General features: G+C 42.4%; 1 protein-coding gene across 1 annotated transcript; it reads left to right on the top strand.

Moving 5' to 3' along the window:
* The first annotated feature begins 28,886 nt into the window (after positions 1-28,886).
* Positions 28,887-55,657, top strand: WNT1 (Wnt family member 1). The gene is made up of 4 exons (XM_070736018.1): positions 28,887-28,987; positions 37,300-37,553; positions 46,544-46,809; positions 55,169-55,657. The coding sequence occupies exons 1-4, from the start codon at positions 28,887-28,889 to the stop codon at positions 55,655-55,657; spliced, it is 1,110 nt and encodes a 369-aa protein (XP_070592119.1).
* The last annotated feature ends 16,432 nt before the right edge of the window (positions 55,658-72,089 follow it).

Below are 72,089 nucleotides of genomic sequence, written 5' to 3'. Positions count from 1 at the left end.
ACATTTGGCTAATCAAAAAAGCGAGGATCAAATTAAGGGCATTACAAGACGTTAAAGAAAGAGGCAGTCTAGGATTACCAAATTTTAAATTATATTATTACGCAGCATCACTAACTTGGATTAAAGAGTGGATTATGTTAGAAAACAAAAGAATACTAACTATAGAAGGCCATGATTTACTATTGGGTTGGCACGCCTATCTCTGGTATGGAAGAGATAAAATACATAAATATTTCAAAAAACATACAGTGGTACCTCATCTTACGAACGCCTCTTCTAATGAACTTTTCAAGATACGCACCTGGTGTTTAAGATTTTTTTGCCTCTTCTTCCGAACTATTTTCACCTTATGAACCCAAGCAGGTGCTGCTGGGATGAAGGGGTTTCTTTTTCCCCCCTTTTTTGAAGAAAGAAAAGGGAGGGGCAGCTTGGAGGAATAAAGATTTTGCATGCTTGCAAAAGCACTGAAACGGTGTCTTTTTAAGAAAGAAAAGGGAGGGGCAGCTTGGAGGAGTAAAGATTTTGCATGCTTGCAAAAGCACTGAAACTGTCTTTTTAAGAAAGAAAAGGGAGGGGCAGCTTGGAGGAGTAAAGATTTTGCATGCTTGCAAAGCACTGAAACGGTGTCTTTTTAAGAAAGAAAAGGGAGGGGCAGCTTGGAGGAGTAAAGATTTTGCATGCTTGCAAAGGCACTGAAACTGTGTCTTTTGAAAAAAGAAAAGGGAGGGGTGCCCCCCTTGCCTTTCTTCCTTCCCACTCACCCTTTAGCCTAGCCTTGCTTCTTCCACCCGCCCCCTTTAGCTGCTCCTCCCTGCCCTCTGTTCGCCTCCCTTTTAAAGTTTGGGATTTTCCTGAAGGATTTGCATGCATTATTTGCTTTTACATTGATTCCTATGGGAAACGTTGTTTCATCTTACGAACTTTTCACCTTACGAACCTCCTCCTGGAACCAATTAAGTTCGTATGATGAGGTACCACTGTATTAAGAAACTCACTCATGCAAATATGGAAAGAAATAAAAAAACAACATATAAAGATACCAGAGTGGGTCGTGCCAATCGAATTAAAATATCATCCAAGTTTAATTAGGCCCCAAAATACAATTAGATACAAAGAACTATTAGACCAACAAACAAATTTAAAATTAAAGGAAGAATTAGAGCAGAGTGGTAGAATATTAGACTGGTGGACATATTTACAAATAAAAGATGCATATCAAAAGGATAAAAGAGAACACGATTTTCAGGTAGGGAGGGGAGACCTGGACAAGATACTCCTAGGGAGCGATGAAAAGTTAATTGGCAAAATATATAAATATTTGATAAGGTATGAAATAAAAGTGGAAAGCGGAAAAGAAACTATGATAAGTTGGGAAAGAAATTTCGGATACAAAATAGATATAGAAAAGTGGGAAAAGCTCTGGATCCATAACTGGCAGATGACAAAGTCTATGGCGTTCAAGGAAAACCAGTATAAAATGTTTTACAGGTGGCATCTATCCCTGGAAAGAATTTCCAATGTTTCCCCAAGTCTCACCATTGTGTTGGAAATGTAAAAAAGAAAAAAGCACATTTAATCATCAATGGTGGACTTGTTCAGAGACTAAGAAGTATTGGAATAAGATAGCAGATTGGTTAAAAGAAATAACATTACAGGAATTTGGAAAAAAAACAGAACTATATTTATTGGGCATCTTTAATACAAAAACTAAAAAAGAAATTAGATATTTGGCCATCCATATATTGACAGCTGCTAAGATAGCCTATGCCCAGCAATGGAAAGCTGAGAGAATACCAGAAGAAGGCTTAATTATTAAAAAAACTACTAGAATGTGCAGAGATGGACAGAATGACCAAAAAATTAGAAGGAAAGGAAGACATAGAATACTACAAGATATGGGGCAACTTCTACAATTGGCTAGAGAAAAGGACAATGATAAAATAAATAAATTACAAATTAGAAAAGTGTATGTAAAGCAAAGCAATACGTTAATAAAAGAACACAAATTCATGAGGGAAAGTTTATTCGATCAAATAATCTGAAAGAGTGGGGAAATTACCTTTCCCAATTGTCTGTATATGTTTTGTTTCATTTACTGTTTTGTTTTTAATTGTTTATTTGTATGTTTGTTTTAGTATCTATGTATAATTTTTAAAATAATAATAATAATAATAATAATAATAATAATAATAATAATAATAATAATAATTTAAAAAAAGATAAAGGAAAGCTGTATGTTCTTTTTGTACAAATTTATCTGGATCAATTAGATAGATGTCCACCTCCCCAGCGTAACCCTGTCCCAGTCTCCAAGGTTTCCTGTGGATCCGCAGATGGAAGAGATGTGCCTTAACATGTTATAGAGAGATACATAATTTTCTTTGAGAGGAATTAATGTTTGATGACCTTGGTAAGAATCAGGCTTTGCAGTGTGTAGCTTCAGGGTTTAGAGGTGGGAGGGGTGCATATTTTGGGTATGCAAAAGATTATTTACCACCCCAGGTTATAGGAGCTGCTATGCAATTTGAGATACAGCTAGGACACCTGGGTGTTGAAGGAAATGCTTAGTGACCACATAAGGAGACCTCCTCCAAGATGGTCTGTCCCCTACTGGTCATTCTTGTGTCTCAACTTTGTGCAATAGTGATGGGTGACCTGAAGACCCAGATTGGGGACAGATTGCCTGGAGAAGACTACCTATGTGGTTCAACACTTTAACTTGATGGCACATGGGGGGAAAAACCCTTCCCCATTTTCTTACCACCACCCCATTTTCAGCTGCACCGCTGTAAACCTGACACAAAAGTATTTTTTTCTTGAAAATGGTTAGTGAGATTTTCCTAATTCTTGTCATTCTTGCATGAACAGCATAACATGGTACAGTGATACCTCGTCTTACAAACCCCTCGTCATAACAAACTTTTCGAGATACAAACCCGGGGTTTAAGATTTTTTTTCCTCTTCTTCCAAACTATTTTCACCTTACAAACCCAAGCCACCGCCACTAGGATGAAGAATAAAGTGATCCCCTCCTCTCTGTGACATCCCCTCGTATACTTGTAGACTGCTATCATGTCCACTCTGGCACTCCTTTTCTCTAGTCTATCCGTGCCCAGTTCCCTCCGTCTCTCTCATAAGTCTTGGTTTCCAATCTTCCTTTCTTGAGTGCAGAATTGAGGGGAGCTTGAGAGTTATGGCCATTATGGCACTATGGGCTGGACCCAAGTTATCTCTGGCTCAACTCATGATGGGGGTTAAATTTGCCTTGTATCCTGAGGCAACTGTGATGCTCCATCCTTACTGCATCTGCAGATTGCAGTCCAGCAGCCCTGTTTTTGGTCACATGGTTCTCCCAAAATAAAAAGAGACTAGGGTAGGTGTCAAATTCAAGGCCTGTGGGCTGGATCCAGCCTGCAGGGTTGCTTAGATCTGGCCTGCGGGACCATCCTGGAAACAGCAAAGGACCGTCCTGCAGCGCCTCTGTCGGCGAAAACTGAGCTTGCAAGGACTGAGTGCGGTGCTCCTGAGTTCCATTTTCGCTGGCAGGCTGCTCAGGACACCACAGGTGCCCCCCAACACGAGTGACATCATGGTGACCATATCCACTCTGGCTCCCTGAACTCAAGCAAACCTGATGCAGCCCTCAATGAAATCGACTTTGACACCCCTGGGTGTCACTTGGGATTATTTTAGGCCTCTATCAAATAAAATCACTAGGATTCACCTACAATTGGAGATGTATATACGTGCAGTGGAGTTGCTTGGGGCATGGTCTTGCTTTGTTACAGTATTTGGGAGGAATTTGAGGCTGTTAGTCCTGATGAAGTGCATGGGGTAATATGAATAGTTTTGTAACCATACCCCTGCTGATAGGTCATGACTTCCCAAGCGGTGATATGTTTGGGGTCAAGAAGTGGTTGATACGTCTTCACACGAGGAAGCAGTTCCACTTGCTTGGAAAGAGTCTGTGGAGAGGGGCAGCATACAAATCTAAATAATAAATAAAATAATAAATAAATAATAAAAGAGCCGATTCTCCACCGTCTCCTCAAGAAGGCATCACTGAATCCAGTGGAACTAGATGGAGCTCTCGTTTGCAGCTCTAGAGGTTCCTGGAGGAAGCAGATTATCAAGACCCTTTTCACTCAGGTACCAGACCTGATTTCATAGTTGAGATGACATTGAGGTGCTGCTTGACGATTAATCGCGGTATTTTCTTTTAGACTGACTAGAAGACTGGCAGTGAGAAATACGGTGATGCAATGCTTCTCTTTCATTCCTCTGGGCATTTTTCCAGTTGCTGTTGATAGGGAAAGAGATCAAGCCTTAGGACACGATTTGCATAATGCCTTAGGGCTCCACTATATTCCCTTTTAATGTCTATATGAAACTGCTGGGTGACTATCGATATAAAGTGAGTGTTCATATATCAGTGATACCCAATTATACATCCCTGTCATGGTTCTTCTTTTCTTCGCCGCTGGTTCACTCCTTGAGGTGCTGCACGGGAGTGAGGGTGGTGTGTTTCACACACATGCACAGTGCTAAAAACCCAGCTTCTGCGCATGTGCAGAAGCAAAAAACAGCGTATGAGCAGAAGCAAAAAAACATGGTGAAAAACCAAAAACAAGAGAGCCAGTTCAGGGGTGTGGCAGGCCTGGGTCACTGCTAGCGACAGAGGCCTCCAAGTTACTACCAGTTCTATAGAACTCATCCGAACCGGCAGGAAACCACCTCTGATCCTTGTCCCAGGTTGACCAAGGAATGTTGTCAAAGTTGTTTTTCAGCAAGTAGAGGCTGTAAGGGATCTGGCTGGGGTAGAATAGATGTTCAACTCAATCCTAGAAAGGTTGGAAATTGGGATATTTCCATCCTCGATTCTGAATGGGGTTGCACTCACCTGAACACCACCTAAACCTCTTGATATGCAATTTAGGGGTCTTCTTTGTTCCACTTTAATTTTGTGGGCCAGTTGTTCCAGAGGTTCTTTTCAAAAGGCAACTCGACTCCTTTGGGTTTTTCCCCCTCGAAGGCATTGCATTCTCATCCAAGAAGCTTCTTCAGTTCTGCTGAATGGTGGGGAATGGAAGTACAGTATTTATATTCCTTAGCCGTTATCTCATCAATAGCTCTCTGAGAGTCTTTGAGGCCAGCCTCAGGGTTACCTGAGTCAGTGCAAATGAGTGTGGAAATTTTTTGGGACTTCTCAAAGGACTGTATTGTAGACAGGAAATAGGTAACATATCTGTAAGATAGATTGTGTATCTATCCCAGTGTTTTTCAACTAGTGTGCCGTGAGACATGGTCAGGTGTGCCGCAAAGCTCAGAGAGAGAAAGAAAACAAGAGAGAGAGAAAGAAAGAAAGAGAGAGAGAGAGGAAAAAAACGAGAGAGAGAGAGAGAGAAAGAAAGAAAGAGAGAGAGAGAGAGAGAGAAAATGAGAGAGAGAGAGAAAGAAAGAAAGAGAGAGAGAAAGAAAGCAAGTGAGTGAGAGAGAGAGAAAGACAGAAAGAAAGAGAGAAAGAAAGCAAGAGAGAGAAAAAGAAAACAGAGAGAGAAAAAAGAAAGAAAGAGAGAGAGAAAGAGAACAAGAGAGAGAGAAAGAAAGCAAGAGAGAGAAAGAAAGAGAAAGAAAGAGAGAGAAAGAGAGGGAGGGAAGGTGGGAGAGAGAAAGACATAGAGGGAGGGAGGGAGGGAGAAAGAGCAAAACAGAGAGGAAGGAAGAGAGAAAGAAAGAGGGATGGAGAGAGAGAGAAAAAAGAAGAAGGGAGAGAAAGAGGGAGGGAGAGAGAAATAGAGCGAAAGGGAGGAAGAGAGAGAAATTTTTTTTGTCCAAACTTTGTTTAGCTGCCCCCCTCCCAAATGTGCCCCAGGGTTTTGTAAATGTAAAAAATGTGCCATGGCTCAAAAAAGGTTGAAAATCACTGATCTATCCTACATACACAAGTCTACAAGTCCTTTCAACAAACCCAAAAAGTTCCACATACGTTTGATTCCACAGACCTCTGATTTGGGAGATCCCCAAGGTGCAGATAGATCCCCAAGTGGCTTTAAGGACTCTCAGAGAGCTAATGACCGACCTTCAGTGTGATAACAACCAGATGACTGCTAAGGAATATAAATATAAAGGGGGAAAAACAAAAGAAAATCCAGTTGCCTTTTGAAAAGCTCTTATTGAACAACTATGACTTCGATGATTGAGAATCTCCATAACCTGTTTCCCCGAAAATAAGTCACCCCCGAAAGTAAGACGTAGGAGAGGTTTCATAGAATTGCCTAGTATAAGGCATCCCGTGAAAGTAAGACGTAGGTGACATTTCATTTCGCAGCATTCCCGAACAGAACATATATAACATATATTTGAAGAAAGTATAATTGTTGTACATGGAAATAATGGTACGGTAGTAGCAAGAAATTCTTGATAGGATTCACAGTTTGTCTGGTTATGCTGGTTTGTGATGACAATTACTGTACAGTATATAATAAATGTTCATTTTTTTTGTTCAGCAATAAATGTGAATTCTTCTTCATTGAAAAAAAATAAGACATCCCCTGAAAATAAGACATAGCACATCTTTGGGAGCAAAAATTAATATAAGACGCTGTCTTATTATCCGGGAAACAGGGTAGTAGAGGTGGGTTCCTATTGGTTCAGAACTGTTCTATAGAACTGTTAATAACTTGGTGGCCTGGGTAGTTGGAACCAGCAGCGACCCATGCCTGACATGCCCCAAACTAATTCTCTCGGCAGTGCCATAGGCATTGCCACCTTGTTTTTTTGCTTCTTTGCACACGTATAAGCTGTTTTGCCTGCACGGTGCATCCCTGAGCGAACTGGCAGTAGCAGAATTGGGAACCCACCCCTGCTCCATAGATATTGTGGAACAATTGCTTCTATTTTTAGTTTGGAAGGTCGTGATTATTAGAACTCATGCCTTACTGACCTCCTATTTGGATTATTGTAAATAATATGCTCCCCCTTGAAGACTTCTGAAGTTGCAACTGAATGCAGCAGGAGGAAAAATTCAGTATGTTCCATGGTGCACTCGTATAAAACTGCTTCTCAATATTATTATTATTATTATTATTATTATTATTATTATTATTATTATTATTTATTAGATTTGTATGCAGCCCCTCTCTGAAGACTCGGGGTGGCTCACAACAGTAATAAAAAACAATATTATAGCGAGACAAATCTAATATTAAAAAGAAGCATATAAAACCCTATCATATTTAAAAACCAAACAACACATACATACCAAACATAAAATATAAAAAGCCTGGGGGAAAGGTGTCTCAACTCCCCCATCCAGGTGCAATTCAAGATTCTGGTTATCATTCATTAAGCCTTACATGGCACAAGTTATTTAAATCAACCCCCTCCCCCCAATTGTTTTTGCTCATTTCACAAGAATTGGAGTGCTCCAGGTTCCTCCCATTAAACAGTGCCATCTTGTGGGACCCAGGAGATGTGTGTTCTTTGTTATGGCATGCCCTATTGGACAACATCTCCTCTCATCCGCCCCCCCCCCCCCATCCCAAAAGGTTCCAACCATGTTGGGTTTTCATAAAGTAGTTACTCCCTCGGACATTTGGGCAGGTATGTTAGGTAAGCTGGATTGGTTTATTTGGGTTTTGATTTTTTTTTTATTGAAAGAATGGTATGTTGGGACCTCTGACGTGTGACATTATTAATTGCTCAGAATTTTAATTTGAGTTAGTTTGTTTCAATTTCATTTTTCACCATCATAGAGTTCAGTAAGATGGGAAGCCATATAAAACATATTATTATTATTATTATTATTATTATTATTATTATTATTATTATTTAGATTTGTATGCCGCCCCTCTCCGTAGACTCGGGGCAGCATACATAAGAAGTGATTTAAGTACTGGCAAAAAAAATATATCAAAAAATACCATTGCAGAGGAAATCTGGATGATTCAAAAAGAACTACATATTTGATTGGGATTGTTGTGAGGAATGAGGATTTTATCTTTAAAATGGTGTATGAGCCTACCCTACCAAAATGCATTTCTCTTTTTAAAGTTCTTAAAAAATCAAAACATGCCTATTTGTTTCTTATTAAGTTCGTCAGCTATCATGAGTTGCAGTTACAGCATGAAGTGCCAAAAGCACTCTGGAACTTAAAGGCCAGTAAGCATTCACATACATAAGTAAAGCCATATTTAGGCTCTATGGTAGAACAAAGTGGAAGCCATTGCAGTAGCAAATAAACTACACAGGATGGCTTATCATCTGGCAGTAAAAGTGATAAGGAGAACCAGGCAACCCAAGAATTATAAACAGTCTCTCTTCGTTAAAATTCACAGAAAAAAGAAGCAAGCTAGAAATCATTATGCATGCTCAAAGACAAGGCTGTTTTTATCCTAAGCCTACGTTTGTTCCATATAAGGCAAGCAGGAAGATGACGTATGTAACCAATTGGATAAAAGTACTTGTTTGCGTGTCATTTTTGTCTTCTCTGAGAGGACACCCTGTAGCTAAAGATAATAAAAGCTTTCAAGTACTCTTCAGAGAGAAAGTTTTCCCTACAGCTTTGTGCTCACTAAGGATGCTGGGATCAAGAGAGGTTGACTGAATCTGTGCTGCTGTGATTTTAATCAGGTTCTCACCTTAAACACTACTCCACCATCTGACCAGGCTGAAGACTTGCTAAAGCTTGTCAGGGGAAAAAGCTGACCACAGCAAAGAGGACCTCTCCTATCATGCTTCATGGGGTTGAAAGTTCAATACACAAGACGTCAAATGGAGATAAGTAATAGGTCATTAATGGTTTCTTGTACCAAGAAGCAACCAACCTTGACTCTCCTTTGTCTAAGACGATCACACAAATATATACAGTGGTACCTCTACCTAAGAATGCCTCTACTTAAGAGCTTTTCTAGATAAGAACCGGGTGTTCAATTTTTTTGCCTCTTCTTAAGAACCATTTTCTACTTAAGAACCGGAGGCTGGAAAAATTTCCCAGGAAATTTGAGAGGGGCACGAAGGCCCGGCCAGTTTCCTGCCATTCCCCCTTTTAATCCTGGCCATCTTGGGCTTTTCTGGGCTTCCAGAGGAGCCTTTCGGTGGCGCTTAAGGAGGCTTTGGCAGTCCAGAGCGAATGAAGCATTTTCCTTTTTCTGGGTGCTTGGAGAGGGAATGAACCCCTGCCAGCGCCCAGAGAAAAGAAACGCTCCCTTCGCTCTGGGCAGCGACTGTTCTCCTCCTCTTCTTCCTCCTCCTCCTCCCACCCAAATTCCGAGCTTTTATTTCCTTCCTAATAGATTTGCACACATTATTTGCTTTTACATTGATTCCTTTGTGTTGTGTGGGTTTATGTGTGTGGGTTTGTGTTGTGTGGGTTTATGTGTGTTGAACTCTGAGTCCTCAGAAGGGCGGCCTAATAAATCCAATAAAATAAATAAATAAATAAATAAATAAACTATTCCAGATAACTACCCCCTCTTAACATATCCAAACTGGGCATCACACTCACCCAGTTGGCAGTGTTGTAGCATGAATTATAGGTAATTGGCTGGACAGGTGTGTATTCTCTACCTGAGATCACCTCGCCTAAGAAAATGTGCCTCTGAGACACATTTTCCCCATGTGTATTGGTGTAATTTCCATCAGTGATAGGACGGAAACTACAGGTGAAAAAGACGAGGTAGAGTACTCAATTAAGTCATGTAATACGATAGGGACACTACAGTGGGTGTGACAATGAGTCTGTGGTGTGGGAGAAAATAACAAAAAGGAACTTTGAAATTGCCATTTATCACAGAGGACATTGTAAGGAAGACAGATCGGCATACTTAGGGGAAAGTCAAGGAGAAGTGAGAAATAGAACAGCAGCATATGGAAGGGGGGGGGGAAGTATGTGGATTGTAGAATTGTTTCCTGGAGCCCAATGCACTGTTAAGTTTCTTCTCTTTGTTGAGCACTCAGTGGAGAACAAGCGTGCACATTCCATGCGATTAACAGATTTCACCCACTGAGTGCTGTTTTGTCGAAAGCACTCCTCTTTCTTTAGTTTATTACAAATAGCGCAAAGAGCAGGATTTGAAAGACTCCTGCCATCCATAAACATTCCCACAGCACGAGAGAAAATCTTCACATGTGGTTGGTGGGTTGGGGCTTTTTTGGTTTAATTAAGAGCTTGGGATAGGATGGTTGGTAAATGGATGTGTTGATTATTGATTCATTGGAATTGTAGTTATTTTAATACCTATTCCTTGGATTTAGGTCTACCTGCTTTTTATTTTCTTCCTGGTGTTTCCCCACAAGAGCAGGATCTGCTTTTCCCCCCTTTTTCTTATAATATTGATTGACAGATGGGCTTGTTACCCAAATCTGAAATGGTGAGCTGAGAGTGAGACTGACCGAAAGTCACCTAGCTGGTTTTCTTACTTAAATCAGGACTAGAGCATATGCACCAAGACAAATTCCTTGTGTGTCCAATCACACTTGGCCAATAAAATTCTATTCTATTCTATTCTATTCTATTGTATTCTATTCTAGAACTCTTATCTCCTGGTTTCAAGCCTTAATCACTAGACTAGACCATACTGACTCTCTGTCGGGTCCATTTGCTATAGTTTCTTTTAAATATGTTGTTGTCTTCATTTCTCATATACTATATGTGTAATTGTGATGCCTTTTCTACAAAAATGGAAAATGATGAGATAGAAGTGGTAAAAGGCAGTCATAGTGAAAGGAGAAACTAGGTAATTGTCTGAATTTGATGTTAGCTCAGTTGGAAAAAAGATGGATTGGAGGCACTTGAATATTATATTATGTTGCTGAGCAGGGGTGGCGTTGCTGGTTTGCACCTTTGTACTATAACACACCACATAATGAGCAAATGAGAGATATTACTTTAGGAAAAATGTAATACTGTCTATATGGTCTACATTAAAAAAAACCATGTGTTTGAAGTGCAACTTTTGGTTCTAGACAAATTGAGGAAAAAGCACTTACATAAATACCGTACACAGTCTTTTTCCCTTCCAGTCTTAAAGCTACAACTTTTGGGGAAATAATAGGGAACCAATAAGTATCAGGATCCTTGGAAGTGAAATAATTAAACTGGAATACAGAGTGTCTTCGTTGAGCAAGCCTAGAGAAGATTTTTTAAGATTCCATTGGATACCCACTGCTAAGTCAATTTTTATTTCAGGTACTTCAAAAGAGTGATGTAGTGTTTTATTTTGAATTCTTCTAAGGAAGGAATGTTTTCAAATAATAATGTGTTTATTATCAGAAGGACTTTCACAAAAGGAAGTAATAGTTGCTCCCGGAACAGCATTTTTCTTCACTTTGAACTAAAACTAGACTGATTTTTTTCCACATACCAATTAATCATTTTGGTTATGGTAAAACAATTTTGACTAAGAAAAGCCAGGTTTTGAATTGTAACATTAGGAGCAGCATCACATTCTCTGGATGCAGATAAGATTGGTCCCTATGTAGAGTTGTCCACTATAAATATTATTCTGGGAACTAGAAACTTGTGAAAACTAAATGTGTTTTACAACATCCCTTTAGATATGCCAAAAGATATTTGCAATCAATAATTTCTCATCAAACGTGAGTCCTCATTATAGCATATTTGTTTTATTTTGGTGTTTTAATATTTTATTTCTGATCTGCTGGATTATAGGAGTTCTGTATACTTATTTACAGTCTTCTTTTATGACCCCACTAATCTTTTTCTAAATGCTGCTCATTTTTAACAGTTGACCATCTGCAATGTCTCATGCAAAATCTTTGATCACCGAATGGGTTGCTTTATATTTTTCTGTTGACTTGGTTGTGATTTTGCTGTTTCCTCACAGGAGATATGGTGAGGTAAACCTTAGTAGAAAAGTATCTTGTAAACACTGTGATTGGAAATATGTATATATAAATAGTAACAGAAGGGCATACTTCATCAAATAGGTAAGACTTATTGAGCAGAAAACCAGTTGGTATAGTGTTTAATGCTCCAGCTAAAAACCAGGAGATTGTGAGTCTTCCAGTCCTAGTTTAGGCACAAAGCCAGCTAGGTGACATGGGCAAGTCACTTTCTCTCAGCCCCAGAAAGGAGGAAATGTAACCCATTTCTGAAAAATCTTGCCAAAATAGCTGCAGAGACTTGACCAGGCAGTTACCAGAAGTCATGTACTGACTTGAAGGCACCTTCTCCCCCACCAACCTCAAACACATCCACCCCCCTTCAATTTCCTGAATGCATGAAGGTTGATTATGAGAATTGCATAAAAGTCCGTACAATAAAAAGCAGAATTGGGTTAAATACCTGCCTATAACATATGGGCAAGATACTCAATTATTGTTCCTTTTCTTTCCAACCCTCCCTCCCTCTCTTTCTTTCATTCTTTCTTTCATTCTTTCTTTCTCTCTCTCTCTCTTTCTTCTTCTTCTTCTTCTTCTTCTTCTTCTTCTTCTTCTTCTTCTTCTTCTTCTTCTTCTTCTTCTTCTTCCCTCTGCCCCCTCTCCCTCCCCCTGTCCTCTCCCCCCCCCGTACTGGTCCCCTCAGTCCCTCTCTCTGTCACTGGCTCTGTCTTTCTCTCTCTCACACACACACTGTACAGTACACACTGTGGATGGTTCTGGAAAAATATGCCTTCTGTTGGAAGCCTTAAAGTGAACTTGTTCCTGGTTCTTTGGAAAATATCCTGAGCTGTCCTAATTCAAAAGTTTCTATTTTCCCAACAACTTATTCTTGCTTTTATATCTGGAGGTTCTTGATCAATATTGCAATGTCCAGTTACAGAAGAAAGGCAAAATTACTTGAGCCTGAAACCTGGAAATTGGAATCAGTAAGAAACACTTCTGTCTCCTGCTTGACAGGGATCAGCTGTACTGCTGATACATGACGATTCCTAAAAAACAAACAAACACCCATTTTAAATCTTACTGCGATGCCAAATGGTACTGTGTGAAATATTTTTTATCATTGTGTCCTTTGGATTGCAAACTTACAACTCTTGGGTATTTTATAGGTTTGTGATGTTTTTTACAGTGGTTGATGTGCTAATAGTTGTCTTTTTATGTTTGCGGTTTCTCTACCTTGAATTCTGTGTCAAAACCTCTTTATTTTTTACTCTTATCTTTATTTTATTAATTTATTCATATCCCACCTTTATTATTTTTACAAAGAACTCAAGTCAATGAACTTATCCGCTTTCCACCTCCTATTTTCCCCACAACAACCTTGTGAGGAGAGTTGGGCTGAGAGAGACTGACTGGCTCAAAGTCACCCAGCTAGCTGGCTTTCATAGCTAAGGCAGAACTTGAACTCAGTCTCCTGCTGTCTATCTTGGTGCCTTAACCTGTCTGTGACCAGCCCGAGGAGGTTGGAAGGAAGGAAGGAAGGAGAAATGGAGGGAGGAAGGAAGGAAAGAGAAATTCTCTTTCCATGCCCTTTTTGCAAACCTCCAATAAATGCTCATTTTTTAATGGTTCATTGGTTTCATTGGCCTTTCCAAGAAATTTAAAGCAACCCCCCCCCCCCCTTTCAGGGGGAAAAAAGGGAGGAGGAGGAAGAAAAGGAATCCAAAGCTACTTACAGGCAAAGCCTCCACTATGTTTTCTCAACTGACAATGTACTCAGTTGAAGAGAGGCACCTGAAAGGAATATTTTGAAAGAGAAGTCAAGAACTGCCCAAAAGCAGAAATAAAAGGCAGAGAAAATCAGAGACACGGAAGCTTCTCTCCATCTGGAGAAGGAAGGAAGGAAGGGGTAGGCAATTAATTTATAATTATAATATAATTATAATATATAATATAATATAATATAAATATAACATAACATAACATAATATAATATATAATTATAATATATAATTATAATATAATTAACTCAGTTCTGCCCAATAATATACAGTATTGGGTAGAACTGAGTTAATTATATTAATCCGGCCCTCTGAAACCATCCCAATTTCTCATGCTGCCCCATGGCAAAATTAATTGCCCACCCCTGCACTAGATGAAATAATAGTTATCTTTCATGAAACCTTCCTATTGTTTCACTATTCCATGGTTAAGCTCTGAATGTAGCATGCTTTTCTCTTCAGGTCTACAGAACTTTAAAATTCTTCAGATTTTAGTAATTTATTGCATTTTAGATAAAGAACAGAGCAACTAAAGACATTCTACTGTGGTTATTAAATGAATCTAGTGACTCACCTGGTCATTTAGGTTGCTAAACGAAGCTGTCTTTAAGCCAAGTATCACCTGACTGGATTTGATTTTAGGACAATTTTTACCATAGTTATTAAATGAATCGTGGTGGTTTAGCAAATCACACAGGTATTATGTGAAATCTGGATTTCCCAATTTACTTGGTTAGAAACTGCCTGGGAAGGTCACAAAATGCGATGGTATGGCCATTGTAAATGACAGCCAGTTGTCAAGTGGCCAAATTAAGATCATGTGCCTGCAGGGAGGTGCAACCGCCTTCAAGTCACTTTTCCCAAGGGAGTAGTAAGTTAAAACCAGGCTTGTGAGGGTTCTCTGTATATTCTTAAGTGTACATTCGTGATATTCTCCACTCATTTCTCCCAGGAACAATCTCCTCAGCCTGATGAGGCAGCCAGCAGGGCTTGAGGGGAGGATTCCTGAAGTAACTTACCTTACATATGTTTGTTTACATGCTGTTTTCTGTACCTTTTCTGTAGCTCCTTTAAACTGGGGCCGTGGTGATTAACCAGATAAAAGAGTTCTTGAGAGAAAGCAGAAGATTTAATACATTTTCTTGTCTTTTCTATCCTGCTGCAAGGTTCAGGGAATGCTTGTTAGAATAATAATCAGAGTTTTGGTGTACCCTGTAACTCTGCTGCACTTCAGTCAGTAATGTTTTCTTGCTATGGGGAATATTTCTCTCTTGCATTATGATTTTCAATCTGCATTTTTTGAACCTTACCTTCTCTCTTCTCTTGGATGACCATCATTTATTGAAACAAATTGGCTAAAAAAAAGATGCCCTGGAATATGTCTAATGTTGATATGAGTGTATCTGTCCATCCCTCATCTCTCTCTCTCTCTCTCTCCCCCCTCTCTGAAATGAATTGAAATTGTTTGCTAGGAAGGAAGGAGGTAGGGAGGGAGGGAGGAAGGAAGGAAGGAGGGAGGAAGGAAGGAAAGAAGGAAGGAGGAAGGAAGGAAGGAAGGAGGGAGGAAGGAGGGAGGGAGGAAGGAAGGAAGGAGGAAGGAAGGAAGGAGGGAGGGAGGGAGGAGGGAGGAGGAAGGAAGGAAGGAAGGAGGAAGGAGGGAGGGAGGAAGGAAGGAGGGAGGGAGGGAGGAAGGAGGAAGGAAGGAAGGAGGGAGGGAGGGAAGGAGGGAGGGGGGAGGGAGGGAGGGAGGGAGGGAGGAAGGAAGGAGGAAGGAAGGAAGGAGGAAGGAAGGAAGGAGGAAGGAAGGAAGGAAGGAAGGAAGGAAGGAAGGAAGGAAGGAAGGAAGGAAGGAAACATTAGGCAAGGCAGTAGAGGAGGTTGTGAATCTAGCTTCAAAGGCTGATGCAGGCCATGCAGGCCACTCGTAAAAAGCATTAAGACAAACAAGTAAAAAACTCTCAATAGTAAATTATTCAGTGTAAACAACAAAACAATACGGCTTTCATACCTATAACGACAATAGGAGCAATCCCCAACTCAATAAACAATAACAGGTGTAACTAAAAAGATATTTAGGGTGCACAATACATTAAGCTAGGAGCCATTACAATAACAGATGAATTGCACATTATCCAAGAATTAGAAACAAGCTGCTTGTTCAGTGTCCCAGAGAAAGAAGTACATTAGAATTAATTGTGCCTGATCAAAGACAAGGCTATTTTTACCTTAAATTGATATTGTTTGTGATTAATAGAATATGCAGGAAGATGACGTATGTAACCTGTTTGATAAAAGTGCTTGTTTGCACATCATTTTTGTCTTTCCTTTAAGAGAACACCCTGTAGTTGCAGAAAATAAAAGCTTCAAAGCAGTCTTCAGCTGTTGGTACTGTTACATTGAGATCAAGAGAGAAAGCTTCTCCTGCATCTCACATTCAAAGTTTATTTATTTAGGAAATAATATGAAACATAACGGAAGTGTTATGCATTATGCAACAAGATACATATACAGTATGGATAGTTACTTTTCCCTTAAAAGCTGCTTTAGAGTTTAATATTTTCAAGAAGTGTCATTCTTCTGGTTTGCCACAGGAAGTATTTCTTTTTCTGTGATAGAGTCCTTTTTTTGTGGTGTCACCAAAGCCAATGAATTCCAGTCATGCTATTGTCCTCATTTTTTTCTACCATTAAGCAAACATGGTCTTTGGCAAATGTGATCACTAGCTAACTTAGCTGACCTTGAAAAACTTAACAGAACTGTGTTGATACAGTGTGTACCTCTACCTAAGAACGCCTCTTCTTAAGAACCATTTTCTTCTTAAGAACCCGAGCCTGGAAAAATTTCCTGCCATTCCCCCTGGGTTTCTCATTCTGTTGCAGTGTATGGGAGGCAGTCTTGTGCCGGGTGTATGGGAGGCGCATGCTCATCCTCGCCACCTCAGAGTCCCTCTTTTTTTAATCCTTAAAGTTTTGAATTTTTTAAAAATTCCCCTCACCTTCTTCCTTCAGCAGCGACTGTCCTCCTCCTTTTCTTTTCTCTCCTCCTCCTATCAAACAGCTGAGATTTATTTCTTTTCTAATGGATTTGCATGCATTATTTGCTTTTACATTGATTCCTATGGGAAAAATTGCTTCTACTTACAAACTTTTCTACTTAAGAACCTGATCACGGAACGAATTACGTTCTTAAGTAGAGGCACCACTGTACTTGGATGAAAAATCAGAAAACCCCAGGATTGTATGCTCTCTCTCTCTCTCTCTCTCTCTCTCTCTCTGTGTGTGTGTGTGTGTGTTTGTGTGTGTATGGCAGAAGGCAGTGGCAAATTATTGACAAGAAAATCACACAGATGTGTCCATGAATTCACAAGGACTCAAGTTCAATTCTATAGTAACTTATTCACGTGTGAATTTTTGCAGAAAGTGGAGATGGAGTAGGGACTGGTTTAGTTGTGCTTATTATGTTTACAAAGTCTTTGTTTTTTTAAAAACCTTTTTATTACATCTTTAATTAGATTTCTTTAATTGGAGCCATTTCTTGGCTCCAAAATGGGATGGATAGGTGGCTATACAATGAATCAATAGAAGGAAGAGAAAGAATCGTATTTGTGGAACATGCCATGGTTCCCAAAGTTTCATTTTCATTTTAAAGCAGGGGTCTCCAACCTTGGCAACCTTAAGTCTGGAGGACTTCAAATCCCAGAATTCCCCATCCAGCAAAGCTTTGGGTAAGCAGAGGAAGAAACATTTGTCTAGATACTCTTTTCACTCATAGCTACTGCTAATTCCTCTCTAAGAACTATATAGAGATGATTGGGAGAGAATCCTTTGGAAGAGCTCAATGGACTCAAGAAATGGAATGACATTTTGGCGAAATGTTGAGTCTGGAGGGCAGAACTGGAAATATTACCTCTCTCAATGCTCTTCATCCCCCAAAGATCCTTTCATTCAAAGGGATGGCTAACTGCTCAGAGGAACAATTCCAACATGCAGCATAAAGTTTTGTTAAACTGGAGGTTCTCCCCAGCCTTGGATGATGAGGATGACCAGGACGATGAGATAGAAGAGAATGACAATAATAATAATAATTATTATTATTTGCAATTCATCTGGAGCACCATTTGAACACCACCATCATTGATAAAATCTCCATCAGTGAATTGCAAAGGCAGCTGTACTTGGAACATCTTATATCCCCTGATGATATCTTTAATAGTAGGAAACATTTGTCTATCCCAGGTTTTTGGGCAGGACTCAATAGGTGGACAAAATGTCAACTACAGTGTAAACATCTGGCTGAATATAAGATCCATAATAATAATTGTTACAGCCAATCCTGTAACAGCCCCTGCTGGCCAAATCTGGCATTGAGCTCAACGTTCCACATGACTGATGGGCAGAAAGTACGATGTCGATATCGTACAAAGATTTCATCTTGTGTGCCTTTCCATGCAAAAAGCCTCAAGAAGTTGAGTGCTTGGAGCTCTTTTTTAATTGGAAGATGCAAGTGGCTTTACCGTTTTGAAATAAGACTCAACACGTACACAATATTCCATGCCCTGTCCTAATGGGTTGGTTTTTTTTTACTAGTATGTATATCAGTGGTTCTCAACCTGGGGGTCGGGACCCCTTTCAGGGTCAAATGACCGTTTCACAGGGGTCACCTAAGACCCTGGGAAAAGACAAATTTCCCATGGTGTTAGGAACTAAAGATTCTATTCTGGCGCCTTGGAACATATTTTTACAATCTGACCAATCAGGCGTTTACAGTGGGGGTGTCCCTCTGACCTTCCTGCCAATCAGCTTAAAGCTCTCTTTGGAGAATTGGCACTAGACTTATGGTTGGGGGTCACCACAACATGAGGAACTGTATTAAGGGGTTGTGGCATTAGAAAGGTTGAGAACCACTAATGTATATAAATGTTGTAGTATACCACCAAAAAGTACTTGACAAAACAAAACAAATAAATACATTCATTTCAGGATGACTAGTAACGTAAATTACAGTCACCAGGAGTCTCCACAATATTTTGCGTCTGTGTGAGGAAAAGATTTGGAGCCAAGCTGCTGTCAAGGACTTTACAATCTAAAACCAACCCTTGAGATCAGGAGGCCCAAGGAATAGAAGACATTAGTAGCCAAAGATTAATGTGAACAGAATTATATACCCGTTTGTTGACACACCCAAGACTTGGTGAGGATATTCAAGAATTTATTACAGGTAGGCTAAATCTTGTTTTACCAGAGACCCCCTCAAAACCGCCTTCTGCCGCACAAATCCCAGCGACCGGTTAGGTCCCACAGAGTGGGCCTTCTCCGGGTCTCGTCAACAAAACAATGTCGTTTGGCGGGCCCCAGGGGAAGAGCCTTCTCTGTGGCGGCCCCGGGCCTCTGGAACCAACTCCCCCCGGAGATTAAAATTGCCCCCACCCTCCTCGCCTTTCGTAAGCTCCTTAAAACCCACCTCTGCCATCAGGCATGGGGGAACTGAGATATTCTTTCCCCCTAGGCCTTTACAATTTATGCATAGTATGTTTGTTTGTATGTATGTTTGGTTTCACAAATAAGGGTTTTTTAATTGTTTTAGTATTACTGTAGTTTTAGTATTGGATTTACATGATGTTTTATATTACAGTATTGTTGTTAGCCGCCCCGAGTCTACGGAGAGGGGCGACATACAAATCCAATAAATAATAATTAATAAATAATAATAAAACGTCTCATCCAAGGAGATTGTATATAACAAGAAGCAAAGAGAGCAGCCACTCAGTCATTCTGGTTTGTAAGGTGAAGCTTTTCTCTCGCAATTCTTCTAAGAATGTGGAATGAGGCGGAACAAATTAAGATCCCATTGCCTCTCACAAAGGAGCTGTCATAAAATATGCCCAGCAACAAGATGGGGAGGAGGGGGCTATTAAAGTTAGAACAAAAGTTGGAACAAAAGACAAAATGGCGTTTGCCTGGAATGGGTCAAGGAGTGACATAGGAAGGATGAGGGCTGGAGCCAGACACACACAGCCTTTCAGCCACTGATAGAAATCAACGGGATGCAGGTTACGTTAATCCCTGTTTATTTCAAACAACTACTTGAAGCATGAGAAGTCTCTCCAAACTGCTTTGCAGGAGTCTGAATGGAGCAAATCTGAATTTCATTATTCTTCACGTTTTAAAGCAAAAGTGGATCTGTAGTTTTCTTGATATTGAATTTCACAGGAAGAGACAAAATGGCCAACAATTAAAATTTATTTTAATTCGGCAGTGTTTCGAGAGCCATAGGATATTCACTCTTGTTAAAGTTTGCTTCTTACTGATCACTACTTACTAATCAATTAATTACTAGAACAACTCCACTTGTTCTAGGACTTTAGGGAAGCATTCAGATACTTCACGATAGATCCCTCATCCAATCTGCTTTTTTCTGCAAACCAGATTAAATGAGCTATATTCTCACTCACTTCCTGTGCTGCTAGAGATGAAGGTAACATTCTGAATAATCTATATTCATTGAAATCTAATGTTAGTATCTCGGACAGATTGTCGGAGCCTTGACACCTATTCTGGAAATGGCTGGCAATACCTCAAATATACGAGGGTCGCCCAGAATGTAATGCACCACATTTTTTCCTCAGCCTACAGTAATGGTACGAATGTGACACTTTAGATGTACATTATTTGAATTGTCAGGAGTGTGCGTGTAAATTTTGCATTTCTTCAGACAGATAGCATAGCTGCAGCAATGCTTCGAAATGGTGTCTGTAAGTGATGTACTGTACATTACGAGGGTCGCCCAGAAAGTAATGCTCCACATTTTTTTCTTCAACAATTATTGAACACAATGAAACTTACACACAAGAAAGAATGATAATTCTTCTACACTCCCTATTTTTCCACGTAGTCTCCATCCCGTTCTATGGCCTTCCTCCAACGAGACACAAGGGTGTATATGCCCTGCCCGTACCACTCCTTGTTCTGCTCACAAAGACATTTCTGCACTCTGCGAATTACCACTTTGTCATCCTCAAAATGTCATCTGCATATGGCATCCTTTAATGGTCCAAACATCAGCTGCGTCTTGTCAGGGGTGACAGCTGTGGCTGGCTGCCCCGAACGCTGCAAATCTTGGAGCTCTGTCGAACCGTCTTCTAATGGCTTCATCCTCTGTGCCCAGCAACTAACCATACTTCTGTCGACTGCAGATTCTCCATAAACTATACACAAACGTTTGTGAATGTTCCCAACAGTTTCTTTCTCCGCAGTGAGAAATTCAACGATGACACGCTGCTTGTAATGTACATCACTTACAGATGCCATTTCGAAACACTGCTGCAGCTATGCTATCTGTCTGAAGAAATGCAAAATTTACACACGCACTCCTGACAATTCAAATAATGTATATCTAAAGTTTTGTATTTTTACCATTACTGTAGGCTGAGAAAAAAAAGGTGGTGCATTTCTTTATGGGCGACCCTCATAGTAACTGAGCAGCCGGCAAATAAAATAGTTCAGCTTAGTAAATTTACCCGGCATTTTATGGATGGGAAATGTGCTTAGGGAACATTTTTGAGTACTTTTCCTATCACCCACAAAAAAGAGGATCATTTCGGATTTTTCACTTATTTTTTTTATTTTTCATGCTTTCAAGTTAGTCCTGACTCCTGGTAACTGTCTGGACAAGTCCCTGAAGTTTTCTTGGCAAGATTTTGGAGGTAATTTGCCATTGCCTACCTCTTAGGGCTGAGAAAGAGACACTGGTCCAAGGTCACAGCTGGCTTTGTGCCTAAAGCAGGACTAAAACTCATGATCTCCTGGTTTCCAGCGTGATGTCTTAACCTCTACAGCTAATTTATTCTCACCACCTTTCTCCATCTTTAAATCTGATTCTCCCTCATAGTTGTGTGCCTCTCTAGCAGGATTGATACTTATTCTTTTCTATCCCATCTGAACCAATGCACCATTCGGTCCATAAATAAAGTAAATCCATCCCTGCTAAAATGAGATGAGTGACTGGACTAGATTCAAACATGTGCTCAAATAAACTGCTTATGCATTTAAATGTGCATACTATATAAAAATGCATTTAAAATATGCATATTATATAAAATGCTAGTTGGTTGTGCATTACTGTGTTTCCCCGAAAATTCCCCTGTCTTATATTTTTTTAACCCTGAAACTAACCCGGGAAATTTTCCTTGTTAGACAAATTTTTTAAAAGAACAAGATAGATATTATTATGGAAAGAAGAGAGAAGAGAACCACCAGGGAAAAACGTTACACTAGAGATGATACAATGATTTTTTTAGGAATGGAGGACAGACTATTATAAAGCCAGTGACAACTTTACTGGCCAAAATATTTGCAGTTGGAGTTTTTGCTGAAAATGATTAAAAATGACATGGTGTGGGTAATGCATGATTTTTGTTTGTATTAATTAAAATGGTTAAATGTGAGGAGTGGGGAAATATGTATGAAATTTTAAAGGTGGGGGGGGAGGGAGAAAATAAGCTTGCTTGTAACTGCTATAAAGTTCAGAAGCGCTTTTTTTGGTACCTTTTTCCCCATTATTATATTGGGTGAGACCCCATTTGGAATACTGTGTTCAGTTCTGGAGACCTCACCTACAAAAAGATATTGACAAAATTGAACGGGTCCAAAGACGGGCTACAAGAATGGTGGAAGGTCTTAAGCATAAAACGTATCAGGAAAGACTTCATGAACTCAATCTGTATAGTCTGGAGGACAGAAGGAAAAGGGGGGACATGATCGAAACATTTAAATATATTAAAGGGTTAAATAAGGTCCAGGAGGGAAGTGTTTTTAATAGGAAAGTGAACACAAGAACAAGGGGACACAATCTGAAGTTAGTTGGGGGAAAGATCAAAAGCAACATGAGAAAATATTATTTTACTGAAAGAATAGTAGATCCTTGGAACAAACTTCCAGCAGACGTGGTAGATAAATCCACAGTAACTGAATTTAAACATGCCTGGGATAAACATATATCTATCCTAAGATAAAATACAAAAAATAGTATAAGGGCAGACTAGATGGACCATGAGGTCTTTTTCTGCCGTCAGACTTCTATGTTTCTATGTTTCTATTTTTTCTTTAATCTTTCTTCTTAAATTTCTACTATACATTTTTCATGTTATTTTGATTCATGTAATTTTTTTCAAACACACACATGAAAATATTATGTGTTTCTAAATCATAGTCCTCCTGAAATGGCCAAACACCTGTATAGGTAGTCGTCAACTTATGACCATACTTGAACCCCAACTTTCTGTTGCTAAGTGAGACATTTGTTAACTGAGTTTTGCTCCATTTTACAATTTTTCTTGCCCTGGTTGTCAATCAATGCAGTTGCTTGGTGAATCCCCATTGATTTGATTTGGGAGAAGGTTGCAAAAGGTGATCGTATGAACCTGGGATACTGCAACGGTCATAAATATGAGTCAGTTCCCAGGCATCTGAATTTTGATCATGTGACCACAGGAATGCTGCAATGTTCACGTGTAAAAAAAAACCTCCAGTCATAAGTTACTTTTTTCAGTGCCATTGTAACTCTGGCCATTAAGCAAGCTGTAGTACATTGAGGACTGCCTGTATATTCTTTGAAAAACATTTATGAATATCTTTTAAACAGGCAACAGATTTTTGATGGAGTGTGCCTGTAGATAACTTCTCACTCTGCCAGTAGTTTACCAATTACTGTAAATTGATTTTCAACATGTGAACAATTTGATTTGGAACTTTCTGTTTTAATTGGATGAAATGGAACAAATACTTAATGTATATTCCAAGATCTCTCTTGCCAGTGATATTAATGTTAAATAAATTCCTTATACAGTGATACTTCGTCATACAAACTTTTTGAGATACAAACCCAGGGTTTAAGATTTTTTTGCCTCTTCTTCCAAACTATTTTCACCTTACAAACCCAAGCCGCCGCCACTGGGATGCCCCACCTCTGGACTTCTGTTGCCAGCGAAGCACCAGTTTTTTATTTTTTTTTATTTTTTATTTTTTATTTTATTAATAGAGTTGAAAGGGACCGTTAGGTTATCGAGTCCAACCCCCTGCCTGAGCAGGAAACCCTACAGCACCCCAGCCAAATGGAAGTCCAATCTCCTCTTGAAGGTGTCCAGAGTTGGGGAGTTCACCACCTCCCCTGGCAGGCAGTTCCATTTGTTGATCGCTCTGACCGTCAGGAAGTTCTTCCTTATTTCCAGGTTGAATCTCTCCTTGGTCAGCTTCCAACAATTGTTCCTCGTCCGGCCCTCTGGTGCCCTGGGGAATAAAGAGACCCCCTCCTCACCGTGGCAACCCCTCAAGTATCTGTAAACTGCTATCATGTCCCCTCTAGACCTTCTTTTTTCTAGGCTGTCCATGCCCAGTTCTCTCAATCTCTCTTCGTAAGTCTTGGTTTCGAGTCCCCTAATCATTTTGGTTGCTCTTTTTTGCACCTTCTCCAGAGTTTCGATGTCTTTTTTGTAGTGAGGTGACCAAAATTGGATGCAGTACTCCAGGTGGGGTCTGACCAGGGCATAGTAGAGTGGTATTAGTACTTCCCTGGTCTTGGAGCGTATTCCTCTGTTGATGCAGCTTAGGATTGAGTTGGCTTTTTTGGCTGCTGCTGCACATTGCTGACTCATGTTTAGTTGATTGTCCACCAAGACTCCAAGATCTCTTTCGCAGTCACTACTGCTGAGTGGGATTTTTGCACCGCTGGGATTCCCCTGAGGCTCCCCTCCATGGGAAACCCCACCTCCGGACTTCCATGTTTTTGCGATGCTGCAGGGGAATCCCAGCGGTGCAAAAACGGGTGCTTCGCTGGCAACGGAAGTCCGGAGGTGGGGTTTCCCAGCGAGGGGAGCCTCAGCGAAATTGCAGCATCACAAAAACATGGAAGTCCGGAGGTGGGGTTTCCCATGGAGGGGAGCCTCAGGGAAATCCCAGCAGCGCAAAAACGGGCGCTTCGGCTGGCAAAAGTTTTGGTCTTGCATGCATGAATCGCTTTTCCATTGATTCCTATGGGAAACATTGTTTTGTCTTACAACTTTTCACCTTAAAAACCTCGTCCCTGAACTAATTAAGTTCGTAAGATGAGGTATCACTGTAATTTGAGTTTGAATTCCAACGACTACATAAATAAATCCATGTTAATTTGGAAGCATAAATATTGAGGTGGTTTGATGTGGCTTACCTGAGATTTTGTTGCTTTTTATTTATAAAATTCTCTGATTTCCTGATGGTCTCCCCTCCAAGCACTGAGCAGATCTTGCTGCTTAACTTTCCAAAATCAGAAGTTGTCAGCTAAGTGCTGCCACCTAGCAGGCCCTCTGATCATTTTATTTATTTATTTATTTATTAATCAGATTTGTATGCCGCCCCTCTCCGCAGACTCGGGGCGGCTCACAGCAATAATAATACAATATAAACAAATCTAATATTTAAGTTAATTTAAAACCCCAATTTAAAAACCAATCACACATACTAGCATACCATGCATAAATTTTATAAGCCTAGGGGGAGAGAAAGTATCAATTCCCCCATGCCTGATGACAGAGGTGGGTTTTAAGGAGCTTACGAAAGGCTAGGAGGGTGGGGGCAACTCTGATATCCAGGGGGAGTTGGTTCCAAAGGGTCGAGGCCACCACAGAGAAGGCTCTTCCCCTGGGTCCCGCCAAATGACATTGTTTAGTTGACGGGACCCGGAGAAGGCCCACTCTGTGGGACCTAACTGGTCGCTGGGATTCGTGCGGCAGAAGGCGGTCCCTGAGATAATCTGGTCCGGTGCCATGAAGGGCTTTATAGGTCATAACCAACACTTTGAATTGTGACCGGAAACTGATCGGCAACCAATGCAGACTGCGGAGTGTTGGTGTGACATGGGCGTATTTAGGAAAGTCCATGATAGCTCTCGCAGCTGCATTCTGCACGATCTGAAGTTTCCGAACACTTTTCAAAGGTAGCCCCATGTAGAGAGCATTACAGTAGTCGAGCCTCGAGGTGATGAGGGCATGAGTGACTGTGAGCAGTGACTCCCGGTCCAAATAGGGCCGCAACTGGTGCACCAGGCGAACCTGGGCAAACGCCCCCCTCGCCACAGCTGAAAGATGTTTCTCTAATGTGAGCTGTGGATCGAGGAGGACGCCCAAGTTGCGGACCCTCTCTGAGGGGGTTAGTGATTCCCCCCCCCCAGGGTAATGGACAGGTTAGTGACAGTCATAACTCTGTGTATTCATATAATAGATAAGGCCTACAGAATCCCTTGGGAAGAACCTGGCAACAATACCATAGGCACGGAATTGGAAAATTCCTGGATGAGGGTGTGTGAGGAAACTACTGGAGAGAACCAAAGAGGAGAGTTGGTGGGATGTGACGGGTGTGATCAAAACTAACAGGAATGAAAGAGTAATCTGTTACCTCCCAGTAGTCCTCAATTTTACAATACATTTAGTGACCATTCAAGGTTACAATGGCATTGAAAAAAGTGACTTATGACCCTTTTTCACACTTAGAACAATTATACATTACGAGAACAATTAGAATACATAGAGTCAGCCTCCTCCAGGTCTCGTCAACTAAGCAATGCAGGTTGGCGGGACCACAGGGGAGGGACTTCTCTGTGGCTGCCCCGGCTCTATGGAATCAACTCCTCCCCCCCCCCCGACATCCGCACCGCTCCCATCTTGCTGGCTTTTTGTAAGGCCACAAAGACCTGGCTATGCCAGCAGGCCTGGAGCCCCTGAATTAACAACTAGCCTGGCCACGTCTATGAATGCGTATGAATGATGTGTGTGCATGTTGTTGTGTTTATTTTATATAAGTTTTAACCAGGGTTTTAGTGTTCTGATAGTATTTTTTTTTACTTCTTTTAACTGTTCTGTAATTTTTATTGTTGTAAGCCGCCCTGAGTCCTTCGGGATTGGGCGGCATTGAAGTCAAATTAATAAATAAATAATAAACAATAAATAAATAATAAATACAATCCCCATGGTCACATGATCAAAATTAAGATGCTTGGAATGGACTCATGACGATTGCAGTGTTCCGGGATCAAGTGATCAACTTTTGCAACCATCTGATGGATGATAATTAATTAATTTCCGAGGAGCAGGATCCACTTCGATTCAGATGGGAGCTATCTAAATGTGCAGAACTGCGAACCAAATTAGCTTTGAAACTACCTAAAATTTTGGATTACAAAAGAGTTCTGGCATTGCAAGAGGGCTTAGCTGCCTAGAGTTATGCATTGGTTAGAAGTGTGTGCTTTTGTGAGAAGAGATTGTGTAGTCTGATTTTGTTTGCATGCAACTCTTCATCTCTGCCATGTCCAGGCATGATCAGTGTCTGAAGAGACCATCAGAGAACTGATGATGTCCATCAGGGTATGAAGCCGATTGCACACTCCAGAAGATCGGCATAGTCCAGACAAAAAAACATCACTGAACTAAATGTAAAATGATCCCGAATCGATTGAATGAGGCTTTGGAGGGCTAGAAGTGGCCACATAGAGGACCCAGGCTGCACTCCGTAGAGAGCTAATGCATGCGAGCATCACCAGCGGCAAGCAACAGGAAAACCCTGAGCCCAAAGCCTCTGCAAGGCGTTAACATTGTCTTCAGCTTCACACCCAACTAATCTACCTGGGTCTTTGGGCCGCGGTGTTCAGTCAGCCTCCAAGGGATTTAGGGGGTCCAAGATGTCCTGGGACATCTTTCAATACCCAGAAAGATGTCCCAGGAGTTTTATGGATTAACAGGGCAGAGGACGACAAAGAGCGCGCCATCGCATCTCACCTACCGGGATTTTATCGACAAAACACAATGTTCTGTTTTAACCATAAAACAAAATGACACAAGAGAGCCCCGGAGCCCTTTGGAACGACGCAAAGCCTTCACCCAGCGCGGGATGTGGGGACGCCTCGCGTCGAAGGTAGTTCCGGAGGAGCTCTCCAACGGGGGCCTCTGCAGCTTCTCGGCCGGCTGCTCTTTCTCGGGCTGGAAGTCGCGCCGTCGGGGCTGAGCGCGCGAGTGTCGGCGGCGGTGGAAGAGCTTTAATTCGCTCCATCTGCCGCTGACCCCCTCTCCCTTTCTCCCTCTCTCTCTCCTTCCCTCTCTCTTTCTCGCTCCTCCACCGCGGAGTGAAAGGAGGCGCTGAGGACTCTCGCAGGCCAAGCCCAAGCGGGGATGACGTCTGGCTAGCTGCAGCCAAAAAGACTCCGGAGAGGAGGCACGAAACCCACCGCAAAGCCTGGCCGGCCAAGTGCGGCGAGCTGTTGGGAGTCCGTCCCCCACCCCGCCCGGAGAGAGAGAGAGAGAGGCGATCCCCGCGGGATGGAACCGCACGGGCAGAGGCAGCGGTTGAAGATCGCGGTCAGGGGCGAGGCCGGGAGCGGCTCAGCGGTCCTCCGGCTCCTCCGCGCCCGGGACGGCTGCCTTCTCAGTGCCTCCGCGCCGCCGGGCTTCTCCTTCGCTCGGGTCAGGAAGGACGGAGCGAGCAGAGTGCCTGGCGACGCGAGTGACTGGTCGCGGTCCCGCTTTTGGAGTGGGGTGGGGTGGGATGATGAGGAACCGGGGTGGGGTGAGTGACGAGCAGGAGGGAGCCTCCTCCTCCTCCTCCCGATTGAGCGGATCTCGGCCTCTCGGGACTCCGGGGGCTTCATCTGGAGCGGCCCGTCAAAAGCCTCCTCGCTTTTCCTTTTTTTTCTTTCTTTTTTTTTATATTCCCCCCCTCCTCCCGCCCGCCAAGCTGTGATGCGTCCCTTTCGCGCAAGGGCGCATTATTCGCGGGCGCGCACCGCGCCGGGTCTTCCTGACTGGATGGCTCGCTCTATGGCGACCCTCCTCGCAGCCTCTATAAGAAGCCGGCCCCGGCGAGGGGATCGCAGACAGGCTACAAGGAGCCCGCAGCTAGCAGGACGCGCGGCGCTTCTCCCCCTCTAGCCTCTCCCTTTCTCTTTTTGGGACTCATCGGCAGGCGGGGTTGCCAGCAAGGGAGGCCCGAGGGGACTTTTTTCTCCTGCGGCTTCTCCCTTTTTTCTCTCCCTGTTCCCTTCCCCCCCATACCACTAAAAACCTTCAATTTGGGCTCACATCTTCTTGACCAGCGACGGGCGCTTCCAGGGCGCACGGTGCGCGCCCTCGCCAGCGGAGCGCTTTGGAGACCGCATCCGCCGTCCCACCTCTCCACCCACCCATCCATCATTCGCCGCTTCCAAACCCCCCCGTCCTGCGGTTCCGCCGAGCAGGCAGGCGAAGCGATGAGCCCCGTGGCATTAATGCTAGGCTTGAAGACCTTGTGGGTTTTGGCTTTTTCCTCTCTTTCCAACACTCTAGCGGTGAATAACAGCGGCCGATGGTGGTAAGTGCGCTTTTACGCGCGGCTGCGCCTTTTTGCGAAACCGGCTCGCCTTTTAGTGAAACGGTGGGACGGGAAGGGACGTCAAACCTACTGGTGCTTCGAGGGTCCCGAATTGGCAATTTTGAGCTTTGCCCGAAACTCGGCTTCTGAAGCAATGACGAATGGCCAAGTGGAGAAGCGGAGCAGGACCAGGCGCTGGTTCTTGCCTAGAGACCTGGATCCCGTTTCGGTTTCTGCGGGGTATTGCTCAGTGGAAGTTTGGAAGACTTGAGCATCCGACTGTCGTTTGCAGGAGACACGGATAGGGTCCAAAAAAGCCCCCGATTGGGTCTTTGGCTCTATCCACATGGGGTGGCCAAATTTGTTAGTTGGAAATTTGGAATGCCACATTTATACACTTTGGTTTCTACCAAAGAATTGCTGCTAATTATTACTACTTCTACTTTTGCCTCTATAGACTATTTATTAATACATACATGTTTCCTCTATAACTAAAGTATGTTACACTCTCGCTAAAATTAATTTACTGTTGCACTATTTCCATAATTGCTAATGTTGTTATTCGAATTTTTCGTGTCTATATTCTTTCTTTCCATTTTCTTTGCATGCCTCTCCTGAGACAGCAGGATAATCAAGTAAAAATAGTTCTGCAGGTATGCAGGTATTTCCTCCAATCGTAGTTCAGAGAAGACAGATACAACTCTCGTTTTCAGTTTTTGATTCCTGACGGTCCTATTGAAATCTCTCCATGAACGCAAAGAAATCCCATTTCAAATTTTAGCCCCTCTACTGGAATACCCCTCTGGTTTTGGGTCCAATGGAGCTATCAATAGAGGAAAGCAGTGATCATTTCAGTAAGCACCTTGGCCAGATTCAATGGCTATGTACTTTGTGGGTGTGATACCTTCCAATATAATTTTTACTGTCAGTCACCAGTGATTTGGATCTGGCCACTCACCCAGCTGCGTAACTCACTCGGTCTCTTGCCCCATTCTGCATGTGGGACTGAAGCAGCAACGTGGGATCTGGGAAGGGGTAGCTGTGAGATCCCAGGAAGTGGTGTTGGAATCAGGGCAGGTGCGTGGAATCTGAAATTGCCAGATCCAGGGGCTCAGTACAAAATAAGAAAAGAGAGAGCAATTGAGAGCTGAATTATAAGTTGTTCAGTGTAGAAATGAAAAGGGAATTGCAGTTAATGGAAGTGTCCCTTTCTCCAAATGTGTTGAAGCATATATGGAGAGTTCCCACATTTATTTATATTTTTTTAACCTTGTGTTTTATGAATTAATAAATAACTCAAGACAGCAAACATACTTAAAACTTCTTCCTTCTTCTATTTTTTCCACAATAACCCTGTGAGGTTTAGTTGGGCTGGGAGAGAGTGTGAGTGACTGACTCAAAGTTACCTAGCTACCTTTCATGCCCAAGGCAGGACTGAACTCACAGTCACTTGGTTTCTAGCCTGATGCTTTAACCACTGGATCAAACCATCAATGTTGCGTGGTCGTTTCTGGAATGAAGTGAAGGTCATGTTCTAGGTTTGGATTGAAAGAAGAAAAGAATGCCTGTTCCTCAGATGCCGCTAGTAATCAGTATGGTTTGAGATGCATAAGTATTAAATAACTGTTTATAAGGGTAGCATGGTGTTGTAGTAATGACTAAGTGCATTTGGGTCACATCTGTGGAGCAGATACATTTCTTGTTTCCTCTTTCAAAGAAGAGTATTTTAGACCCTCTATCAATAGTTTCAAGTAAGTGGCATATCTTAGACTATTTTGCATAAGCATGAAATGCTCAACAGCCTCAAACTTTGCAGGATCCAGGATCAGCTTTGTATGAATAAAACTGTTTTTTTTTCATTTGTGTTTGAGCTGAGCAAAAAAAAAAAAGCAATGCTTTTAAAACTTATAATGCAATCTGTATATTGCAGAGATTCCCAAACTTTGTGGCACAGGAATTTCCCACAGTGGCTTTCTTCAGGCAAAGTGAGGAACAAAGTCTAAGAATGTATTTGCTTCGATTTGACCAGAACAAACCTGATCAAAATGATCACACACACATGCACACAAAAAACCAAAGTTGGTTGTGATTCCCTGGAGGGAGAGTCCTGACCTGTAGTTTGGGAAACCCCACTCTTAACTCCTTGGAGGCCATACAATTCCTCCATCCCATCTTTCGAGGAAGAATTCTACAATTTTCCAAACTGTTTTAGCTATTAAAATGTCTGAGATGACATATGCATGGTACCAAATTTCAGGGCTGCAGAGCTTTGGAAAATTAACCTAACCATTTTGAGTACTCCAAGTGAAGTGAGTCAGTGAGTGAGTGAGTCAGTGAGGCCCAAAGGTCCTTGGTAGTACTAGTAAAAGAAAACAGAAAAGGAGAAAAAAGAAGAAGGATTTCCATGCTTCTTAGTGCTAGAGAGGCTGTTGGTTCCAGCTCCCTGCCACCAAATTTGGCAATGGACTAGAAGTCCTGAAGGAGATGAGGGGAGAGCCTCTTTGGCTTTGACAGACTGGTCTCTATTGCAAAATCATGCAAATGAAAGGGTTGTGTTGGAATAAGGAGTTTACGAGAGACGTGAATTCAGCTGTTTGTCTATGGAGATTCTCAGTCATCCAGGTTGTCTCTCAAAGGTGCTTTTTCAAAAGGCAACTGGACTTTTTTGGGGGGTTTTCCTCGAAGATATTTCGCTTCAGTTCAAAACTGAAGAAGTTTCTTGGAGAAGCAAAATGTCTTAAAGGAAGAACGAGAAAGTCCAGTTGCCTTTTGAAAAAGCGTCTTTGGGTTCAGCTGTTCTGTTTGCGTAGAAATATCTGGACTGTATGCCTAGGAAGTGTTGACCCTCTTTCACATTTAGAGTTACCGTAAGTTTTCAGGGACGACTTGGACTATTATAGGCAATATTACAAACCCCTCTACAATGTTTGAAGGGGAAGATGCACATATAGTTTATTGGGTAAACATTGTTCCACTACAAAGACTCTTAAAACACATGTGCTGCAGTTTAATTCCATAGCTCAATAGGAAATATGTTTCGCTATTTTAGTATGCCTGTACCATATACCTGTCAGTTATCTGGTGTTTTTTTTTTTTATTCTGCTAATCAAAGATACTCCATGAATGATATAGCCCTTCCTTGTTTGAACTCTCAGATAAAGCTCTCACAATTCCTTCTAAAAATATCAACCAGTGGAAACTAAAGTGAACGAATAATAGAGAGGAGTGATAATTGATAAAATCAAGTGTCCAGCATGTCAGATTACTAAAGAGTTTATTTTCACTCAGGCACTGAGCAAAGTGTTTTTGGCTATGGGAAAATATGTATTTTGGTTGATTTATTTTTTAAAAAAAATTTCCTTTGCTTTTATTTTGCCTTTCAGGATCCAAGGTGGCCCCTATCAAAAGCCAGCTGACAGCTATTATCAGCTGGTTGTTATTGTTAATAATTATCAGATTACTGTTGCTTTTCATGTTGAAACGTCTACATTAAAAATAAAAGCTTAGACCCATCTTACTGTAAAGCAAAGGAAGCCACAATTTGCAGCAGCCACAAATTAACAGTTTAGCACCGGTCATTTTCTGAATAAGGCAGTTTGTGCAATCTTCCCCCAGTGCTTGCCCTCCAGATGAACTTTAATCCTTCCCCCCTTACCTAAAAATTATGGGAGTTTGTTGGGTATGGATGGAGAAGGCCAAGTTGAGAAACTTGTCTTAATGGTACCCTACAGTTTCCCTTTCTTCCAATGCTAACTCCAGTGCCGAAGTCGGCTGTTTCCAAGTAATGCGTTTTCTTTCCTGAAATGGCATAACATTGGGGGTCCTTGCTCTCCGTCCTAGAGGTAATTAGGGATATCAGTGCAAAAGAGCATCTGGAGCTACTACCTGGAGCCTCCAGGGCTTCTTCTATCAGTGGTGAAATCCATGTTTTAAACTACCGGTTCTGTGGGCATGGCTTAGTGGGCGTGGCTTGGTGGGTGTGGCAGGGGAAGGATACTGCAAAATCTCCATTCCCTCCACACTCCGGGGGAAAGGATATTGCAAAATCTTTATTCCCACCCCTCTCTGGACCCAGCCATAAATGATATTTGCCAGTTCTCCGAACTACTCAAAATTTTCACTACCGGTTCTCCAGAACCGGTCAGAATCTGCTGGATCTCACCCCTGACTTCTATAGAGATTCTCCACTTGTGCAGGACTGGGGTGGTGGAGGGCAGGATAAGTAGCAGCTACTTGGATGAAGGAAATAAACAAATGTTGCTTGCAATCTCTTCCACCGGGTGAGGCCTGGCATGTAGTTTGGCCCTTTTAAATACTGTATACAGAATAGTTGTTTTCTCATTTTGCTGTCATTGTTTCTCTCTCTGCTCTTGAGATAGTTGTGGCCATTGTTTTGCAGGGGTGGTGTGGGGTGGTGGTAGGGGAGTCTCAGAGAACAGATAACCTTTTAAGGGAATCTAGCTCCCTTAATGTGTGGGTGATATGTGGCTGCTCTTCTTTCCTCTCTCCATTGGGGTTTGTAAATTCTATTTTTTTTAAAAAAAAAATTGCTAATGCTTTTCTATATGTTTTATAATGACATTTCTTAAGTTCTGCTATTATCAAGATCGTTGTACCTGGCACGTCTTCTACATTCTTTGGAGAATAAGTTCAAATTTTTCAAATAAATATTTTAATATTTTAAATAGTATGGAATGGTGCTTGAATTTCTTTTAAGTCTTATGGTCAAACTGGGCTTTACGTTTGTGCTATACAGTACATGTCTGTTGTTTTGTGTGTGTGGAGACAAAAAAACCCTAACTGGCTATCATATTATTCTAAAATCCTATCTGGAATAACAGTAAAGTGTATGGATTTTATAAATAAATATATGTGCCAAATTTTCAATCCCATCTAATAATAATAAGAGAGAAAATAGCTGTAGGATAATAACAGCTATATGTTGTATATTTATAACAACCGGTTTATTTTTATTTAAAACATTTAGGTAGCTCAGCTAGTTGGTTAACAAAATAATAATAATAATAATAATAATAATAATAATAATAATAATAATAATAGTAGTAGTAGTAGTAGTAGTAGTAGTAATTTATTAGATTTGTATGCCGCCCCTCTCCAAAGACTTGGGTAACTAGGTTTACATTTATTTCAGTGAACTGTTACTGTACTTTTACTATATCTATTATATTATCAGGCATTAATTGCATTTCTATACAAATGACTGGAGTTTATAACAGTGTTTAATGCTATGGTGTTAAAGAGAAAGAAGAAATTGACTGGGAGTTCTGGGTGTTGCAGCATATCAAATTAAGGAAAACTTGAGCAATAGGAATTTTGCACCTTACACTGTGCTCTTTTTATGGATCCTGCAAGAACCTCCTCTGCCAAATAGAAATCATTTACAACAAATTCTTTGTTGACAGCTCTGTTAAATAAATTTGTATTCCCCCCAGATAACTTTAAGTTGGGGACAGAAATTCTTAGACAAGATAATTTCTTATTTCAAGGATGCCAGATGCACTGGGCTTGGAATGTATATGGAATTCCTCTTTAGCTCTTTCCACATGTTTGGGGTGGCTCTGGCAAGAGATGGGAACACTCTGCTCCCCTCTTATTAATTGCAATAAGTAGATTGATTCCTCATCCACATGATCTCCTGCCAAAACCTGTCCAAAAATTGTTGTGATTTCTTCATTTGTCATGTGGAGTGTGATCGCCGCAGCTGCTATGATAAAATGACTTGTAGACATTTTAAATTATGTTTTTAATAAAAACATAGAAACATAGAAGGTTGACGGCAGAAAAAGACCTCATGGTCCATCTAGCCTGCCCTTATACTATTTCCTGTATTTTATCTTAGGATGGATATACAATGTACCTCTACCTACGAACGCCTCTACTTACGAACTTTTCTAGATAAGAACCGGGTGTTCAAGATTTTTTTTGCCTCTTCTCAAAAACCATTTTCCACTTACAAACCCCAGCCTCCGAAACTGTAACCGGAAAAGGCAGGGAGAAGCCTCTGTGGGGCCTCTCTAGGAATCTCCTGGTAATAAACTGGGCCGGAAAAGGTGGGGAGAAGCCTCCCTGGGGCCTCTTTAGGAATCTCCTGGGAGGAAACAGGGCCTCTACCCTCCCTGTGGTTTCCCCAATCACAGGCATTATTTGCTTTTACATTGATTCCTATGGGAAAAAATGCTTACAAACGTTTTTACTTAAGAACCTGGTTACAGAATGGATTAAATTCGTAAATAGAGGTACCATTGTATGTTTATCCCAGGCATGTTTAAATACAGTTACTGTGGATTTACCAACCACGTCTGCTGGAAGTTTGTTCCAAGCATCTACTATTCTTTCAGTAAAATAATATTTTCTTACGTTGTTTCTGATCTTTCCCCCAACTAACCTCAGATTGTGCCCCCTTGTTCTTGTGTTATAATATCATTGCGGGCATACTTGACTTCTTAAAATATAATATAGGCCAGAATAAAAGTGGGACTTCTTTGCAACTGGACCTAAATTCTGGCAGTTCCTGTCTAGAGAGGTTTATCTGATTTACTCTTCAATTATCTTTCACTAATGAAAGAAAAACAGGCAAAACATGGTTATTAGTTGATTTACTATATTTGGCATGGTTTGATGGATCCTGTGATCCTTCTGGGAGTGAAGCTATACTATGGGAAGAATTCATTTTTATTCTTTAAATTAATTGGTAAGAATTGATGTTAAGAGCCATTGCGGTGGTTAGAAGGCAGTATTGCAGGCTAATTCTGCATTCCACTGCCAGCAGTTTGATCCTCACTGGCACAAGGTTGACTCATTCTTCCATCCTTCTGAGGTCAGTAAAATGAGGACCCAGATTGATGGGGGAGGGGGGGATATGCTAAGTCTGTAAATCTCTTAGGGCTGCAAAGCACTGTGAAGTGGTATGTAAGTGCTATTGCTATTATTATGCTGACTATTTATGAATTTTAGTTTTTCTCTTGCTATTTAATATGGTTTTCATTGATTTTCTTGTTTGCCTGTTTGGACAATTCTTTTATATAGGATATCACCAGGGAGAGAGGGTTTAGATACATACCTGTGTGGGTGGGTGGGTGGATGGATGGATAGATATATAGGTAGGTGGGTGTGTGGGTGGATAGATAGATAGGTAGGTAGTTAGGTAGAGAGAGAGACTGTAGATAGATATCTATCTATCTATCTATCTATCTATCTATCTATCTATCTATCTATCTATCTATCTATTTATTAGATTTGTATGCCGCCCCTTTCCGTGGACTCGGGGCAGCTCACAACACAATAAAACAGTTCATGACAAATCTAATAATTTACAATTTACAATATTAAAAACCCCATTATTAAGCAAACATACATACAAGCATACCATACATAAATTGAATTGGATAGGCCTGGGGGAGATATCTCAGTTCCTCCATGCCTGACGACAAAGGTGGGTTTTAAGGAGATAGATAGATAGATAGATAGATAGATAGATAGATAGATAGATAGATAGACTGTAGATAGATAGATAGATAGATAGATAGACTGTAGATAGATAGATAGATAGATAGATACTGTAGATAGAGAGATAGAGAGATAGAGAGATAAATAGAGAGAAAGATATATATATACAGTATATATAGAGAGAGACTGTAGATAGATAGATAGATAGATAGATAGATAGATAGATAGATAGATAGAGAGAGAGAGAGATAATAGATGGATGGATGGATGGATAAATAGGTAGGTAGGTAGGTAGGTAGGTAGATAGGTAGGTAGGTAGGCAGGCAGGCAGATAGATAGATAGATAGAGAGAGAGGCTGTAGATAGATAGATAGAGAGAGAGAGAGAGAGAGACTGGAGAGAGAGAGAGAGAATAGATGGATGGATGGATAAATAGGTAGGTAGGTAGGTAGATAGGCAGGCAGGCAGGCAGGCAGGCAGACATAGAGAGAGAGCGAGAGAGAGAGCGAGAGAGAGAGATAATAGATGGATGGATAAATAGGTAGGTAGGTAGGTAGATAGTCAGGCAGGCAGGCAGGCAGGCAGACGGACAGACAGACAGATAGATAGATGTTAGCAGCATTGAATGCAGTGATATTTAGGTCAAAGCAAAGGTTTTAAAAAGCCCATGATAGAGGCTGTTCAGAACCATCCAAGAATGTCAGCAAGTCTTAATCCCTTCTGTTCCAAATGCCCTTGCAGAACTTGATATTCAACACTGCATTCTGGGGGTCTGAGTTTCTTAAGGAGCCCAAAACCACCCTGTCCTGATCACAATGTAATCCTCTTGAAACCTTTGCTTGCAGGGGAATCATCAACGTGGCCTCGTCTACCAACCTACTGACCGACTCCAAGAACGTGCAGCTGGTGCTCGACCCTTCCTTGCAGCTCCTGAGCCGCAAGCAACGCAAGCTCATCCGCCAAAACCCAGGCATCCTGCATAGCATCAGCAGCGGCCTGCAGAGCGCCATCAAGGAGTGCAAGTGGCAATTCCGTAACCGCCGCTGGAACTGCCCTACTACCCCCGGCCCCAATGTGTTCGGCAAGATTGTCAACAGAGGTAAGGGGACGGGGTGGAGAGCGGGCTGAATGGTGGTGTTGGTGAGGATGATGTTGATGATGAGGATTGAAGCCTGGACCTGAGAAGTTTCCTCTTGCTCCTATAATCTGGCTGACTTAGCAAGGGGAGGCATGAAACTAATTGCATTGCATTGCGATGGGTAGATGGCTCTCCATTTTTAGTGAGGAATGCTGCAAAAGTGAGTGCCTCGGTCAAGGAGAGAAGACTTCTGCACAGAGCACACAAATTTCTCGTCCTCGTTTTCTGTTTTTCCTTCCTAATAGGAACCAGGACCAACTCTCCAGTTTAACTAGCAAAGCGGATGCTTTAAAGGGCAGAACTGGACAAACAAAACCCACCCACTCTCCCGACCTGCCACTTGGACCAGCCGTTTCACTGGGTCTAAATCTGGATGGCTGGTCCCATGGCCACTTCCAACCCTTGTAAGAGCTGCTCAAAGCAGTACATTGTCTGGTGCCTCTTAGTGTCCACACCTGTGAAGCACCACGTATATCTCACGGCGTTTCTCTGCTGCTGCTGAAGACAGAAGCAGGGAAAGGAGGAGCAAAGTCTCTTTCCTACCCAACCTTCAGGTCTTTGAAAGCCATTTCCCCCCCACAAGTAGAACAGGGGTGTCAAACACAAGGCCTGTGGGCCAGATCCGGCCTGGGGGGTGCTTAGATCTGGCCCACAGGGCTGCCTTTGAAGCAATGAAAGACCGGCCCGTGGTGCATCTGTCACCAAAAATGGAGGTTGTCATGTGTAGCACTCCCAGGCTCTCTTTTCCGCTGTGATGGCCTCCTGCAGCCCTCTAGCAGTGAAAACAGAGCTCGAGGAGGTTGTGTGCAGCCCGCCTAGGCTCTATTTTTGCTGGCAGAGTGCTGGCAGGAGACTGTCATGGCTGAAACTGGAGCCTCAATGAGTGATGTTGAGCTGGCCATGCCCCCTGACCTCCCAAGGTCAAAGACAACCCTGATGTGGCCCTCAATCAAAGCAAGTTTGATGCCCCTGAATGAGAAACTTCTACAGGTAGTCTTCGGTGTACGACTACAATTAACGGTAAGTGAGACATTTGTTAAATGAATTTTGCCTCATTTTACGACCTTTCTTGCCGCCGTGGTTAAGTCAAATGTTGATAAGTTAGTAACCGGGTTGTTAAGTGAATCTGGCTTCCCCGTTGACTTTGCTTGTCAGAAGGTCTCAAAAGGGGATTGCATGACCCTTGGGACAGAACAATGGTCATAAATATGAACCAAGGTGCCAAGCAAGCATCTGAATTTTGACCACATGTCAACGGGGATGCTGCATTTGAAAAACGGTCATAGATCACCCTTTTTATTGCCGTTGTAACTTTGAGCAGTCACTAAACGAGCTGTTGTAAGTCAAGGACTACCCGTATTTAATTTTCCTCCTCTTTAATTTTTGCTCCTCTGCAAGATTTTAAGAGGGGGATGTCCACCATAGCAGATGTGCCCATCCACTAGAAAGCCTTCCACCCTCAGCATATAAGCCCTGTCGAATGGTCAAAGGACCCATGACTAGTGGTGAAATCTACTTACCTTCCCTACTGCTTCAGAAGCGTGCATTTGCACGCGCGCCACCATTACACATGCTTTTTCACCCTCTGCGCATGCACTGAGGCTGAAAAAAAGAGAAAATGCCAATGTCCAGGTGAAACCTTGCACTGCCGCTCCTACCGGTTCTCCAAACCACTGGTGGCCACTACTACCGTTATGCCTGAACCGGGCCGAACTGGGACCATTTCACCCCAGCTTATGAAATCTATTTGGGGAATAGCCACGGACCCTGGAGAAACTGAGCAAGGGAACACAGTCAGGTAGTAAAAGACCAGGCAACTATTCTTGGTTCTGCTTTATGATTTTTTCAGAAACCAAATGTCTCACAATTTTTCATGGTGCCCATCCTGGCCCCTTTCTTTGAAAGCAAACTGCATGGCAATTAGTGGGATGTGCCTGAAGTACATTTTGTGTAGCTTCAGCATTATTAAAAACAATATAACAGACGTGCTGTTTTGAATTAGAAGCGTCAGTCCAGCACACCTGGCCTGGTTAAATCTGATGGATTTCAGTGGGATTTCAACAGCTTAAACGGACATGGACTGGTTGAAGATTAAAAGATGATTTGGTGGCCTGCGTGGGTATACGCTATATAGCACATTAAGCCAAATATGTATTTTCTGGGAATGCGTACAGTAGCTGCCACCAGAAGATGCCAACTTCTTTAAGGAGTTGCCAACAGATTGCAGCATGAGCATCGATGCACACTGAATCACCTTTCTTTCCCTCCTTTCAAATTTGGATAATTACATAGCTATGATGATGATATTAACCATGACATCTCACTCTGGGGTTAGCAACTGAGCTCTGCTAAAGAACAGATCAGCAGACTAACAGAGTAATGGAACAAGAGGAGAATAAAGGGGGAAGAATTGGAGGTAATCAGAAAATATAAAGACCTGCACATTGGGTGCAATTCTTTCACACACACACACACACACACACACACACACACACACACACACACCAGTTTGATCTAGTGGTTAAGGCAACAGTCTAGAAAAGTGGAGATGGTGAGTTCAGGTCTCACCTTAGCCATGAAAACCAGCTGGGGGTGATCTTCAGCCAGTCACTCTCTTCAGGTTTATTATTGCGGGGAAAATAGGAAAATGAAGGTATAATAATAATAATAATAATAATAATAATAATAATAATAACAACAACAACAATAATAATAATAACAACAACAACAACAACAACAAGCATAGACATGATGTTGTGGCACAGATGATCCACTGGAACTTGTGCCGGAACTACCATTTCCCAGTGGCAAAGAACTGGTGGGATCACAAGCCCGAAAAAGTGGTCGAAAATGAGCAAGCAAAACTACTGTGGGACTTCCGACTTCAGACTGACCGAATTCTGAAGCATAACGCCCCAGACATTGTGATCGTGGAGAAAAAGGAAGCATGGATCATCAACTTCGCAATCCCAGGAGACAGCAGAATTGAGGAGAAGCAGCTAGAGAAATTAGTGAAATACGAAGATCTAAAAATCGAGCTGCAACGACTCTGGCATAAGCCCGTGAAAGTGGTCCCAGTGGTACTTGGCACGCTGGGCGCAGTACCAAAGGATCTCAGTGGACATTTGAAAACCATCGGAATTGACAAAATCTCCATCTGTCAATTGCAAAAGGCCGCTTTACTGGGATCGGCAAACATAATTCGCCGCTACATCATGCAGTCCTAGGTGCTTGGGAAGTGCCCGACTGGTGATGAAATACGAAATCCAGCATAGTGATCTCGTTTGCTGTGTTGTATTGACATAATAGTAATAGTAATAGTAATAGTAATAGTAATAGTAATAGTAATAGTAATAGTAATAGTAATAGTAATAGTAATAGTAATAGTAATAGTAATAGTAATAGTAATTTATTAGATTTGTATGCCGCCCCTCTCCAAGGACTCGGGGCGGCTCACAACAATATGTTGGATATGTTCTCCATTTTGAATTATTTGTAAAAAAAGTAATAAAAGACAGGATATAAATAAATAAAACTAAATAAATAAACCATCTGAGCACCACATGGACACCTTTGACATTGACAATATCACCATCAGTCAATTACAAAAGGCAGCTTTACGTGGCATGGCTTGCATCCTGCAACAATACCTTTAATACCATGAAGTCATATCTGCCTATTCCCAGGTTCTTGTCCTGTCTAAACATCTGGTTGACGGTGTGACCAACCATAACGATGATGAATGATTATAACAACAACAACAACAACAACAACAGCCGATTTATTAATTGACAGCCATGGAAGCCCAGGTGACCTTACCAGGTTGTTGTAATGGAGAAAAATGGGAGAAGGGAGCACAGCATATTCCTTCTTGAGCTCTTGACCAAAAAGATGGGACATAAATCTAAGAAATACTGTAAATGAGTAGAATTGCAGGGATAAGGAACTATGGCCCATGCTGGCTCAGGAATTCTGGGAGTTAAAGTCCACAAGTCATAAAGGGGCCATAGTTCTCCATTTCTGCCTTACTGGAAGCTGCCACTGATGGAATGGGGAATGGAAATGATTTTCAGTCCCTTTCTGTTTCCTGGAATCCTTCCATACCCAGCTGCGGTGGCCCAGAGGTGGAGCTCTTGCCTCACAATCAGGAGGTTGTGAGTTCGATCCTAGATAGAGGCAGATGCAAGGAGTTGGACTAGATGACTTACCTTCCAATATATTCCCATAAGAATGGGAGAATTCCTTGGAGCAGAATAGGGGGAAATAGCCAGAAGAATGGCTGAGAATCCCCTTCATCAGCTGTTCAGCTGTTAGAATCTTGGACCAATCAACAAGTATGCTTGTTGATTAACCTGGCTGATTGTTTGCTAAAGAGTATGCCTGAGCATTGGGATCAAGTGAGTTCTGATGGCTGAAGGGCATGTCTTCATGAGCACCATTTAAGGCGCTCCATTTATGGAAATGTAGAAACATAGAAGATTGACGGCAGAAAAAGACCTCATGGTCCATCTAGTCTGCCCTTATACTATTTCCTGTATTTTATCTCAGGGTGGATCTATGTTTATCCCAGGCATGTTTAAATTCAGTTGCTGTGGATTTAAGCAACCACGTCTGCTTGAAGTTTGTTCCAAGCATCTACTACTCTTTCATAAACCATTTAGGTTTATAAATTAAGAAAATACTTTACTTGGGTTAGAATGAGAAAGCTGAAGAAGCTGCCATTTAGACCGGCCAGATTAAAGCCAACAGCTGAGAGGGTCAGAGAAACTCTCAGTGTGGTCTCTCTAGGTCATGGTGCCCTTATCCTCCCCACTCCTTTTAATTTGTTTGGACAAATGTGTTTGTGAACCTAACGATTTGTCATTAGTACAGGTAGTCCTCGATTTACGACCATAATTGAGCCCAATGTTTATACTGATAGGCAAGACTTTGTTAAGTGAAAATTTTACAATTTTTCTTGCTACAGTTGTTAAGTGAATGATAGTTGGTGGCCAACTTGATGTCACTCACATCAAGGGTTTGGGTTAGGGCTAGGGTTCCTGGTCTCTCCTCAAAGAGATACAATTTTCCTATCTATTTACTATAACTCAACACTAATGTATGTATGCCATATGCGTACATACACATTACACAAAGGCACACAAAAATATACATTATCTACTATATAATGTGTATGTACACACACACACACACGCACAGCTTTTCTAAAATTATACACATTCAACCTCACTTACTGTGATAGGAAAAACATACCCAGAGCCCAAAAGGAAAAAGAGAAAAATTCAATTTTTTCCTACCGGTTCTGCGTACCTGACTATATCCATAGGAGCCCATCACTGATAGGTAGGTAGGTAGGTAGGTAGGTAGGTAGGTAGACCGATAGAAGATTCAAACCCATTGGTTTTATGAAACTGAGAGATGGAATTCTAATATTGATGTTTGGGGGAGTTAAACATCTACCTCCATAAAGTGCTTCCTTTCACCTCTGCACAGCATCTAGCCCTTAACTGCTCCTAACTCTTCATTCACTTCACTTACAAATGCAGAAGATATATAACTTAAAGTTTCTTTCTCCAATGAAGTGCCTCCTCCCTATGTTTGTTCAGAGCAAGGCAAGGCTGCTTGAAATGGCCTGATGAGTAACATCACCTTACTATTCTTATTTGCTGCTACCAGTTTTATTGCTGTGGTTACTACCCACTGTGATTATTCCTTGAAGCTAATAAGACCACTTTTTTTGTACGAGGACGAAAGCTTTTTATTTTATTTTATTTATTTATTTTGCCCAATACACAATAATACACAATGAAGGTAATAGAGGACACCTTCGAGGAAATAGAATTAGAGAAAGAATAGAAGAGATTTATTTTTACTTATTTTATTTATTTATTTATATTTATTTATTAGATTTGTGTGCCGCCCCTCTCCGTAGACTTGGGGCGGCTCACAACACAATAAAACAGTTCATGACAAATCTAATAATTTACAATTTAAAATTTAAAATAGTTAAAAAAAACCCATTTTTAAGCAGACATACCTACAAACATACCATACATAAATTATATAGGCCCGGGCGAGATATCTCAGTTCCCCCATGCCTGACGACAAAGGTGGGTTTTAAGGAGTTTACGAAAGGCAAGGAGAGTAGGGGCAGTTCTAATCTCTGGGGGGAGCTGGTTCCAGAGAGTCGGGGCCGCCACAGAGAAGGCTCTTCCCCTGGGGCCCGCCAACCGACATTGTTTAGTTCATGGGACCCGGAGAAGGTCCACTCTGTGGGACCTAATCAGTCACTGGGATTTGTGCAGCAGAAGGCGGTCTCGGAGATATTCTGGTCTGATGCCATGAAGGGCTTTATAGGTCATAATCAGATAATATAGGATAAAATAAATCGATAAGAGAATAGAAGAAAGATATAGGGATAGAAGAGAAGATATATGGGATATATTGCAACCCATACCGCATCTCAGACATTAACACCCTCGAAAATGTCCAGAGATACTTCACCAGAAGGGCCCTGCATTCCTCCTCCCGTAACAGAATACCCTACGAAACTAGACTTACAATCCTTGACCTAGAAAGCTTAGAGCTAAGACACCTTAAACATGATCTAAGTATTGCCCACAAGATTAAGGAATGCTGCTGCATCCTGCATTGTGTCAGGAATTTGTTGTTGGTCTTCAAGCACATGAGGCAGCCCTTATTATGGATTCACTGGGAACTACTGGTAGACCTCAGCTTGCAGCCACAACCGAGCCCAAAATTGCTGCTGCCAAGGGAGACATTTGTTAAAGTGTGTTTTGCCTCCTTTTACGACCTTTCTTGCCACTGTGGTTAAGTGAATCACTTCAGTTTTTAAGTTCTTAACAAGGGTGTTATGTGAGTTTAGCTTCCATATTGACTTGACTTGTCAGAAGGTCGCAAAATGACCCTGAGGCACTGCAGCCGTCACTAAATATGAGTTCAGTTCACCAAGTGGTTGAATTTTGATCACATGACCGCAGGGGGGAGACCACAACAATTGTAAAAACAGTCATTAGTCACTTTTCTTTCTTCTCCCCCCCCCCTTTTTTTTTGGGGCAAAAAGTTTTTTTTAAATTTTTTCACATGTGTTCATAGAAATGTCATAGAAACACAGAAGATTGACGGCAGAAAAAGACCTCATGGTCCATCTAGTCTGCCCTTATACCATTTCCTGTATTTGATCTTAGGATGGATATATGTTTATACCCAGCATGTTTAAATTCAATTACAGTACTGTGGATTTACCAACCACATCTGCTGGAAGTTTTTTCCAAGGATCTACTACTCTTTCAGTAAAATAATATTTTCTCATGTTGCTTTTGATCTTTCCCCCAACTAACTTCAGATTGTGTCCCCTTGTTCTTGTGTTCACTTTCCTATTAAAAACACTTCCCTCCTGAACCTTATTTAACCCTTTAACATATTTAAATGTTTTGATCATGTCCCCCCTTTTCCTTCTGTCCTCCAGACTATACAATGTATATATCTTGCAGACATATCAAAAACATTGCCTAAATCCATGTTTCTAGCCATTTCCGTATTCATATTTACCGCTTTCTTGTTAGTAAATCACCAGTCTGCTTTCTCACTCCCCTCATACACTCTCCATCTCTCCCACCTTCCTATCTTCCTCTCTCCTTTCCACCTTTAACCTTCTCCAAACGAACTACTTCCTCCCTCACTTTCTTAGCCTTTCCTTGAGTGACTTCTATTTTTTAAAAAACCCTTTTTATCTGGCAGGCTGTTAATATAGTGCTTTTTTGAACGCTATCACCTGGGTATATGCCCATGTTACACCAACACTCCGCAGTCTGCATTGGTTGCCGATCAGTTTCCGCTCACAATTCAAAGTGTTGGTTATGACCTATAAAGCCCTTCATGGCACCGGACCAGATTACCTCAGGGACCGCCTTCTGCTGCACGAATCCCTGCGACCAGTTAGGTCCTACAGAGTGGGTCTTCTCCGGGTCCCGTCAACGAAACAATGTCATCTAGTGGGACCCAGGGGAAGAGCCTTCTCTGTGGCGGCCCCAGACCTCTGGAACCAACTCCCCCCAGAGATTAGAATTGCCCCCACCCTCTGAGATACACTTTCCCCCTAGGCCTTTAAAATTTTATGCATGGTATGTCTGTATGTATGATTGGTTTTTATATAATGGGTTTTAACTGTTTTTAGTATTGGATTATACTGTTTTGTTACTGTTGTTAGCCGCCCCAAGTCTGCGGAGAGGGGCGGCATACAAATCCAATAAATAAATAAAATAAATAAGTATACTTTCCCCATTTTCACATCATCTTAAATAATATTTATAATTATTATTTCTAATTTGGGTTTATGCCAGTGATGGCGAACCTATGGCACGGGTACCACAGGTGGCATGGGGAGCCATTTCTGCTGGCACGCGAGCCATTGCTGTAGCTCAACTCCAACGTGTGTGTGTGTGTGCACTGGCCACTTGATTTTTGGCTCACACAGAGGCCCTGGGAGGGTGTTTTGGCTTCCAGAGAGCCTCTGAGGGATGGGGAGGGTGTTTTTACCCTCTCATGGCTCCAGGGAAGCCTACTGGGCCCACCAGAAGTTGGGAAACAGGCCATTTCTGGTCTCCAGAGGGCCTCCAGGAGGCGGGAAAAGCTGTTTTCGCCCTCCCCAGGCATTGAATTATGGGTGTGGGCACTCGCGCACGCACAATAGCACACATACACGGTCTTTCGGCACCTGAGAAAAAAATGGTTTGCCCTCACTGGTATATACTTTAATACTGTAGCACTAATTTCTTATATTTTTGATTTTGTCATCCGGGTTAAGTCATTTCTAGTTGTAACTTCAAAAGGTCACTAAATGAGCTATTGTAAGTCAAGGACTACCTGTCCTAAGCTGGGTTCGGTGCTTTTTCACTGATACGTTGTATGGTCTCTCTTCTGCCTTCCAGGTTGCAGGGAGACCGCCTTCATTTTTGCTATTACCAGTGCTGGGGTCACCCACTCGGTGGCCCGTTCTTGTTCGGAAGGCTCCATCGAATCTTGCACTTGTGACTACCGACGGAGGGGCCCAGGAGGTCCCGACTGGCACTGGGGTGGCTGCAGTGACAATGTGGACTTTGGACGGGTCTTTGGGCGAGAGTTTGTGGACTCCAACGAGAAGGGGAGAGACCTGCGCTTCTTGATGAATTTACACAACAACGAGGCAGGACGTCTGGTAGGGAGAATGGGGACTGCTACGGGGTAATGGGGCTTTTAGGTAGAATGTATTTATTTATTTATTTATTTATTTAAATTTTATTTTATTTTATTTTATTTTATTATTTTACTTTACTTTACTTTACTTTACTATTTTATTTTATTTTATTTTATTTTATTTTATTTTTTTATTTTATTTTATTTTATTTTATTTTATTATTTTACTTTACTTTACTTTACTTTACTTTACTTTACTATTTTATTTTATTTTATTTTATTTTATTTTATTTTATTTTATTTTATTTTATTTTATTTTATTTTATTTTATTTTATTTTATTTTATTTTATTTTATTTTATTTTATTTTATTTTATTTTATTTTATTTTATTTTATTTTATTTTATTTTATTTTATTTTATTTTATTTTATTTATTATTTAAATTGTATGCCACCCCTCTCCGAGGACTCGGGGCGACTCACAACGTATCAAAATAATATATAATATACATATCTAAAAAATCTAATTAATATAGCTTAAAAACTTTAGAAACTCTAATAGCATTTAAAAGCTTTCATTCCCATTCCCATTCACATAACAAGACACACTAGACTTGTCGACTGTTCTGTCGGGCTCTCTGGTAGACTTCTCCCAAAAATTCACAGGTACAAATTTCAGACACACACACGTTTGAAAATTCAAAACAATGTTCTTTATAATGAAAATTCACTTAAACCAAGCCCTCTTTTGGTATAGCAAAGAGCACTCACCTCCAAACAAACTGGTAATTTGTACAAGTCCCTTATCAGTTCTGTGATACTTATCTTGCAGCTGTGAGGCAATTCACAGTCCTTCTTCTTTCACAAAGGGAAACACACTTTGCTCTGGTTTAGTTTCAAAGCGAGGGAAAATCAGCACAGAAAAAGTCAAAGTCAGTAAAGCAGTCACGAAACACAACGATCAGATAATCCTCCACAATGGCTAAACCCACAGGCTGCTATTTATAGCAGCCTCACTAATTACCACAGCCCCACCCAACCACAGGTGGCCTCATTTTCTTTGATAATAATCTCTCAGTTGTTGCTGCCTATGCATCGCTCTCCGCATGCATGGCTGTATCATTAACTCTTGTTCTGAATCCAAGGAGGAGCTAGATAATTGATCTCCTTCTGAGCTGTCTGCCCCACTCTCCTCCTCCCTGTCACTCATGTCTTCTTGGTCAGAGGTTCCTTCATCAGCAGATTCCACTGGGGGCAAAAAAGGCCTGCAGCATGTGGATGTCTCCCCCACATCCACAGTCCTTGGGGCAGGAGTAGGGCCAGAGCTAACCACAACATCGACCAGGGAGCTAGAGTCTAATGGCCCCAAGCCTGGCGGCACAGATAGGTCTTTAAAATTTTATGAAAGGTGAGGAGGGTGAGAACAGTGCGAATCTCTGGGGGCAGTTGATTCCATAGGGCCAGGCTCTTTCCCTAGGTCCCGCTAAACGGGCCCTGGAGAAGGCCAACTCTGTGGGACCTAACTGGTACGATGCCATGCAGGGCTTTATAGGTCATAACCAATACTTTGAATTGCATCCGGAAACCAGTCGGTAGTCAATGCAGTCTGCGGAGAAATATGGGTATGCCTTGGAAGGCCCATAACCGCTCGCACGGCTGCATTCTGCACGATTTGAAGTTCCCGAACACTCTTCAAAGGTAGCCCCATGTAGAGAGCATTGCAGTAGTCGAACCTCGAGGTGATAAGGTGATATGAATTGCATGCTTTGAGAATGCCTTTCATATCATTACTTCCCTGGGCACGTGGATATCAGCAGATGCTAATTAACGCCATATTTGACTTCCCCAACAAGCGTCATGAATGTTTTCAACATATGTTCAGACCGTGATTCACTCCGTTCATACCAGCTCATTGTTTTCTGAAGAGCTAATGGTTACAATTTCAGTTATTTTGATCTACTCCTAGGAAAACTAGTCATCAAATTCCTCCAAAGTAATGAACGTTTTATTAAGGGTAGCGTGCCAAAAAAGGTCCCACTCAGATCATTGTGCACTCATGCAGATGTGTGATTGTGTTAATGTGATTATGGCTCTATATTATTATTATTATTATTATTATTATTATTATTATTATTATTATTATTATTATTATTATTTGGATTTGTATGTCGCCCCTCTCCGGAGACTCGGGGCGGCTAACAGCAATAAGACAGTGTACAGTAATAATCCAATACTAAAAATGATTAAAAACCCATTAATATAAAAAACCAAACATACATTCAGACATACCATGCATAAAATTGTAAAGGCCTAGGGGGAAAGAGCATCTCAATTCCCCCATGCCTGGTGGCAGAGGTGGGTTTTAAGTAGCTTACGAAAGGCAAGGAGGGTGGGGGCAATTCTAATCTCTGGGGGGAGTTGGTTCCAGAGGGCCGGGGCCGCCACAGAGAAGGCTCTTCCCCTGGGTCCTGCCAAGCGGCATTGTTTAGTTGACGGGACCCGGAGAAGACCCACTCTATGGGACCTAACTGGTCGCTGGGATTTGTGCAGCAGAAGGCGGTCCCTGAGATAATCTGGTCCGGTGCCATGAAGGGCTTCATAGGTCATAACCGACACTTTGAATTGTGACCGGAAACTGATCGGCAACCAATGCAGACTGCGGAGTGTTGGTGTAACATGGGCATATTTGGGGAAGCCCATGATTGCTCTTGCAGCTGCATTCTGCACAATCTGAAGTTTCCGAACACTTTTCAAAGGTAGCCCCATGTAGAGAGCATTACAGTAGTCGAACCTCAAGGTGATGAGGCATAATGTGATTATGGCTCTATATATCTTTCACCTGAATGAAATTGGATTTGGCCGTTTTTCATACAGCACAGAGTTGCATGGTAGAATCTAAACAATGTTTTCCCAGAGTTTGTTGTTTTATGAGAATGCTGGGAATATGTGCAGGCACATTAAAACAAGCTCTCAGTTGCCTTTTTTTTTTTTGCTATTAGTTGCGAAATCATGTCCGACCCATTACAACCCCGTGGATAACATTCCTCTAGGTCTTCCTGTCCTCTACCAATCTCTGGAGTCCATTTAAGCTCACGCCGATTGCTTCAGTGACTCCACCCAGCCACCTCATTCTCTGTTGTCCCCTTTTTCTTTTGCCCTCAATCGTTCCCAGCGTTAGGCTCATCTCCAGTGAGTCCTTCCTTCTCATTAGGTGGCCAAAGTATTTGAGTTTCATCTTCAGGATATCTGGCCTTCTAAAGAGCAATCAGGGTTGATCTCCTCTGGAACTGACCGGCTTGATCGCCTTGCTGTCCAACAGCAAGGCGATCAAGCAAGAGTCGTCTCTTCCTTTTAATATGCTGTCTAAATTTGCCCTAGCTTTCCTTCCCGGGAGCAAGCTTTATTGTTGCCTTATTGTTGGGACAGAAGGAAGCAACAGACTGCCAGTTCCTGTAGGAGAATTCATGTTAGGATTTACCTTCCAATGCCTGCAATGATTTACGCATTTTATTGAACACACATGAGCTGGAGCAAGAATCCACTTGGAAACCTGTAAAACTGCAGGCTTCCCACCCCACCCAGTAAGGAATTGATCCAAAGAAAACCAAATCTCACCAATTCTCATATTCCACTAGGTTTCTAATGGATATATTATATCTGTGGGATTATAACATCTGCATGATTATTGAGTTTCTGCCTTCTGGCACCTTGGCTTCCATTATTAGAATATGAGCACCTCAGATGATCCTACTATTTCTGTTTAAAGGCCTGCAGTCACACTGTAGTGCCATCTCTTTTAGGAGAATTCCCAACTTAGCAAGATCTCAGAGAAGCTGTGGTCTCAAACTGGGTGCTCCAGAGCTGATGTCCCTCCCCACCCCCGCCCCAGAAGATGCTATAAAATTGCCCTAGTGAGGCACAGAAAATTGTGACCACCAGTTAAGTTTCTGCACAGAAGATTTATTCAAGCTTATACAGGCAGTCCCTGACCATTTGAAGTTGCAACGACACTTAGAAGCGTGCACTAGAAAGAGTGCAGAAAAGAGCAACAAGGAGGATTAGGGGACTGGAGGCTAAAACATATAAAGAATGGTTGCAGGAACTGGGCGTAGCTAGTTTAATGCAAAGAAGGACCGGGGGAACATGATAGCATTGTTCCAATATCTCGGGGATTGCCACAAAGAAGAGGGGGGGGGGGTTCAGGCTATTCTCCAAAGCAAAGCACCTGAGGGTAGGACAAGAAGCAATGGATGGAAACTAAACAAGGAGAGAAGCAACTTAGAACTAAGGAGAAATTTCCTGACAATCAGAACAATTAAATCAGTGGAACAGCTTGCCTCCAGAAGTTGTGAATGCCCCAACACTGGAAGTTTTTAAGCAAATGTTGGATAACCATCTGTCTGAAGTAGTGTAGGGCTTCCTGCCTAAGCAGGGGGTTGGATTAGAAGAGCTACAAGGTCCCTTCCAACCATGTTGTTATTGTTGTAGTAATAGTAGAAGTAGTAGTAGTAGTAGTTGTTGTTGTTGTTATTATTATTATTATTATTATTAAAGTCATAAAATGGGGCAAAACTCATTTAGCACATTTTTCACTTAGCCACAGAAATGTTGTGATCTTAACTTGAGGATTACCTGTACAGAAGCATCTGTACTATGTTATGGGCACCAGATAGGGGTCACTGGAATTCAGGAAATGTCGGACAGAGTCCTTGTGGGAGCACAGCGACTCTAAGCTGATGATGCACTTAACTCTACTTCCCCAACGCTGCAGGCTCTTCCCAAACACCCCTTGCAGCCTTGTGTGAAATAGGCAAACCGTAGTTTGCAGGTAATATTTAAAAAAAAACCAAACTGCTTCTTTACTACTAATTAAGATGACATAATGCAGTGGGGTATTTATGCTGTGTCAGAAGGCAGCAACTGAATAACATCCCACAGTCAGTGGTGGGTTGCTACCAGTTTGCACCAGTTCGGCGAACCAGTAGTGGTGGCGGCGGGAGGCTCCGCCCACCTGCCTGAACTTCATCAAAAACACTCTGCGCATGTACAGAAGTGTTGTGCATGCACAGAAGTACTGCATGGGGAAATTGATTCCCCCTGGCCGTTCCGTTTTATGTATGGTTTGTTTGGGATGTATGACTGTTTTTATATTAAGGGTTTTAACCATTTTAATCATTGGATTTGTACTGTGCTTTGTTGCTGTGAGCCGCTCTGAGTCTTCGGAGATGGGCGGCATACAAATCTAAATCTAAATAATAATAATAATAATAATAATAATAATAATAATAATAATAATAATAATAATAATAAATTATTAATAATAATAATAGTTGTTGTTGTTGTTGTTGTTGTTATTATTATTATTATTATTATTATTATTATTATTATTATTATTATTGTGCATGGCTGCTCCTGTTTCCAAACTGGCAGCAAAAAATAAGTAGAACCAGGGGTGGGCTGCTGCCCGGACCTGGGAGGGGGGACACGCAGTGGGGTAGCAAAAATGGAGCTCCACCCCAGAGCACCCAATTTGCACTGAAAGATGTTGAAAGAAAATGCAGGGCATCCTGCTTAAGCCACAGCCACAGTGTGGTGGTAAAAATTTTGGTAGCCCCTCACTGAGTAGAACCCACTACTGATGCCATTGGATTGCCCTCAAGTCCCGCCTTTTAGCAGAGTTGTTTCAGGAAAATAACCCAATTGATTGGTTGCAATCTGCCTATCCGCTGCCCTCAGAAATGCCCAGATTTTGCTGCCTGGTTTCACGGCGAAGGCCTTTACCTTGATGAACAGATTGAAACAAGTGATTCTGGGCGTGAGGAGATACCTGCTTGTGTGTGTGGCTTGGCTGCACAAAATATAATTTCTCTCTCTCTGCTTATTGCACAGAAATGTGAACTTGAACTGGGAAGCGTATGCCTGTTTGCTTTCTGCAGGGCGTAGATTGTGGGGCTAGTGGTAGCAACCTGAGAGGGGTGGGGCTGCGGTAATGGGATGTCCCCCTCCAAAAATGGGGCAGGCTAGCCAAGCCCCAGAACCACGAGCTAGGCTGACGTGTGGGCTCCTAAACATCTGGAAGGAAATGGTTCCAGTTCTTCTAATTGCAATAAAAACCCCTTTTGGAAAGAAAAACTGTGGGCTTGGAGAAACACATCCACATTTTTCTAACTGGAGGGGATCTGTGGTGTGTGGATGGGAGGGGAGGGGAGCTGGCCCCATTTGCAAGGAAAGGGGAAAGAAAAGAGCCTTGGAAAGGAGATTTTCTAACAGAACAACCAAAGGGAGAGATGGTGGCTAGGGAAAAGCAGAGATGTCCTGGGCTCCTGGCACCCAGACACTCTTGATCACTCCCAAGAAGCAGGAAAAAAATGGGAAATAACTTTCTCAATTTCCACCATTCAATTCAATTCAATTTATTAGATTTGTATGTTGCCCCTCTCCGAAGACTCAGGGCGGCTCACAACAGTAATAAAAACAGTATAACAATAGATATAACAATCTAATAATAAAATATATAAAAACCTCAACAATTAAAAACCATACAGCACATACACATCAAACATGAAATATAATAAGCCTGGGGGAGATGCCTTAGTTCCCCCATGCCTGGCGATATAGGTGGGTCTTAAGTAACTTGCGAAAGACAAGGAGGGTGGGGGCCATTCTAATCTCCGGGGAAGTTGATTCTAGAGGGCCGGGGCCACCACAGAGAAGGCTCTTCCCCTGGGGCCCGTATGGTAATTGTTACTGTCATCATCACATTTTGATTTTCCCGTCCAATTCAGTTTCTAGACAGCATAACTAAGACTAGGAATTCTGGGAATTGTAGTCCTCACAACTTTGGATTGAAAAAAGCCTTCTTTAGCTAGCTTTGTTCAAATCCTGGAGAATTTTTCTGGCTGTCCCGGTATTGAGGAACTACAATTCTCTATGGACGTAAACACAAAGTTTCTGGGACTTGTAATTCAGCCATTGCTGGAAGATCTTAATCCTCTAAGCCTGACACCAGTCACCTTCACAGCTTTTGTAATAGATCGGTTCTTTTTACCCAGTGGAAAAACTTGGGCTAGGAAGATTGGCTTGCTTGAAGTGAATTTTTGGGACAAGGGCGGTCTTGGTGTCTGGTGCCCTTTGCTTTCATCATAGCCACAACAGGTTTCTCAACTTAGGAACCAGGCATTGGGCTTTGGGGGCAGGACATCCCAGAGTGCTAAAAAGTATGCTGTTCTTATGCGGAATTTTATATCCAAATATATATTATTCTTTATACTGTTTCCATCTTCCCTGAAAATATTAATAGAACCCACAATGGTCTGAGAATCAGTGCCTTCATTAGATAATTGACAGTAAAGCTGAAACTAAGTTAATCAACTAAAATTAGCAGACTTCTTCAAATTGACTGGTTCCTAATATGATTTGGTTGCTTATTTGTACCCGGACTATCATTAAGTGTTGTACCTAATGATTCTTGACAAATGTATCTTTTACTTTTATGTACACTGAGAGCATATGCACCAAAGACAAATTGCTGGTGTCTCCAATCACACTTGGCCAATAAAGAATTCTATTCTATTCTATTCTATTCCTTGGAGAGGGGCGGCATACAAATCCAATTAAATAAATATTCTATTCTATTCTATTCTATTCTATATTCCAAAATATGTTCCCCAGATCTAATCCACATCTCAAAGGGTAAGGCCCGCAAACCTAAACAGAAGGAATTAAATTAGTTCTCCCAGAGGATCTTCATGTTCATAAGAATAAACACAACTACACATGCACATTCACATACACACACGGCTTTCAAGTGTCACCATAGAATCATCACATGGACATCTCAGGCAAGCCCCCCTATAAAAACCTGCTGCTGTGCCCAGAGAGGGCTTACACTTGTGGCTGCTACCAGTGTGTTTCCTGTGGAGCTCTGCAACCTCAGTGCATGCCTGTGCATGCCTGAGAAAATCTCGCGAGGGGATGCATGCGCGAGTGAGATTTGGGCATTTCTTTTTGCTTCGGTGCACGCGCAGATGCAAAAAATCACCGAAATCTCGCGCATGTGTTTCCTTCTGAGATTCTGCTTCCTGTGCATGTATAGAACAAAATCTTGTTTGGCTGTGCGTGAGAGAGTGCGCCATAGTTACAGCATGGCCCATACTGGTAGGAACCCAATACTGGCTGTGCCCCATTTTTCTGCAGCCCACACCTAAAAGGGAAACTCTTTTGCTTTCTGGAATAAATGTTTCTTCTTTCCTCACAGCTGTCTGGATCTCATTTTCATTTGTTTTCGCGCAATCCCGTCTCGCGTTGGAACCCAACATTATTCTTCTGACGCTCTTAATAGACTTCTTGGTCTTCTTTTTCCCCCCCCTCTCCCCAATCCAGACCGTTTTCACGGAAATGCGCCAGGAATGCAAATGCCACGGGATGTCAGGCTCTTGCACCGTGAAGACCTGCTGGATGCGCCTGCCCACCTTCCGGACAGTGGGGGACTTCCTCAAGGACCGCTTTGACGGCGCTTCCCGGGTCATCTACGGCAACAAAGGCAGCAACCGAGCCTCCCGCATGGAGCTGCACCACCTGGAGCCGGAGAACCCCGCCCACAAGCCTCCTTCCCCGCACGACCTGGTCTATTTCGAGAAGTCTCCCAACTTCTGCACTTACAGCGGCAAGACGGGCGTCGCCGGCACCGCCGGACGCTCCTGCAACAGCACCTCCCCAGCTCTGGATGGCTGCGAGTTGCTGTGCTGCGGGAGGGGCTACCGGACCCGGACACAGCGCGTCACCGAGCGATGCAACTGCACCTTCCACTGGTGCTGTCACGTCAGCTGCTTGAACTGCACCAACATGCAGGTGCTGCACGAGTGCTTGTGAGGCAGCGGAGAGGGAAGCAAAGGACAGGCACGGCCGAGTCAGTGAGAGGAAACACCCAGCTGCGAAGAGGAAGACCTCACGGAAAGGCCCCAGGCTGCAAGGCACTCACCTCAGCCATACACACACTCACACAACCACATGCTCATCTCCCTATTTCTCCACAAGAGCACAATACAGTGGTACCTCTACCTAAGAACGCCTCTACTTACGAACTTTTCTAGATAAGAACTGGGCGTTAAAGATTTTTTTGCCTCTTCTCAAGAACAATTTTCCACTTACAAATCCCAGCCTCCGAAACTGTAACTGGAAAAGGCAGGGAGAAGCCTCTGTGGGGCCTCTCTAGGAATCTCCTGGGAGGAAACAGGGCCAGAAAAGACAGGGAGAAGCCTCCATAGGGCCTCTCTAGGAATCTCCTGGGAAGAAACAGGGCTGGAAAAGGCGGGGAGAACACTCTGTGGGGCCTCTCTAGGAATCTCCTGGGAGGAAACAGGGCCAGAAAAGGCGGGGAGAAGCCTCTGTGGGGCCTCTCTAGGAATCTCCTGGGAGGAAACAGGGCCAGAAAAGGCAGGGAGAAGCCTCCATGGGGCCTCTCTAGGAATCTCCTGGGTGGAAACAGGGCCAGAAAAAGCGGGGAGAAGCTTCCATGGGGCCTCTCCAGGAATCTCCTTGGAGGAAACAGGGCCAGAAAAGGCAGGGAGAAGCCTCCATGGGGCCTCTCTAGGAATCTCCTGGGAGGAAACAGGGCCAGAAAAAGCGGGGAGAAGCTTCCATGGGGCCTCTCTAGGAATCTCATTGGAGGAAACAGGGGTGGAAAAGGCAGGGAGAAGTCGCCATGGGGCCCCTCTAGGAATCTCCTGGGGAAAAACAGGGCTGGAAAAGGCAGGGAGAAGCCTCTGTGTGGCCTCTCTAGGAATCTCCTTGGAGGAAATAAGGCCTCTACCCTCCCTGTGGTTTCCCCAATCGCACACATTATTTGCTTTTACATTGATTCTTATGGGAATTCTTCTTACAAACCTTTCTTCTTAAGAACCTGGTCACGGAACGAATTAAGTTCGTAAGTAGAGGTACCACTGTACCCTCCCTTTTTTTGGCCAGAAAAGCAGACATTTTCATGCTTACAAATCTCCCACCTCTCTGTCTTGGGAGAATCAACCCAGGTTGAAATGGCTGCAGACATCCACGAGAATCCATGCGGTTATGCCTATGATTGCCCCAAGTGCCCAAGGAGCTCATTTTGTATGGGGTTTTTTTTTTTGGCATGCTAATCGAGATTGTCAGTGTAGAGCTTAATTTAAACTAGATCTGGAAAACCTCAACTCCAAGGGATTGTGGTTCCCAAGTTATTAGGTTTATTTTTTGATCGGTTGAAACATTTGGTTCCTTTCTTTGTTTCTGGACATCCTAGACAACTGGAATGGAAGGGGGCGGGGGAAGGGAACGCCTCGGACGTCAGGCAGAATGGCTTTCCCCCATCCTGAGATCACCTGCTCAGGTCACGAGAAGTGTCTTCCCTATGGGTTTGACACCTTTCATTTTTCAGACCTCATGCAAGCTTCTCTGAACACTGGCTTTCAGGTGTATAAGATAATTGGGCGATAGATGGACCCCTTCCCTCCCCTCCCCAAACTACTTTTAATGTAGCTCCAAGAGAAATGAAACTCAAAGCATATTATTAGAGCATTTGTGGTCTCCGAATAAATGAGGAAGCCCAGTTGAACTGAGGGTCCTCCGGTGACTGATCCCATAATGATGAATGTCTGCTGATGGGAGGGGTGTCCATCTTTCATTTGTCTAACGGGATGTTTATGGCAGGGATCTCCAACTTTGGCAACTTTAAGACTTGTGGACTTCAACTCCCAGAATTCACCATCCAGCTTTGGAATTCTGGGAGTTGAAGTCCACAAGTCTTAAAGTTGTCAAGGTGGGAGACCCCTGGTTTAAAGCAAATTGTCTTGGCTAATTATTTTCCTTGGTATTAGAACAGGTAATCCTCAACATACAACAATCCATTTAATGACTGTTCAAAGTTGCCCCAGTGCTGAAAGAAATAATTTGGTAGGATCATTTTTCACTGACTCCTATTTCTGATCGTGGTCATGCTACCCTGAGATCCTGTGAACGAATCCCCTTTTTGCTACCTTACAAACCAAGTCAACAGGGAAGCCCAATTCTCTTTAACAACTCTGTTACTAACAAACTGCACTGATGCAGTGGACGACTAGGGCAAGGGAGGTCATAAAACAGGGCGACATTCACTTGACCAATGTTTCACTTAGCAGGAAAACCTTTGTGCTCAATGGTTGTCAGAATGAGACACAAACCATGGCAGGGTGCAAAGGTGTCTGGCTGCCTTCCCTGTGTTTATTGCTTTCATGCATTTTTCCAAGCACAGCTGAGAACCTCCTTCTCATGAGATGCCAGAAATAAATCGCCAAAAATTGCATCATTAGTGACTTCCTACTGGTACGGCGCTTTGGACCACACCAGTAAGAACCTACCACTGATACATGTGGGCCACTCCCAGCAAAAGCATTGCAGTTAATTCTGCTTATCTGGTCCACATAAGTGATGGGTTGCTACAGGTTTGCACAGGTCCGGCCGAACTGGTAGCAGCTGCGGCAGGAGCCTCAACCCACCCACCCGGACATAATCAAATAGGCTGTTGTGCCTGCACAGAAGCTTCTGTGCCTGTGCAGAGGTGTTGCCCCCCCACGTGCTCCCATTCCCGAACCGGTAGCAAAGATAAGCGAAACCCACCACTCTCCACATGTCAGAAGAATAGCCGAGTTGGTGAGGATTGTCCTAGAACAGTGATGGCAAACCTATGGCACGGATGCCACAGGTGGCATGCGGAGCCATATCTACTGCCACATGAGCCATTGCCCTAGCTCAGTTCCAACATGCATGTGTGTGCCGGCCAGCTGATTTTTGGTTCACACAGAGGCCCTGGGAGGGTGTTTTTGGATTCCAGAGAGCCTCTGGGGGGATGGGGGCGGGCGTTTTTACCCTCCACTGGCTCCAGGGAAGTCTTTGGAGCTTGGGAAGGGCAAAACACGAGCCTACTGGGCCCACCAGAAGTTGAGAAACAGGCCATTTCTGGCCTCCAGAGAGGTGGGGAAAGCTGTTTTCACCCTCTCAAGGCATTAAATTAGTGGTCTGGGCATTCGCGCATGCGCAACAGTATGTGTGCATGCTCTTTCAGCACCCAAGGAAAAAAAGGTTCGCCATCACTGTTTTAGAATCTGGCTTTGGATGCTGCATTTGTTATCTAGCAAAGTGGCAGTAGGGAGGTTTGATCTCTCAAAGACAAGCTCTGTTCAAGGTCCAAGGGAGACAGGCAGTTCCCCTTTAATTCCACGTTGCTTCCTGTGCTTACGATTATTCTCAAACACAATTTTTGTGCTGCTGTGGGGAGGTGGGGAACATGGCATGCAAGGAGGTGAATGCCTTCTGACTTTTGAATTTTTTTCCTTAAGAAAATATGCTTCTAGGAAATACGGATGATTTTTCGACAGGTCTAAACATTTCCTCCCATCCTTCCATTTTGCTCTCTCGCCCACTCACTCAGAGAAACGCCCTGGAAATAATATGCACTGAAGAAGTGACTGAGATTGCTAATAATTTTGCAGATGTGTGTTTGTAAATAAAAATATTTATTATTGCTTGTTTCATATTCCTTTAGGCCTGAAGCAAGGTTCTTGCTCCTAGACTTATGGTTTCCGAATCTTTTTGCGACATTTTAGAGAAGAATAAAGTATATATTTTTATCAATTTAACTGTGTTTTATGTATTTGCTGTGCTGTACAAAATTCAAATGCCTGATCCTGGTTTGCCTTGCATTACCTTGCATCTAACTTTGCATTGATTGTGTGCAGATGTGATTGGCACCCTTGTTGAAGTTGGTGCAATTCTGAACACTTGGTGACTAATTTAACCTCTCAACACAGATTATTCAGTTCTGTCTGGCAGCTTTTGTTCTAAGGCCAATTATTTATAGCAGAATGAGAAGATACTACTGAAAAAAATAAAGGGAACACTTAAACAACAGAATATAACTCCAAGTAAATCAAACTTCTGTGAAATCGAACTGTCCACTTAGGAAGCAACACTGATTGACAATCAATTTCACCTGCTGTTGTGCACATTCAACTTGGTACAGAACAAAGTATTCAATGAGAATATTTCATTCCCATCTAGGATGTGTTCTTTGAGTGTCCCCTTTATTCTTTTGAGCAGTACATTTGGAGGACTCGGGCATTTATCAGTTAAAGTCTCCTAGTATTAGATAATTTACCACATCCCTTGCTGATCTGTTCCAATATTATTGCATTTTTTAAAAGCTGCATTTCAATTCCAACTTCAGTTTATATACAATACCCCAAAGGCTTGTGAGGATTGTGTCTACTATGTTAAATTGCCCATGTCTTCAAAGAATAGTGACAGGGTTAGAACATGTAAACAAACCCATGTTATGGCTCACAGTACAGTATAGCAAGAAGATTTTATTGAATAAGTAAACATGTAGCTCAAGCAAAGGTAAATCCAGATTTGCCTGGTTGAAGAGACATACAGTTACATGATCTGGGATTGTACTTGGCTTGTTATTAATACAGATTCAAAAATTGTTCCAGGAATGCCAATACATACAGTATTTTGATTTAAAAAAAAAAAAAAAAAGAAGACAGGGAAGGACTCCACTGAGAAATAAATCTTGAGATAACTGACACCTGCCATTTAGGCCTCTATCTAGATACTCCAAAGAAGGGAAGAAACCATTAATACAGTTATACCTTTATGCACCTTACCAGGTGAAAGATCCAAGCAGGGACCTGTCCATTCATCAATGGTGCTGAAAACAAGAAGCTTTGGGCCTAGGGTTTGTAGGTTGAGCAGCTGAGGCAGCTTATTGGCAGTTTCAAATATTCTGCGGATCTCTGCAGTATTCATATCTTTCGTTTTTCACTTTTAACTGCAAAGGGGAACATGGCTTGGCCCCAGAGGAGATGGCTGACATAGGAAACAAAACATTGGATAACAGAAGCCTAGACTGTAGCCTAAGCCCTAGAGCAGGTGTAGGCAAAGTTGGCTCTTCTATGACATGTGGACTTCAACTCCTAGAATTCCTGAGCCAATCATGCTAGCCCAGGAATTCTGGGAGTTGAAGTCCACAAGTCATAGAAGAGCCAACTTTGCCTACCACTACCCTAGAGCAGCGAGGCGAACCTATGGAACACGTACCACAGGTAGCATACGGAGCCATATCTGTGAGCATGTGAGGTGTTGCCCTCTGTCAGCTCCAGTGCGCATGTGTGAGCTGGCCAGCTGATTTTCGGCCTTCTTTTCGGCCATTTTCACTCTCCCCAGGCCTCAGGAAAGCCTCCTGAACCCTGGGGATGACAAAAAACAGCCCAACGGGCCAAATGGAAGTTCGGAAAAGAAATTCTGGCTGGGCTGTTAGGCTGTTTTTCGCCATACCCAGGATTCAGGAAACCCTCCTGAAGCTCAGGGACGGTGAAAACAGCCAACCAGAAGTCCAGAGGCTTCAGTGAGGCCTGTGTACATGTGTGGGATGGGAGCATAGGGGGGTTGTTGCATGAGGGTGGGGGATAACACAGGGTTTGTGCACATGTGTGCAAGGGGGGGCATTGCATTATGGGTATGGGTACACATGTGTGCCCAATTCGCACGCACACCCTTTTAGCCCCCGAGCCAAAAAAGATTCACCATCACTGCCCTAGAGGCTGGCTAGAAATAACAAGATCTTCTCTGTAGTGCTTCAAAAGAAAGGTGATTTGATAGAGTTGAAAATGGATGGCAAAGCCGAGGCCAAAGTTAAGACCCATTTTTGAGACTGGATGAAAATGCTATGTCTATTCTACAGCTTTCAATCTTTTGACAGTGATGCCAAAAATGGTTATACTGTATACAGTATAACAGCAGGTCACATGCTTTCCAATGGGATATAAGGCCATATCCTGTTTAACTAATTGTGAAAGGTCATTATCATAGACCTTGCCCTAGAGTGCAGAAGGCATCTGCTAAGTTCAGGGCTATTGAGTAATTAGATTTGGCTAGCGAGGGTAAACATAGAGAAGAGCCTGAGCCATATGCTTTCTCCTGAGTATAAGAGCATGTGCCCCTTGTTCCAGGTCACCAAATAGATTATAGAGGCCAAAAGAAAAGAAAAAACCCAACCAGGGAAGTCTTGCCTTCAAGAACATAAGAAGAGCCATGCTGAATCGGGCCAAAGCCCATCGAGTCCATAATTCTGTGTCACCCAGTGGCCCATCAATTGTACATAGGGATCTTGAGCAGAAAGAGAAGGCAAAATCCTCCCTTTCCCTTGACCCCCAAGAAATGGTACCCAAGGGAATCCTACCTGCCTCAACCAACATAGAGGCGACACATGGACATCCGTTTCAATAACCACCAATACACTTGGCATCCATGAATCTGTCTAATCCTGCCTTGAAGCTATCCAGGCTGACAGCTGTGAATTCCATAAACCAACGACCCTCTGGGTGAAGAAATGTTTCCCTTTATTTGTCCTCAATTTCCTACCTATGAGCTTTAAAGAGTGCCCCCTTGTCCTAGTATTGTGTGATAGAGAAAATAATTTTTCTCTATCCACCTTTTCTATCCCATGCATGATTTTATACACTTCGATCAAGTCACCTCTTAAATGCCGTCTTTCAAAGCTGAACAGACCAAGGCGTTGCAACCTGGTTTTATAAGGGAGGTGCTCTTTGAAGCAGAGGTGTCTTCAAAGGCTTTGAAGAATCATTTATTTTTTTAGTTTAGTATCTCAATCTTAGAAAGTTATTTGACCTGTAAGGTCTCCATCCATGTCATCACTTTTCCTGCTACTGTTGATCAGTCTTCACTCACTGGTACCTGTTGTGCGTGATTCAGTCTGACTGTCAACAACAGCTATCTTGGAGGGCGGCAGCAGCTGAAGAATTTTTGAAATACAAAGAACACTTCGTATCACCACCTTACAAAGCTCAGCAACAACAGGAAGTTTGAAGAAAAAATATGTTTTCCAAGAACAGGGGTAGGCAAAGTTGGCTCTTCTATGACTTGTGGACTTCAACTCCCAGAATTCCTGAGCCAATCATGCTAACTTGGGAATTCTGGGAGTTGAAGTCCACATGTCATAGAAGAGCCAACTTTGCCTACCCCTGTCCTAGGAAATGCTCCATAAGCAGGAGTGGGCTCCTGGGGGTCCGCACTGGCCACCTCTCCCCCTCCCACCTGGCCTGGTTTGGATGCAGGTAAGTGCAGAGTGCACACGGAGGCTCGGGGAAGGTGAAAAACGGGCCTGCTGGAAGTTTGGGGAGGCCGGAAGTGGGCCTAAGAGCATCCAGAGGGCCTCTAGAGCCTGAGGTGGCCATTTTCACCCTCCAGAGCCCAGGGAAGGCAAAAATACCCCCCCTGCCATGGTATAGGAGGCTGACCAGGCCTCGCCCACCATGACCATGCCCACTCAGCAACTGGGCAGAGAACCCCTTGCTAAAAATTTTGAAGTCCACCTCTGTCCATAATAGTTAGCTACAGCTATTATACATTTCTTATTTGATAGCCAAAATGTTTCCTTGTTGCCTGAAGGTTAGTACACAGCCATGCACAAGCACCATGCCATTCCCAAATATGCCCATGTTACACCAACACTCTGCAGTCTGCATTGGTTGCCGATCAGTTTCCGGTCACAATTCAAGTGTTGGTTATGACCTATAAAGCTCTTCATGGCACCGGATCAGATTATCTCAGGGACCACCTTCTGCTGCACGAATCCCAGCGACTGGTTAGGTCCCACAGAGTGGGTCTTCTCCGGGTCCCGTCAACTAAACACTGCCGCTTGGGGGAAGAGCCTTCTCTGTGGCGGCCCCGGCCCTCTGGAACCAACTCCCCCCAGAGATTAGAATTGCCCCCACCCTCCTTGCCTTTCGCAAGCTCCTTAAAACTCACCTCTGCCGCCAGGCATGGGGGAATTGAGATGCTCTTTCCCCCTGGGCCTTTACAATTTCATGTGTGGTATGTCTGTATGTATGTTTAGTTTTTTATATTAATGGGTTTTTTAATCATTTTTAATATTTATTGGATTATTATTGTACATTGTTTTATTACTGTTGTTAGCCGCCCCGAGTCTCCGGAGAGGGGCGGCATACAAATCCAATAAATAAAATAAATAAATTCCTGACCGTTGAACTGAGAAGCTGTTTTGGAAGGCAGTTGTTTTGCCTTTCTCCCATAGAAATAGGATGATGTGTCAGAATTAGTTTGCATTTCATGGCAATTGCACTGCACCGATTAACGATGCTGGACGAAATGATAAAAGAATGGTCAGGTTAATCCAAAAAGTCCAGTGGAATCGTTTTTCTGCTTTTAAACATTGGCCCATCCAAATGCCTCAGGAAATTAAAAAATATATAACTGATGTTGCTACCTAGTTTTGGTAATGAAACATCTGCAAGAAATCAACCAAGCTCAGACTGAAGGCTGCTTCAGTTAACTGCTAGATGTAGTTCAGCAGTTCAAATCTCACCACTGGCTCAAGGTTGACTCAGCATTCCATCCTTCCGAGGTGGGTAAAATGAGGACCTGGATTGTTGGGGGCAATAGGCTGATTCTATAAACTGCTTAGAGAGGGCTGTAAAAGCACTATGAAGCGGTATATAAGTCTAAAATGTTATCCCTCATTTCAACTCTGATATTCTCCTTTATTGGTAAAAACCAAAAGGAAAAACTCTGTCGAGCAAAATGGTAGTTAGAGATGTACACATGACCAAACCTGTCCTCAACAGTAGAAACATAGAAACATAGAAGACTGACAGCAGAAAAAGACCTCATGGTCCATCTAGTCTGCCCTTATACTATTTACTGCATTTTATCTTAGAATGGATATATGTTTATCCCAGGCATGTTTAAATTCAGTTACTGTGGATTTACCAACCAGGTCTGCTGGAAGTTTCTTCCAAGGATCTACTACTCTTTCAGTGAAATAATATTTTCTCACGTTGCTTTTGATCTTTCCCCCAACTAACTTCAGATTGTGTCCCCTTGTTCTTGTGTTCACTTTCCTATTAAAAACCCTTCCCTCCTGGACCTTATTTAACCCTTTAACATATTTAAATGTTTCGATCATGTCCCCCCTTTTCCTTCTGTCCTCCAGACCAGCGTTTCCCAACCAGTGTGCCGCGGCACACTAGTGTGCCGCGAGACATGGTCAGGTGTGCCGCGAAGCTCCTAGGGAAACTCCAGCTGGGTGGGGCGCTGCCGGTGCCTCCGACCTGGAGCTCCCACTCGCAGAGAAAGAGAGAGAGAGACATAGCAAGAGAGACAGAGAGAGAGAGAAAGGGAGACAGCAAGAGAGACAGAGAGAGAGAGGGAAAGAGAGACATAGCAAGAGAGGCAGAGAGAGAGAGAGAAAGAAAGAGAGACAGAGAGACAGAGAAAGAGAGAGAGAGAGAAAGAAAGAGATAGCAAGAGAGAGAGAAAGAGAGAGAGAAAGAGAGACAGAGAGAGAAAAAAAGAGATAGCAAGAGAGAGAGAGAAAGAGAGAGAGAGAAAGAGAGAGAGAGAAAGAGAGAGAATGAAAGAGAGATAGCAAGAGAGGCAGAGAGAGCAAGGGAGAGAGAAAGACATAGAGGGAGAGAAGAAGGGAGAGAGGAAGAGAGCAAAAAAGAGAGGAAGAAAGAAAGAAAGAGGGATGGAGAGAAAGAAGGGAAGGAAGGAAGAGAGAGAAAGATGGAGGGAGAAATAGAGTGAAATGGAGGAAGAGATTTTTTTTTTGTCCAAACTTTTCTTTAGCCGCGCCCCCCCTCTCCCCCGTTCAGTGTTCCCCAGGATTTTGAAAATATGAATAATGTGCAGCGGCTCAAAAAAGGTTGGGAAACACTGCTCCAGACTATACAGATTGAGTTCATGAAGTCTTTCCTGATACGTTTTATGCTTAAGACCTTCCACCATTCTTGTAGCCCGTCTTTGGACCCGTTCAATTTTGTCAATATCTTTTTGTAGGTGAGGTGACAGTGACAAGACTCCCTAGATTATTCTGTTTCAGGAAATGTTTGTGATTTTTTTTTAAAAAAAAAGAGTCGTTAAAAAAAATCTCACCTTTCTGTTAATAGTAAGGCTGCCTAATCGTTGCTGCCTGGGTGGAGGATGCTGGAGACAGTTTATGTGGATCCCAAAAGTTCACTCCCAAAGCAAATTTGTGGCCCATTACTTTTCATCCCTAGCGGAATTGCTCTTCTATTTTTCTATTTTTCTTTTTTTTGTCCCTGAAATCTGACATGTGGCTTAGACACTGCTCACAACCCTAACAGGAGAATCCTTGATGTCCATGCCGGGAATCTCCTAGCACACTGACCTCTGCTGGTCATTCTGCCAACCCACAAGGAGATCTGTTTGGAAGATCCCGTCTCTCGTCTTCCAGCTTCTCTACAGCTGGGGTGGAAAATGGAGATCCAGGAGTGGGCTGCTGCCCGGACGGGGTGGAACGCAATGGGGTAGCAAATATGGAGCTCTACCCCAGAGCACCAATTTGCAATGAAAGGTGTTGAAAGAAAATGCAGGGCGTCCTGCATAAGCCACACCCACAGTGTGGTAGTAAAAAATTTGGTAGCCCTTCACTGCCGGCATTCCCTTTTTAGGGCCAGGGAAACCTTCAACAACCCAGCTGCATTATTTTAGCAATAGGGTGGATGAAAATCAATGGTATGCTTATCAAGCCATAGATTAGAAGCTTGGAAACTTCTCTTTCTCTTAAAATAAGCTTCACACAATTAAAGCAACAATAGTCTAATCATAGAAACATAGAAACATAGAAGATTGACGGCAGAAAAAGACCTCATGGTCCATCTAGTCTGCCCTTATACTATTTTCTGTATTTTATCTTAGGATGGATATATGTTTATCCCAGGCATGTTTAAATTCAGTTACTATGGATTTATCTACCACGTCTGCTGGAAGTTTGTTCCAAGGATCTACTACTCTTTCAGTAAAATAATATTTTCTCACGTTGCTTTTGATCTTTCCCCCAGCTAACTTCAGATTGTGTCCCCTTGTTCTTGTGTTCACTTTCCTATTAAAAACACTTCCCTCCTGGACCTTATTTAACCCTTTAACCTATTTAAATGTTTTGATCATGTCCCCCCTTTTCCTTCTGTCCTCCAGTCTATACAGATTGAGTTCATTAAGTCTTTCCTGATACGTTTTATGCTTAAGACCTTCCACCATTCTTGTAGCCCGTCTTTGGACCCGTTCAATTTTATCAATATCTTTTTGTAGGTGAGGTCTCCAGAACTGAACACAGTATTCAAAATGTGGTCTCACCAGCACTCTATATAGCGGGATCATTATCTCCCTCTTCCTGCTTGTTATACCTCTAGCTATGCAGCCAAACATCCTACTTGCTTTCCCTACTGCCTTACAGTCAGTCAGAACAATCGTTCTCCAACTTCACCAGCGGTTGGTTAATCCCGGTTCAGCCCAGTTCTGCAAACCGGTAGCAACAAGATTTAGAACCCACTGCTGAACCTCATATATATCAGAATTGACTTACCAACTTTGCAGTAACTTTCGGCCTAGGGTGGCTCTTGGTCTGTTAAAAAAACAAAAACCAAGGCCACATATCTCCCACTCCCCAGCTAAAACTATGCCTTGTCTAAAAAGAAAGGGATGGACAGGTCTATTTTTATTTTTTTGCTAGAGTCCCTAAACTGGCCAACTAGGACAGAGGCAAACTAACAATTTCAGTCAAGAGATCAACCTTTCTGCATGAAAGAACTACCGTGCCTGTGAGATGGTCAGCTGCACAATTGCTGTGGATTCATCCCTTCAGTTTGAATGGTTAGGAATGAGTGAGTGTTTTGTGTTTGCATTTCTCCCCAGGATTATGTATATATTTAGGCAGTGATGAGCTACCAAAATTTTTACTACCACACTGTGGGCGTGGCTTATGCATTTTGTTTCAACACCTTTCAGCGCAAATTGGGTGCTCTGGGGTGCAGCTCCAAATTTTGCTACCGGAACTGTGTTCCTGATCGTTCCGGTAGGAGCCCATCACTGTACTTAGGTCTAAAATGTTCGTTTGTACATGCACAGTATATATGAACTCTGTTTCTGAGTGGTCCAACACATGGCAACTCCAAATCTCAACTAGCAAATGCTCTGTCCTACACACTGGGAAAAAGAATCTGAACTCCAAATACGAACTGAATAATCAAATTATCACAGATAATCCCCACTCGGTTAAAGACTTTGGTATACTAACAACAAAAGATTTAAGTGCCAAAGCCCACTGCAACAACATAGCCAAGAAGGCTTCAAGAGTTGTAAACCTAATCCTATGTAGCTTCTGCTCTGGCAATCTCACACTACTTACCAGAGCTTACAAAACATTTGCCAGACCCATCCTCGAATACAGCTCATCCGTTTGGAACCCATATCGCATCTCAGACATCAACACCCTTGAAAATGTCTAAAGATACTTCACCAGAAGAGCCCTTCACACCTCCACTCGAAACAGAATACACTACGAGACTAGACTTTCAATCCTGGGCCTAGAAAGCTTAGAACTAAGACACCTTAAACAAGATCTAAGTATTGCCCATAAGATCATATGCTGCAACGTCCTGCCTGTTGGCGACTACTTCAGCTTCAACCACAACAACACAAGAGCACACAACAGATTTAAACTTAATATTAACTGCTCCAAACTTGACTGTAAAAAATATGACTTCAGTAACCGAGTTGTCGAAGTGTGGAACTCATTACTGGACTCCATAATGTCATTCCCAAACCCCCAACACTTTACCCTTAGATTATCCACGGTTGACCTATCCAGATTCCTAAGAGGTCAGTAAGGGGCGAGTACAAGTGCACTAGAGTGCCTTCCGTCCCCTGTCCTATTGCTCTCCTATATCTCCTATACCTTTCCTCTATTCCTATATCTCTTCTTCTATTCTTTCATTGATATGTTCTATTACTATATCTTCTTTTCTATTATTTCTTAGATATATTTTACTATGACTATCTCCTCTATAACCTTCATCATGTATTTTGCTATATATATACCCACTAAAACTCTCATTGTGTATTGGACTAAATAAATAAATAAATAAATAAATAAATAAATAATAAATAAATAAATAAATAAATAAACAAACAAACAAACAAACAAATAAATAAATATGCCCACTCATTTGTGCATATGCGCATGTATGCTGTCTCAAGTTTCAAATTGAAGAACTGGATATAAATCTAATCAACCAACCAACCATTTTTTCTCGATTTTATTTTATTATACCATTTTAAGAGAAGCATGGGTTTTCAGATGGCAATACATGCATTCCTACCTACTTCACGTGTATTACTTCAATAATCTTCATAATATGCCAGTAAAATTTTAAAATGATATTACAAAAGAGATAAGCATCATCATTATCTTTATATTGCAAATGTGGATTTGAAATAGAAAAATCTGGTTTAGTGAATTCAGAGATGTAAACCAAGGATTTTGTTCTATGTCATACAGTATTTCTTGGTGACTCTGTGCTTTCCTAAGCAAAGAAGAAAGAGATAAGAGATGCAGCCTAGATTCTGAAAAGGATACTTGAGAAAAGTTTTAAACCTTTCCCTCACAACTGCAATCCTAGTCCAGTTGCTTTTCTCCTCCACAAAAACCAACTTTTAAACTAAATTAAGAGTACAGGAGATCAATTTCCGGTCACAATTCAAAGTGTTGGTTATGACCTATAAAGCCCTTCATGGCATCGGACCAGAATATCTCCGGGACCGCCTTCTGTCGCACGAATCCCAGCGACCGATTAGATCCCACAGAGTTGGCCTTCTCAGGGTCCCGTCGATGAAACAATGTCGTCTGGTGGGTCCCAGGGGAAGAGCCTTCTCTGTTGTGCCCCGACTCTCTGGAACCAGCTCCCCCCGGAGATTACAACTGCCCCCACCCTCCTTGCCTTCTGTAAACTCCTTAAAACCCACCTTTGCCGCCAGGCATGGGGGAATTGAGATATCTCCCCCGGGCCTATACAAGTTATGTATGGTATGATTGTATATATGTCTGATTAATAATGGGGTTTTAAAAATGTTTTTAAATTATTAGATTTGTTATGAATTGTTCTATTGCTGTTGTGAGCCACCCCGAGTCTACGGAGAGGGGCGGCATACAAATCTAATAAACAAACAAACAAATAAATAAATCTTCAGCAATTGGTTGGCCCCCTCAAGTAGGTTCAAATAGAGTTGTGAAGTATTTCGACTATTCTAAAGCAGGGGTGTCAAACTTACATTGTCACATGACATAACAGGATTCCCCCCCTTTACTAAATTGGGTGTGGTGTGTCCAGTGTGTAATGCATTGGCAGTCCTGTTCTAAAGAATTCCACCCAGCTCAGTCTCTGGCTACTTATTTACCCAATCTGCCAACTCCCTTTCCATCCATCCATCCATCCATCCATCCATCCATCCATTCATTTGGTAGGGGGGCACTCCCTAAAGCTCACAGGTAAGAAAGTGAGGACAAACAAAGGGAAATATTTCTTTACCCAGAGGGGCGTTGGTTTATGGAATTCACTTCCAGAAGAGGTTGTGACAGCTGTCAGCCTGGATAGCTTTATTTATTTTATTTTATTTATTTATTTATTTTGTCCATTACACAATTAGGGTTTTAGTGGGTATATATCTATATACACATAGTAAAATACATGATGAAGGTTATAGAGAAGATACTCATAGTAAAATATATCTATGAAAGAATAGAAAAGAAGATATAGTAATAGAACAAATCAATGAAAGAATAGAAGAAGAGATATAGGAATAGAAGAAAGGTATAGGAGATATAGGAGAGCAATAGGACAGGGGACGGAAGGCACTCTAGTGCACTTGTACTCGCCCCTTACTGACCTCTTAGGAATCTGGATAGGTCAACCATAGATAATCTAAGGGTAAATTGTTGGGGGTTTGGGGATGACACTATGGAGTCCGGTAATGAGTTCCATGCTTTGACAACTCGGTTACTGAAGTCATATTTTTTACAGTCAAGTTTGGAGCGGTTAATATTAAGTTTAAATCTGTTGTGTACTCTTGTGTTGTTGTGATTGAAGCTGAAATAGTCGCCGACAGGCAGGACGATGCAGCATATGACCTTGTGGGCAATACTTAGATCTTGTTTAAGGTGTCTTAGGTCTAAGCTTTCTAGGCCCAGGATTGAAAGTCTAGTCTCATAGGGTATTCTATTTCGAGTGGAGGAGTGAAGGGCTCTTCTGGTGAAGTATCTTTGGACATTTTCAAGGGTGTTAATGTCTGAGATGCGATATGGGTTCCAAACAGATGAGCTGTATTCGAGGATGGGTCTGGCAAAAGTTTCAAGGCAGATTCATGGATGCCAAGTGTATCAGTGGTTATTGAAACGAATGTCCATGTGCCGCCTCTATGTTGGTTGAGACAGGCAAGATTCCCTTGGGTACCATTTGTTGGGGATCAAGGAAAAGGGAGGGTTTTGCCTTCTCTTTCTGCTCAAGATCCCTATGTACAATTGGTGGGCCACTGTGTGACACAGAATGCTGGACTCGATGGACTTTGGCCTGATTCAGCATGACTCTTCTTATGTTCTTATTTATTTAGAATATTTAAATTAGAAAAAAATTGAAACCTGACACTTCCTGCATGTGGTTGAGTTTATCAGAAATTCCATTCCAAGATGAAAGATTTTGGGTGTAGGTGGTGGTGGTGTGTCGCTAAAGCTGATATCAGTTGGTAGGGCAGCCAAGGGCTTCCAGAGGAAGGCAGGGAATCCGAACGAGGGCACCACTCCCAGTGAGAAGACCCTTCGGTCACTTCTTAAGCAAGGAGATGGGTGCTACATGGCCAGCTGCCTTTGGAACAAGGGGGAATAAGGAGGCCACTCACCAGGCCAAAGGTTCACTCACTCACATGCTTTGCTCTCCTTCTTCCACTCTTGCAAACGGCTTTTTCTCTTCCCAGCTCCCAGAAGACTCACTTCTATGCTAGCAGCTGCCCCCTTCTCCCTTTCCCTCCTCACTGCCAGGTGATCACGTGTGAAGAAGGCCCCTGTGGCCTCACTTGTAAAAAAAGGAATTAGAAACCTCCAACACAGTGGCCAAGATCCAACCCTGAGCCAAAAAACCCAGCTCGACCCTCCCCACCCAGCGCTCTGCTTTGTCTTGTTAAAATTGGGCCTGGATTATAGTCCAATGTGATGGAAATGTAAAAACACTCAAGGCACCTTCTTTCATCTATGGTGGTTATGTCCAGAGACAAGAAAATATTGGAAAAAAATAAATAATTGGTTGTGTCAAATAACAAACACAAAAATAAAATATACGCCAGAGTTTTTTCTACTGGGCATTATGAGAGGTACCTATTCTAAAAATGTAAAATATCTAAGCTT

This window comes from Erythrolamprus reginae, chromosome 2 (assembly GCF_031021105.1).
Source record: "Erythrolamprus reginae isolate rEryReg1 chromosome 2, rEryReg1.hap1, whole genome shotgun sequence".
In the NCBI taxonomy this organism is placed as follows: Eukaryota; Metazoa; Chordata; class Lepidosauria; order Squamata; family Dipsadidae; genus Erythrolamprus; species Erythrolamprus reginae.
This window is presented reverse-complemented; position numbering and strand designations above follow the sequence as displayed.

What these genes read in the sequence shown, in the direction of transcription:
- WNT1 (XM_070736018.1), top strand. Translation starts at nt 28,887, where the DNA reads ATGAGCCCCGTGGCATTAATGCTAGGCTTGAAGACCTTGTGGGTTTTG. An exon ending in CGGCAAGATTGTCAACAGAG is followed by an intron (nt 37,554 to 46,543) that starts GTAAGGGGACGG and finishes TCTGCCTTCCAG; the next exon opens with GTTGCAGGGAGACCGCCTTC. An exon ending in ACAACGAGGCAGGACGTCTG is followed by an intron (nt 46,810 to 55,168) that starts GTAGGGAGAATG and finishes TCCCCAATCCAG; the next exon opens with ACCGTTTTCACGGAAATGCG.